At 38.4% G+C, this 71,911-nt stretch overlaps 5 protein-coding genes across 5 annotated transcripts; 3 read left to right on the top strand and 2 right to left on the bottom strand.

Annotated features, from left to right (window-relative positions):
* Positions 1-32,190: 32,190 nt before the first annotated feature.
* LOC124341972 lies at positions 32,191-33,122 on the top strand. Its single transcript, XM_046794928.1, has 2 exons — positions 32,191-32,466; positions 32,526-33,122. The coding sequence occupies exons 1-2, from the start codon at positions 32,245-32,247 to the stop codon at positions 32,628-32,630; spliced, it is 327 nt and encodes a 108-aa protein (XP_046650884.1). The 5' UTR covers positions 32,191-32,244; the 3' UTR covers positions 32,631-33,122.
* Positions 33,123-58,498: 25,376 nt separating this feature from the next.
* LOC124342173 (GTP-binding protein 1-like) lies at positions 58,499-59,037 on the bottom strand. Its single transcript, XM_046795139.1, has 3 exons — positions 58,952-59,037; positions 58,707-58,884; positions 58,499-58,637 (listed from the first exon to the last, which is right to left on the bottom strand). Exons 1-3 carry the CDS (start codon positions 59,019-59,021, stop codon positions 58,499-58,501), a joined length of 387 nt encoding a protein of 128 aa, XP_046651095.1. The 5' UTR covers positions 59,022-59,037.
* A 311-nt stretch (positions 59,038-59,348) lies between these two features.
* LOC124342172 lies at positions 59,349-60,070 on the top strand. The gene is made up of 3 exons (XM_046795138.1): positions 59,349-59,809; positions 59,869-59,931; positions 60,032-60,070. Exons 1-3 carry the CDS (start codon positions 59,360-59,362, stop codon positions 60,068-60,070), a joined length of 552 nt encoding a protein of 183 aa, XP_046651094.1. The 5' UTR covers positions 59,349-59,359.
* Positions 60,071-61,813: 1,743 nt separating this feature from the next.
* Positions 61,814-63,063, bottom strand: LOC124342171 (protocadherin alpha-11-like). Its single transcript, XM_046795137.1, has 5 exons — positions 62,934-63,063; positions 62,481-62,878; positions 62,250-62,418; positions 62,053-62,191; positions 61,814-62,020 (listed from the first exon to the last, which is right to left on the bottom strand). Exons 2-5 carry the CDS (start codon positions 62,686-62,688, stop codon positions 61,814-61,816), a joined length of 723 nt encoding a protein of 240 aa, XP_046651093.1. The 5' UTR covers positions 62,689-62,878; positions 62,934-63,063.
* A 1,790-nt stretch (positions 63,064-64,853) lies between these two features.
* Positions 64,854-65,597, top strand: LOC124342170 (formin-2-like). The gene has a single exon (XM_046795136.1). It carries the CDS (start codon positions 64,854-64,856, stop codon positions 65,595-65,597), a length of 744 nt encoding a protein of 247 aa, XP_046651092.1.
* Positions 65,598-71,911: the final 6,314 nt, after the last annotated feature.

Below are 71,911 nucleotides of genomic sequence, written 5' to 3'. Positions count from 1 at the left end.
ATAAAAAGGAATAATAGGGTCATTTAGCCACTGGCCATCTTCCCCCCCCCAGGCTATCTAGAATTTCTGTAGCGTATAAAAATGAATAACCGAATTGCAATATCTTTAGGCTCACTGTCAATTTGCCGACAAGTGACGAGAAAGCGAAAAGCTGTAAAAATTATGCATCATTAAGCGGGAAAAAATTCAATTCCCCAACTGAAAGATGCCAGATTGCGGGACTTATACTTGGGCACGGGGGTTGCAAAATTTAGTAACGCTGCCTTGCGTAAAAGTGTTGGAAAAATCTATCATGACGATAGACATCGTGTCATCTGCCCAACATGACTCGTTTTGTTGCGTTGTTTGGTGTGGTATTTCCCGCCCTATATAGTAAACAAGCAGACGACCAAGATAACTGTCTCCTCGCGTAGTACAAGAAACACTTTCCTTCCATGCGTGAATTAAACCAAACGTTTGCCTTTGCAAAAAGAAATTATCTTCTGCGTCAACGTAGGGAAATAACTTCACATCAGACATCACGCTTCTCTTCCGATCGAGATGATGAGCCAGCCTGACCACATTCGTCATTTCGATCACTCATCTGTTCTTCTTGGCGATGGTGGAGTTGTTCAGATAGACTAGAATATTGAGAATGAATAATATGTTAAGAAAAATAAAATATTTTGAATGATTATTTTCCAAGAAAATATTTAAAGTGAATAAAAAATATTTTACCGATTACGAAACCTCTGGCGAATTCGAATTCGACTTCGTCGAAGAACTAGGTACAAATCACGTTCCATTTCATGACCTTGTGCCTAATTAAAATCTGCAAAGTAAATTTGTGCCAAATGAAAGCTCATAGGTAAATGCAAACAGCCGGGAGAAGTTGAACAGTGAAAACATAATATTTGAAAATTTAAATACCTGTTAAAGCAGCCGCTAGTGAATATCCTGAACGCTCTATCAGATACATACACAACAAATAACCCGTCCTGTTTAACCCAAGTGTACAGTGGACCACCAAGACCTTACCTGCAAGATTTGGAAGCAGAAAATATTAATGACTGAACACATGCCCAACAATGTCATTTGAAAGGTTTCGTGCAAATCGTTTAAATAATTAAGGAGAAACACACCTTTTGAACTGACGTTTCAAAGAAAATTTCAGTTACTTCAAAGAATCTTCAAGATTAAGCCAGATAGCCAAAAACATAGGGTGAGAAACAAAATTGTAAAGGAATGTATTGTAAACACAGGGCTTCTTAGCTTCCCACTACGTTGCGATTCGGAATCTCGTCTTGCCCACTGCAAAAAATCTTGAAGTGTCGAATGCCTGTTGCGTCAAAAACCAAAAAAAAAAACAAACAAACAAACAAACAGCGAAAACTTAAACATTACTAAGAAGAATAAGGTAAACCAAGAAGCACAAACTCATACCCTCGGGTCATAGTTCCGGTTTGTGGCCGTTAATTCAATAACACAACCAACATTGGGTTCCATCTCAATCAGCTTAGCGGGGGGTAAACTTTGCAAACGGATATTATATAAGTATTGAGCATATTGTCATAAATTCGGTTTTGCTTAAGTTTTGCTTAGAACAAAAAATCTTTACCATTGCTCTTTATCAAGTTTGTTCTTTATCAAATACTACATACAAGAAAATTAAGATTTAAAATCAATAAGTTCATAAAAGTTTTAACTTGCACATGTATCAATAAACAAAAGTACCGCAACTTATGAATTCTTATTATCAAACAAACAAGAGTTAAGAGATCCTCGCATTCTCTTCGTTTCCTTGCCATTGCTGTTTTCTTGTGTAGTTCGATGTACAGGGGGCTATAGAGCCCTTTTATGAGAAATCTAGCGACTTTTCGTTCTCTTTCCTCTTTGTTAAGTACTTTCAAACTATCAATCACTGTCTGTTGGATAGAAAATGCACCCTGGATACGTTAAAACAGATATTTATAATTAATGTTATTCGTATGTATACAAAGTTTTCTAATTAAACCTCTAGTGCTCTTAATCGTTTTTTCCCCTTTCCAAACGTGCTAACTCAGTACGGTAAAACGTGGTGATGTCCTGCCATCATCACGTGCACGGAGCGCATCCATTTAACTTCATCCTGTTGTAATTTAAGTTAACATTAATAATCGAGGATAAAGACGTTAAAGATTTTTTATAAGCAAATAAGGACGAGTTTACTTCCTATGTTGAGACACCAAATGGAGTACCCAATACATGGTCAAAGCTGAAATACTGTTTATCTGAAATTTTGTTGATTATTATCTTGTTTATGATAGGTTTGGTGCAAACTTCAAAATAAAGTCTCAATGTGATGTTGTCTCGAAAATTTCACAAAGGAAGTGGTTTCGTTGGTCACCCAATATTCGCCAATCCGTATCGATGTAAACAAAAAGGGGCTGAGCAGTGCAACATTTGAATATTTTTTAAGGTTTTCAGCTCCAAAGGCAAAAAAATTAAGTCTTTTGTTTGTTCAAATTAGCACCCAAGAAAAGCCCCCCCCCCTGTACTGCCCAAGTGCCCAATCCTTTGGTAAACAAAATCTGCCCGTCTGCATGAGGCGCCCGTGAATTTTCTTCAATTGAATTCAGGGCGTCTCTCAAGATCAATCGTTAAATGTCTAATGAAATGGTAATATTTCTTTGGTTGAGGAGCATTTGCGTTTTGTTGAACATAGAAATGAAAAGTTGACGAGGATTTCACATAACTGTATTTGATTCACGTGTGGGAACCAGCAATTTTAATTACAAATTTGTTTAGCAAATGGTTTTAATAAAAGCTGGTCAGAAATTACTGGGTACTTAACGTCCATTTAAAATCACTAGACGGAAGGAATTAAGGACTCTAACCCTTTTAGAAGTTTGGTCATTCGCATGTCTTGACCATTTTTCCTAGAATTTCTCACTTTAATTAGGATAAAATAACCGGACTTGAAAAAATTAAACAAATCAACGCAACAAGGACAAAAAACTAGCATAAAACTATCCATGTGTTGCGATCCACTCTGAGCTTTAACATCATCTGCAAGCAATTTTCTTTTTTTGCGACCAACGAAAACCGTGCATTTGTCTATAACCTCGCCAATAATGGTGAAGCAGGAGCGCATTCGCCGATGATTTGATTAGCCGGTTGCATCGCTTCGGAATCCCAACACTATCTACCCATGTCACTCCACTACTGCTACTGGACGCCAAAGTGGAAAAAGGACTTTAGCCCATCAACTTTTAATTTATCGTTGATATTTTGCGTGCGACAGCCGGGATTGAACCGACAGTTAAAGATAACTCCATTTTGATTATTTATAATTTATATGAAATCCAAGTTGTCCTGTGCTTCTAAAAATATAAGGAAAATCAGATCGGACGATCCATTAAGAGCATGAAGTACAGATATATTACGCGGGATTCAATTGTTGTTCAATTGTCTGGTTTTGCAACATTCTGCGTAATACTGATAGTAGCATAGCTTCCAATTCTGTTGAATATTGAAGCATTCCCATTGGTTCAAAATTTTAAAGGGGAGCAACCAACCAATGGGAACTAGTTGTTTTTCAAAGTGACCACAATTTAAAAAAAAAACGAATATCCGCTCAGGGGGTTGATGCGATGTTTACATCTTAGCTTAATTAGATACTTGTTATATTAAAGCTAAAAAAAACGCAGTATGCCATTAGTTCCAGTTTCAAAAATCCTACAAATTTTTTTTACTTGTACTATGAGGGACTCGCTGGAGCAGAGTCGAGGCTCTTTTGGTATAACGCGGAGAACCACCACTATCATACTTGTGGTAATGGGTAGCTTAGAGGTACATGGCTATTATCTCGGTTGATCATCGCCCCGTGCTGGAGAAAGAACTAAAGGGGGTAGCTAAGGAACGTTTCGTCGATATTAGATCGGTCTAATATTCCTTAGCGCAAAAGGCGAATGAAATGTGAAATAATGTGAGACTGGTGCTGTTTTTTCTGGCAGAGCAAAGTCCCCTTATTTGCGCACTCATTCATTGGGTTGCCTTGTTCCGTCGTGTTTAAGGCTGGCAACGGAGCACTTTTTCACTAATCCGTCTCCACCCCGCCAAAAATCCGATGTTTTTTTATCGGCGAAAAAACCGCGCCGTTTTTTATGCGGTGCGAGTCAAACCTGTCCAATAGAAAACAATCCTATGTCCAGCCCGGAGCGTTCAGAGCTTATTTTATTTTTATCTCTTAGTTAGGGAAGCAAAGAAAATTATATTCAGAGCTGAAATGGAGAAATGCCCATCATCATATCATAAAATTACTTTTAGATCAAATCACTATGAGTTATTCCTTTTTCTTGTGGTTTTTTGTTAACTTTATTCGAGTATTTCAACATGTACGAAAATTTTTCAGGTTTTTTCCTAATTTGCATGTAGTAGGCTTAAAATTTGCGTACTTCAGGCAAAGTAACGAAAAAATTTTGAAAGACATATTCTTTGATATAAATTCTGATACGAAATAAGATTAGTTGGCTCAGTGGTAAAAGATGCGACGTACGATCCGGCTGGAAGTCGTTCGATTCCATGTTGAGTCATGTTATAATAGACGCGCTAATAGAGAAATTTTTTAAATGTAATTTCTCAGGTCGAGGAACTAAAAGAAAAGATAGAGAAAATAAAATAAAATCTTCAACGCCAAATGTGCATATGTTCGTTTCAGTGAAGTAGAAATTCAATGGCCGGATTTCGAAATAGTGGGAGCAGAAAAGGCAGTTTTTTTGGGTCAACTCTATACAAGCGGTGCCGAGAACGCTAGTATATGGCATATATAATAATACGTATATAGCACAGCCGGAAAAAAAAACTAAATAAAAGAACCAACAGCACAAATTGTTGTGATTTCACATGCAACCATGCAACCCTAGACGGCAGCACCCTAGATGGCAGCACGCGCGAAGCGGGAGATACCTCGGCCTTCTCTTTCCTACTGTATGAGCCAACAGACTTCATACGTTAACTTGTCTGCTGGCACCACGCTTACTAACAGCTCTCTCATGTAGAGCGTTCTGAAACTTTTTATCAATGTCAGCTCCGGCAGCTGACGAGATTGATATGTAGGTTGCTTCACAGCAGCCATTTCTGTATCGTATATCATTCTCACTGTGTCCTGAACTTCGTGTTCCAATTATATGAGATTTCTGTTTACGTCATCCAAACACAAGTATCTCTATGGTATAATTATCAATAAAATATTATTATCAATCTCCAACACAAATATGGATGTGCTGCGCGTTTTCCTTGTTTACTCACGTCGTTGCACTAAAAAGCGAATGCCCCCTCACAGTGGCGAGTCGTAGGTTGCTGCATAACTGCCGCAATCGCCAACCTTCACCACTCCCAACGCAGAATATGGCGCCCCTAAGTACTGTGATTGAGCGTCTCAGTTGCCGTAATGTTGTTCGAGCCTAAATTTGAATCAAGTTTTTACAAAAGGAAACGAATAAATCAGAAGACGTATAAGTGTTACCTAATTGCTCTTTGTTCCTCCCTTTGAGTGGTCTCCACTGCTTGTATGCTGCACGGCAAGGGTTCATCCTAACCGTCTGCTTTTCTCTGGTTACAACTGCGGCCTGAATTTTGACGTCGACATTCCCCCGCACCATCGTTTCCACCTGCGCGTAAGGGTGGACCAGCCACGGCCCAGTCGATCGGGTTTGCGGAAGACAAAAAAGGAAACAAAACTACAGGACACGGCAGACGAACGAAAAAGGGATGAGGTTATCTCCTGAGGCGATAACCTTGGACACGAGAAAATAAGTGAAGAGAACTGAATAAAGCAAAGAACGGAAAATAAAACTGAAAATCGCAAAGGAAGAGACGTCGAGACAAACTAAAAGTGGAAAAAGGCGGATTTCCTAGCAAGAGACAACTAGCGGCAGTCGTTTCCCATAGCCGAAAGAAAAAGCAGAACACGTAATGAAAAGTTGAAAAGCTTACGCCGAATTGGTGGTCCGAAAAAGATTCCACCGTTTTGGTGGAAAATAAAAGGAACGTATTACTAAAATATGTAAAATATTTCAGTAAATGTACTCTAAAAAATGGGTTTATGCACTGGCGCCTCCTTTGAATTTATTCGATGTTGTTTGTGATTCTTTTTGATGCATCATAAAAGGATACTAAAATCACCAACCAAAAGGAAATGAAGTGAAAAATGTTAGTGATAGTAAATATGATAACATTAATACGATGTAATGAATAACTACCTTTCGAATCGGCCAATTGTTCCCTACGCGTAACTTACCAAATGGTTACGTCCAGCAGGAAATATCACGTGTTCTTAATTAATTAATAAATCTAATTTATGTATGAAACATTTACTGTAATATATAAGCTTTTGTTGATCGTAGTAGTCCGAATATTTATAAAACATGATGCAGAAAGCCAGTTGTCCGTCACAACCAGCTATTCCGCATTCTTGATAATAAGTCTCTATCGACTTTGGCATGGATAGATGAAAAACAAACCGAACATCTAAAAGAAATAAATTATTATGCTGAAGCAAATAATAATTTTAAAATGAATATACCAGGCTTATTGATGCCCATACCAAATGCTATTGTAGCACACATAATTTCAAAATATAATTACAATTAACATTTTCAGATCATTAACAAAAAACCATTTTAAACTTAAACATTAACCACAATAATTTATAATTTCAATAAATTAGAGATAAATTAAAAGTATCGTGTTTAATTACTGTAATTAAAAATTTTTTAAACCTGCAATTCCCCAGTCATCCATTTCTCTTGAGTGTCTTTACGACAATCTTCGTCTAAGCCACTATGATAGCATGAAGCCGAAAGACCAAAAGAAAACAAAAAATTAGCAAAGGTTTCGCAATTGTCTTTCGTGATGATACACAATACCTGACTGGTTTGGAAAATCCTTTGAAATCACATCTTTCATAAAAGTGTCATACAATTCTCATTTGATTTTTTACTTATTAAAGACCATTTAAGATAGGCACGAACACATGGAAATCTAGAACAAAGCAAGAAACGGAAAATCTTTATATAATATTACTAATGAAGATTCAAGTAATATATTTACAGAAATAGTTCTCTTAAATGAAGTTTGAAATAATGTCGCATTGCATTTAAAATGTGGCTGTTCCAGTTAATTCAGTAATTGGCACATCAGGGTAAGTAGTGCGCAATGAAGAAAGTTTTCCATAATCCTTTCTATTATAAAATTTAATTAAAATGAAAATTAATTTGAATTGTTAATAAATTGCCTAAAGTCTAAACCCCAGGTTACAACGCAGTGAGCTTCGTCGATGACAAATCGAAGCAGTAAGCCATTTCGGTGGAGATTTAGCAAATTTTTTAGCTTATTACTAGTGCCACTTAGGTGGTGACGATTGTATTCTTGTTCTGCTAACTCAAGACAAACACAGGAAAACATTTCAAACGATTGCGCAACGGGCTGTATTTGCCCTCTTGTTGTTGACTCAACAACACGAGGGCAACGACAGCCCGTTGCGCAATCATTTGAGATGTAACTGTGTTGTGTCCCGTTCTGAAATACAGATTTGTTAGCACATTTTTCTTGTAAAAAGTCTTTCATATCATGTTTAAATTTCACATCGGTCGACCAGGGCCGTGGCTGGCCTCTCCCCTTAAGCCACGTTAAACGTTTTCTTCGCCACTGTAACGGCCGTGGAATCCGTTCCCACAGTTGTCTCCGAATTCAAATTCAAAAATGTATCAGCCGGAGAGTTCTTATCCGAAGCAGTTGCCAAGTCCTGAGCCACAGCGGTTTCTGTTCTGGTGCCCGGTAGGTACCAGCTTTCAAGTCAACATCCAGGGTTGATGCAGTCCGCGTACTGGGTGGTTTTGGTAGAAGAGTCCGCCATGTTGTTGGTTTGAGTCTTCGAAATCGCATCCCAGTTGGTACCAGTCTGCAAGACCTGAGCCATCGCTGGCTCAGACTCCTCTCGATAATCTGTTTCGGGCAGAATCTCTGCTTCCGAATCCATGTCAGGCTCCACCTCACAGTTCCATGCAACCACTTTTTGGGTTGTCAACCCCACTGTCTCATGTAGAGTTACCTCCCAATCACAGCTACGTTCTCGTTCATGTAGACATTTCATCATGGACGTCTTCGACATTCCTAAACAGCGTTCTTTTTCAATAACTAAACAAACGAAGAAGACGAAAAAAAAGGTATTTTACTATCTCGTAGCCTTACTGTCTCATTCAACAAGTCCCTCATCGTAGGGCCATTGTCGAAATGAGTTAATGTTTCCTTTGCTAGTATCCCAATGGCTCCGGGTAGTCCACACTAAAGAATGCGTTTTAATAAGCGAAACACGAAACACGGAATACGAAATATTATTATTAAGGCGACAAGATTATAACGAACGCAATGCCTGAACTAATTAAATCTCACCATAAGAATTTTGAATGCGTAGTAGATGACGAACGCACCGCAATCTAGAGTTCCTGGTCTTTGCCTTGGCACATTCGCAACGGTGGCCCCAACGTTTCCGTCATGGTATTGGCCTCCTGCGGCATTAGCTTTGCGAATCGCTTGCTTTACGTAGTCCTTCACAGTAGTAAAAACATGTCTGCGTTCCTCCATTACCAATGTAGCAGAGTAAAAAACAACGAGTGACAATTTACTGAAAAATAGCAGAGTTACAAAACAAGAAAAAACCGAAGACCGAATCACCATACACATAAACGAAAGTTATACATTATGAGCTGACAAGCAATCAAATATCTTAGCCAACTTACCGGTTAACGCCAGCTATGTAAATGACAACAAGAACCCAATGGTCACAATAACAGACTGGTATCAAAACGTTAGTGAACTACAACAGGCCCGGCCCCGGGACCATGCCGTCGGTCATGTCGAGGTTGGGTATCACGACCCCGAAGTTACCAGTAGACAGCAATCTGGCAAAATGACAGAAGAATATGAATGTAATGCGATACGAGTCAGAGTAGCAGTGCTCCAATCAGATGATACCCTTTTAGTTTTTTTAAGAAAAACGACGAACAAACGAACGGTTGTCCATAGTCCGCATTGCAGTAGTAGAGGAATGCAAAAACCAAGAAGTAATCGACGAGACTTTCACAGCCAAAGCAATTACAATAAGTACAAAACAAAGTTAATGTTGAATACGTGCTGAAACCGTGTAGCGTCTAACAAGACACGCACCTGTCGTCCACCCCCGAGCAAGCGGACATCAGTCTCAAACAGAGCTGGAAGACGCATCAGTCTCTTCGCCGGAAGAACAGGAATGTGAGATTGGGTAACTTCTCCAACTGCGGGCTCGTCCAACTTGATGACCGCCGGGACGAATATTTCGCTACTAGCAGCATCCGCGACCCTAATTGTGGTGTGGGTGTCACCAGGTCAAAAATGGACAATTCGCGTGGGAACACTGATGCCGGCGAAAGCAGCAATACATTCTGCAACAACCATAGGGTCAACGACCAATGTGAGCTATACCAAATTGAAAAAAAAATTTACCAATCACCTGCATTAGTTTTAACATTGCCGGCAGTCTCTCCGTCATCAAACTTTTTTTTTGGGGGGGGGGGGAGACAGCACAATGCCACGCAGACAAATTCGAAAATGAATTTTCCGTTAAATTCCGTTAAATTGTGTAAAGCACGAAGCGTAGTGAGCCTGATGTTGCAGCTGCATTACGCCATACTTGCGCAACGTAACCGAAGGTCATCGTTGCTTATATCCTCCATTCCGAAATTTATCTCCTCTGAATTCAGACTTGTCATCGGAACTTAAGCACATCTCTTGCCAGAACAAACGGCTGTCGCAATCTCGATAATGATGACCCAGCTCGAAACAATGACGGCAAGGCAAGGACTTGATGTTGGGACACTCTTTACGCCAATGTCCAAATTCACCCCATGTGTGGCATGGTTCGTTTCCTGGGTGTTTGGTGGTGTCGTCCCTTTGGGTGTTTTTTCCTAAAAATTTAACTACACCTAACTAGACATCTATATATATGTATATATATGTACTTAACTTAACTACACCAACCTTTACTATCGTTTCAACACAGAATAGAGAATACAATAGACATAAGCAGTGAATACTGATTAAAATTTATAGGCCTAGTTACCCAGATTTTTAGCCATTTCTCTCTTTCAACGACTCTGGAATGGAAGTAGAGAGGGAGTATTGACACGTTGCCTGTTCTCCCTAGTCGAGAACCTGGAAATGAATGAATGGAGCAGCTGTTGTAAGCAGATGTCAGTAACGGGCTGTAAATTCAGCAATGGACTTGTGTAGTGCTCGTTGTATTTTCAGGTTCCTGATGAGATAATAGTTGGCATACTGAAAGGGAATAAAGTCATGATGCGTAATACCTTTGAACTTTGCAGGACACTCGTGCACAACTGATGGAGAGAGTGATAATGGTGCTACACGTCGATTGGTGTAGATGGTGGCACTGAAAGGAGTGCTATGTCTGTCTGTTGTTGCATCTCTGATAATTTTGGAAGAATAGAAAAATGATAAAGCGTTTTTCCAATCCTCTCGCCCATCATATGACAACTGCTTTGTTCTTCTTAAAGGTTACTTTGGTCTCAATGAAATGTACAGACAGGCCAACAGCGGTAACAGCAGCAATCGAAATTAAATTGGTGCCAAGATTGGGTACATAAAGGACATTTTCAATAGTGACTATTCGCTTGATGGTACCTACTGAGACAAGGAATTCAATACCGTATCCACGCACGAATAGACGAGTAGACCCGATTCCACTAACAGTCCAAGAATCAGGAAGAACTGGTTTGAAGGTTCAGAAAAAGGAACGTTGGTCACTCATGTGCTGTGTGGCACCTGAGTCTGTGAACCAATCTGAATTGCTTCGTCCAATGAAACATGAAGATGAAAAATAAGCGTCGTCATTGAGATGTTGTTCAGGGTTATCAGCATCTTCTTTTTCTTGAGTTGATGCAGCTTTGGCAGCACTTGCGTTGTTCTTTTCTTTCCTTGCATCTTCTTCATCTCGAATTCTTTTTCGACAATCTTCTATGGTGTGGCCAGCAATGTCGCAGCGTCGATATTTGCAAAATCTATACGGTTGTTGTCTGTAGTTAGAACGGCCACCACGTCTGGAACGATCACGACCACGTGAGTTGACGTTGAAAGTTTGTGGATAAGACGGGTTTTGGTGGGCGAAGAAAGCTGCATCCTGAGCATCCGGTTTTCCAGTGTTCCATCTTTTCGCCATCTCTTCCTCTTTTAGTAGACGGGATGTTAATAATGCCATGGTCCTATCTGCAAATGTGACACTATCCCACGCTGTGACAAAACTTCGATAGCTGGGTGGCAAGGTACATATGATCTTCGTCATGATAGAAATGGCGTCGATTTCTGCTCCAATATCAGTAAGTTGTGTGGTCATGGTTTCTATCTCAGTTATATGCGCCTTGATGTCCTTGTCTGGCTTGAAACGATACTCAAAGAATCTGTTTTGAAGTACATACCGATTCTCGACAGCATTTCTAAGGTATTGTGCCGATAGTCGTACCCAAATCTCGTGAGCTGTGTTGCAGTTGATTAGAGATCTTTGTTGTTGAATTTTAATAGTTGAGATGAGATAACCACGGGCAAGTGTGTCTTTGGTATGCCATGCCTACTTGCTATAGCAGCAGCATTAGTGACTACACTACACCTAATGGCTAATACTACACCGAATGGCCGGACTTGCAAAATCTTGACAAAATCTTGGATCTGGATAAAAATAACCAACACATTAAATATTCGAAACTACTTCTTCGAACAAATTTTTTATTCGACATCTTGTTTAACATAATTTTGACAATTTGACAAATCACTCCCATGACAATTTGACAAATCACTCCCATTACAATTTGACAAATAACTCACATGACAAATTGACAAATCACTCACATGACAATTTTAAAAATTGCTCAAATGACAATTTCTACAGTTAACTTTCCTTGACAAAATTGACACTTTACTTGACAACTTCTACAATTTTTTTTTACTTTTTCTGAGTTGCACATGACAACGTTCGACAAACATTTGTTGAGATGGGCTCACCGCGTTGTAAAAATAAGAACACATCGACACAAATAAAAAAAAACTTTCTACGTGCAGGGACTACTTCCTCATGGCTCGTTTCCCCGCAACACCACTCCTCTCCAGATCGTCACTCCTCCATTTTATTTTGACCTCATCACCAAACAAAACATTTATTTTATTTCTAAAAAAAATTCACAACGCCTGGCTTGTCACTGGTTCCCCCTATCTGAAACCAATTTCTTTATCTCTGCCTACATCACATTTTTTATTCTGAAAAAAAAATTTAATTTTTTTAAAATGAAAAACACACCTCAGCAGTTTGAGATGTAAACAAATAAAATGAATTAGCGTACAAATAAATGAAAATTTGACGCCAAATCAAGCTCTTGATGTCGAAGATATTGCAAATGGTTTGACAAAGCCAGGAGTAAGTAAAACAGGGCAGCAATTTAACTTTTTATGAATCAAATAAAAATCAATTATATGGAGATTGGTTCCAGACTAATTGATCTCCCACCTTTCGGAATAAGGTAACTTCCCCTAAACGTACGTAAGTTAGACTCTGATTTAGACATGCAATTGTTTGTCTCACAAAGTTTCACTTAGACACCCCCCCCCCTTGCAGTAATACAACAAAAAAATGCACGGAACTACCAAATAATGGTTTTTGGACCGGAACTCGCCATAGTAATACCCACAAGGAACCTCACGGAAGACAAGAACGAATCAAATTTGTATATTCCGAACGTAACATTTTACCGCTAAACATTGAAGTAAGAAATCCTTCCACTTTGTGCTGCAACAAAAAGGGGTTTTTATGAGTTTCTTCAATTGCATGAACAAATTTTTCCCCCGGAAAGAATGTGTTGCATGGAACGGTTGCAAATCCTTTGTTTGTCATTTGCACTTCCAATCCATAGCAGAAAAAGATAAGACAGCTGGGAGGAACCTCAAATTTTGGCATAAAGTACAAACTCTGCCTGCAATTTCTTTAACTAAGAAGTTATTGGATTTAAATAAAATCAATTACATACTAGGAAATGGAATCGGCTGAGAGTAAAGTTAGCCAGATAAAACAGAAGAATTTTAATCCTTGTTCCGGGGGGTTATTTTGCCAGAATGCAATCCAACAGGTAAAATATTGGAAGATTATGGGATTTGCAACGGCAGCGTATCATTCCACAAATGGAGCATCTTTCATCGGCAATAGCGTCAAAATGTGGAATAAACTTCTGTCGTAAACTATTTTTTTTTTTGTTTCTTCCTTTTTTCTTACCCCAATAATTAAAGCACCATTCTGCTCTCAAATTACTTTATAAACTAATTTTTTATTGACAACATTACACGCGCTTAGACTTAATTAAGCTATAGCGATTATTCTAGCTTCAAGCTGCTTAATATCCAAATTATTCAAGTGAGATAAAAATTAAACATTTAAAAAAAGAAAACTTTCAATTTGTAGTACATTCGGCTTGGAAACGGTGGGCCGTGTCAGTTCCTTTTTTTACCCCCACTATGTCTTCCAACAACGAGGAGATAATCGTATTGAATTAGGCTGATATGGTCCGTTTTGAAGTTTGGATTTTCAAATGTTATATCCTTGGATGGCACAAAAAAATATTTTTAGTTTTTATTCTACACATACACAATTTTTTTTCCAAAAGGTAAGTTTGGACTCAACAGTTACTCCATAACTGTAACTGCCACGTCATCAGGCTGGATCTTGTTTGGCCTCCCAGCCAGAAGGAGATGGCGCAGATGGGCAGCCCAGCCAAATTGAGAGAAATTTTTCAACCGTCCTCTCAGCACAGAATGTGGAGGTTATTTATTAAAAATATGGTCGCATTTTTTTCGGTTCAATAACCTTTGTATTTCTTTTTCTAGATTTCCAGCAACAGATTGCTGACTGAAACTCTCCAGGCTGTCAGAATTGTTGAACCCATAATCGAAGAACCTTCTTCAATCGTCCCTTCATCACAGCAATCATTAGTCTCAGTGGTATAAAATCAGAACTGATCCTTTTCATGAACTGTTAAATTATCTATTATTTCAACAGGAATAAATCTATGTAATTCGATCTTTTGGATCTCTGCAGTCCGACCAACATGCTGAAGATGACGGGCAGGTCCGACATGAAAATGCAATTGATCAAGACTTTGGTTCTGCTCCAGAAGATTTCTTAATGAAGTGGTCTGGCTATGCAGGAACCAAAATGAATATTGCCCTTCGTAAATTTCAAGTGCAAACATTGACGGCACACTACATTTCAGTAGAGACATCATCATTGTTGAAGTGACGGGTAGCGGAAATTCAACCGGTTTCCAGCTGCCAGCGCTAATGCTGAAAGATGAAGAGTTTTGCCTCGTGTGACCTACTGTTGCATTAGGATGGTATTATTTGAAAGCTTATGAAGATCTTGGACTGAGTGCTACTTATTTAGGCGACGTGTCTACCAAAGAACAATTTGAAGATTTCTTAAGCGAGTCGCTGCCGTTGAAAAATATAAATATTTGGCAATCGGATTCAAAACGCACTCAGCCGTCTTTCCAGTCAACTTAAGTTCATCACGATTGACAAAGTTCACTCGATGTTCGAGTGGAACCACACAAGAAATTATTTCAATTATATTAAGCGATTAAAGTCTATGTTCGAGTGCCCAATTTTGACATTGTCAGCCACTTTGAAGCCGAAAGACCTAGCTCGCTAGCTTAAAATGTGACATTCTCCGTAACCCAGTGCTTCATAAAGGATCTGTGAACCGACCCAACGTTGCGCTTCACATCGTTCCATACAATGTTAGCATATCACAGGACGTAGACAAGAAGTGGTTCAATGTTAGCAAACAAATTCACCAAATGATTGATGGGGAAAATACGATTGTCTGTTGTGATTATGCAGCAGATTACGAACCTATTTCTATTGTCTTGTCTTACTTTGGATTGAAGTGTTCTTCTTTAACCGGAAAGAAAAACACCAACAATGAAAAATCAAATTTACTCAAATATGAAGAACGGAAGCATCGACGTCCTCGTCGCCACAAAAGCGTTTGGAGTTGGAGTCAAAATCCCCGCCATCCGGCATGTTATACACATGAGGATTCCCCAAAACTTATCGTGCTTGGTTCAGGAATCAGGTCGCGCTGGACGAGATGGCCATCAGGCGCACAGCTATGTCATGCTATGCGAATATCAAAATATGAAAAAATTCCAGTTCTGGACAACATCTGGTTCGCAACAGAAAATCGAAACCCTTCATGAAGATTACGTAATGATATGGGGATACCTTAGCGCGGCATTTACTGGATCGTGTCTCCGCCACTTTATTTTGGATTAATTTAATGACTACACTCAACAGAAGATGGACAACCCCCAACTTTGCTGCACGGGTTGTGTAATCAATGCCACCGTTCCAAAACAAAAATGTGAATTACAAGAGTTGCAAGTTTTGAAGTGCATTTCAACGTGGGAGTCGAAACTTCAGCCAAAGAAAGAATTCATCCATGAAAAGATAATCGTCGAATGGTTGGCCGGTAAAGACACCGAGAAGATTTGGAGATACTCAAATGATAACGAATTGGCTGAAGAGACATCGTTTGAATTTTTTGCTGCCCACACCTTAACTCAAACTGAACTTATAGTGAAAGGTCTTTTGAGGCAATGTCTTTCATTGAACTGTGTACAGTTTCTTTTAAAGTTCTCCCCAGCACACCCATTCTTGCTAAAAACTGGATTCTAAGCGAACTGGGTCGTAAAATTCTCATAAAAGAATTGGAGCTGCCTTATGAACTTCCCGATCCGATGGAAGTTGCTTCTAAATTACTGAGGTAAGATGTTTTTCAATTCGCGAGAATCACTGAGATTAATATCAAACTTTGTATAAACAGGTGGGAAAAATCCTCTTTATCGAAGAAAAAATCTCAATCAAGTCCCAAAAATGGCAACGATCTAGTGAGCCAGGTGATTAGCTTATTGGAAGACGACTCGATGTGGATATTAGTCGAAGAACGAAGGCAGTATGAGATGCTGGGCTTTTTTCATGACCCATCGAAGCTCTTATTTGTCGAGGACTGTTCCAAATTGATTGCTTATCCACTACACGAGCTTCGTCCTGATTTCATGTTGGAATACATGAACCTGACCAAGTGTTCGAGCTTCCCAAAGAAGGATTTGAAAATCGGTAAAGAAGAATTGGTATTACACAGGGCGCATTGTGCAGGGGTCAAGGTAAAGAATTTTTTTTTGTTTTAACAAGTAAACTTAAATTTATTCTCAGTTTTTTGGTTAAGTATTGCGAAGGTACGAATGGTGCACCATGCCTTTTTGCCGTTTTCAACAGAAGACAGGAAAATCGTTGCATCAACCACAAAAACGCAAGACTCATTAAGCAAACCTGCGACTCTTTTTTCATCTACATCCACCCTAAAGATCGAACTGACAATCGGCGTTGGTTAGGATTACTCTCCACTTCAAACGGAAGAGCCGGTCATTGCCACAATTTACAAATTCCCTCAAAAGTTCCGATCAAATTAAAACAAGACATTTGCGAGGAATTGAGGAAAGACCCTACAAAAACTGCAAAGGAGCTGCAACAAGGAGATAGTATTGGATATTCACCTTGTCAATTCGCACCTGCTGCTGCCCACAATGGAACATGAATCAGTATCGTTGGGAAAGAATACAAGAAAACAGAAGCGAGAATGGGAGCTAGAAGTCTTATCAAGAATTTCCACGTCAAAATCAAGAGAAGCATAGATGAGAAAGACCGACAAATCGCTGATAAGGTTGATTTTTACTGCGAAGTTGTTGAATTGTCCTCACCGTATCGCAGGTATGCGTTTTAATTGCTCTGTATCGATTTTTGAATTCTAATTTTGTTTGTTCCCTTTTTCCTTAGGTTATTTAGCTTTGGCGATGAAATCGATATTGTGGTTCTTGCAACGCCGCAAATGTTGCAAGTCCTAGCTGACTCGATGTTTGTCCAAGTTGACGTGACATATCCTGGCTTGACCGCTTTGAAATATTTGATGAATTTTGTCGCATACAATGAGCTCACAATGAGTTTCCAAGTAGTTGGAAGAGTGTTGATGAACCGTGTAAATAAGTTGGCTTACAAAACAACTTACACTGAACTATTTAAAGTAGCGACTGAAACTTTTTCCGAATTTGAAAACGGGTTGTCAGTGAACTCGTGGGTTGTAGACTTTAGCCTAGCTCAGCGAAGGGAATTGTCTAGAATCCTTGGCGAGAAATCTGGGGAACATATAAGAAGGTTGCAGTTCCATTTCTAAAGAAATCTCCAAAACATAGCGGATAAGGTGTGCCCAGACGAAGCGTCGAAGTCTCTGTTTGTAAAAATTGGCCATTTTATTCCAAAGTTGGACAAGAAGCCGACTTGTCCTTGACCTTTCAGATCTTATGTGGTGAGAAATCCCTTCAGGATTGCATTTTTCTAAAACTTTCGGAAGATGAGTGGAAAGCTAATACTGCCAAGTGGTGCATGGCTACGAAATGAGCCAAATGGTGGAGCACTCCTCGGATTGCAAAAATGTTTACGACGAGCTGCAAAGAAATGACGGATGCGGACTGGGACATATGCCCGAATAATACGAACGCGGTTGAGTATCACAATAATTGTAGTCAGGCGCACTCTACGATGCTGTCTAACTACCTTAAGAAAATATACATTAAAGATAGAAATACGGTGGTGAAGTCATTGTGTGCCAAGTAGGGAATTAATGTTGGCGTAAGTGCTGAAAAAGAAAACGCATTAATGATCAAAGACGAATTCGGCGAAAACGGCACAAGTTGGTGTGTGATGAAGATGGAGGGAGCGATGATGAGTTAATGATGAGTGATGATGAAGCCACCAGGGGGCAGTTTGAAAGATTACCCGACAATCCCCTCTCCTCCTCCGGTCTTCCCAGCATCAAGCATGTTGCCTCCTCTCGTACTCCCAGCACCAAGCATGTTGCCTCCTCTCGTACTCCCGGCACCCAGCATGTTTCCTCTTCCCGTCCTTCAAGCACTAAGCAGGTTTCCTCCCCTCCTTCTTCCAGCACCAAGCATGCCAGCTCAGTGTCCAATAAAACGGTGGAACTTCCTGCTCCCTTAACTTCCTCTTTTTCCGCTTCAGCTAAAACTACTGATCCACACATTGGTGTCGCTTGCTGGGTGACCACAGTGGACGAAGATAACAAGAAGTACGGAAGTTGCTTTGCCTTAATCCGATTTAAGTATAAGTCCGGTGATTGCAAAGCCATTTATCCTCGGATATGGCGGGGAGTGCCATATGCCATATCCTAAGGCCATGCCGCGGGTAGGGAAAGGCCATGCGATAAATTTTTTGGGTGAACCAATATTTCAAAACGATGAATTTACCTATAGAACCCTAACACTTTTTGGAAATTAAAAATCATAAAGATGAAGACTACTTCTTTATCTTCTTTATCTCACCGGGGTGAACCAATACCTGGCGTGGGTACTTTAAGTGTGTACATACTGGGTTGATTCTGATCGCACATTTCAATTCAGCGTGAAAAATTGAGTCAAGAGTGTAATTTACATTTATTTTTGCGGCAGCCTAAGGGATTTAGTTTTTTGCGATCCAATTTTTTTCGGAAAAATTATACCCTGCTAAGGTATGCGAGTTACTGCGCTTTTTCCCTTTTTAAAAATTTGTCGTAAAATGAAATCTCCCGCAAGCTACCTTGTATCCGTATTTATTGCAAATTTTTGCGGAAGCCTGTGGGAGGGCAAAATGTGCTATTAACCCATGGAATCCGGGGAAAGGGGTGGTCCCACCTTCCACAGAACTACAGTATTTGGGCTGGAATAGGTGCCTTACTATCTTTAACGTTTATACGTGTTTTGGCAAGAGCTTGATTTCTACATGAGAACAACGTTTCCCCCTTTTACTCTTTCTCAGGAACTTAATATTAAAATATCATTTTAATTAGTTTATCTAGTTATAAGATTAAATTATATATTTAAAAAATTTATTAGATCTGTATTCTGTTGTTTCTCTGTCCTTCTTTTGTCGTGGACTTCTTTTGTAATTGCTGTTTGTCTGAACGATGTCCTTTTTAAGTAGGCTTTGGCAAAACAACTCTTGTCAATATCGCCATTCCTTCGTGCATCTTCAATCTAGAAAACTAATTAAAAATATCTATTCGTGATCGAGAGGTCATCACGAGCCAAATTGCTGCATTGAACAAACTCGGCCATTATGAACAGAATAGTAATAATTTTATTTAATGCTGCTCCACGAGGCAGTAAACAAGCCGAGCTACCAAGACGTACCCAATCATTATGAGGATTAACATATTTTGACAACATGTGAGCACAATTCGATTATAACGTTCTACCAACCCATTACACTGAAGTTGGTAGACCATAGATACCATTAAATAGTTATTCTGCAAACCTTTGAATAATTCTTCCGCAAAATTAGACACTAAACATTTTCCTCTATCACTAATAAGATTAAATTGTGCACTATATTGCAATTCAATACATTTAACAAAAACACTGTGTGCCCACTTTTGGTGATTTTTCACCATTTTTGGGATTTCGGGCTGTCTGATGGTGATCAAATGGTGATAGAAAATAATGGTGATTTTGGGGTGATTTTTGTATTTTTGGGGAATTTTTGCATTTTAAAAAAATTATTTAAGTTGCTCAAATTTAAGGTTGAGATTTTAATTTTTAAAATTTTAAGTGCTAGTCTATATAAGTATATATGATTCTTTAATGTTTACAACTAATTCAAAATGAGCTCTGAGTCCACTGACGAAGTCGAGGAAGTTTCGTCAAGCCAGGGCCAGGCTAAGCGAAAGAAAACTCAAGTATTGGAGAATATAGTTAGACTAATTAATTTGAATCGGTGTGTAATTGTTAAAACTTTGTAATTGGTTATGTTATATCTCTAGGACCTTAGCTAGAATCTCTAGGATCCTAAAAAAAACCAAGACAGTTTAATCCAGATTGGCTATATGAGAATAAGCATCCAAAATTTGCGAAGTGGCTAACGCTGAAACTCAATCCACAGACTGGAGAGAATCAAGCATTTTGTGGAGCTTGGTGCGTTGTTTTATAACAATCATAGGGAAGCTTTAGTAAAACATTTAGTAACACATTTAGTAAAACATGTTGACAGTACCCAACACAAACGGAACATGGAAAAGCTCCCAGAGTTGCTTTAGCAACAGGATCGTTTAGCCAATTTTGCATCTCCACTTAGAGATCGTATCACTAATCTTGAACTACGAATTTTGGCTCATATATGTGAAAATAGTCAATCAGTGTGTTCTGCTCAAGGAATGCTTGAAGTGATGCAGACAGAAGGAAATGATCCCATACTCAAGAAAGCCACATTAGGATATACAAAAGCAGGCAACTTGATAAGAGAAGGTTGGTAGAATACGTTATACGTAATTTGTATTACTATGAAAACTAATTGATAATTTCTTTCTATACTATTAAACTATTTAGGATTTGGAAAATTTTGTACACAACAGAAAGCAAGTAAACTGAAGAACAAATATTTTTCCATTATATTCGATGAAACCACGGACGTGTCAATCAAAACTAAAATGGTTATTGTAGTTTGCCACTGGTGCCTTGAAAAAGGAAAGCTTTAATTCGATGTTCTTGATCTAGTGGATGTTTCTGATGGGACTGTAGATGGATTGACTAACTGTATTCTTTCAGGGCTGGAAAAACACGGAATTCCTTACGCACGATTTGTTGGGTTTTCAGCTGATACATGCAATGTGAATTTTGGAAGAATCAAATCAGTCTCAACATTGCTGAGAGACCGTTTCCCCAAGCTAGCAACAGTCAAATGTACTTGTCATAACTTTCATTTATGTGCAAAGCACTCTATAAAGCCTTGCCTCCAGAACTTATTGAACTTCTCCATGCTATTCCTGCCCACTTCAGCAATAGTCGTGACAGGCGAGATAAATTAAAGGAGTGTCTTAGATTTCTCAAACTTGATGAGTTGGAAATTCTCAAGCCCGGAGAAACGCGTTGGTTCACTTTTAAAAACTGCGCTGTCCGCATTCTCTAACAATATGACGCTTTAATTTTACATTTCATTTCTGAGGTTGCTGAACCCCATAGTCGCTACCAATAGAAATTTTGTTTCTTTTGCAAGATCCTTTTACTAAAATTCTTCTTGAGTTTTTCATACAAGGAAAAACAAAAACAAATTTCCTCAGTTATTTGAACATTACTAATCAGCATATTTAATTCTTTTTTCAAATCGGCAGGACTTTCTCTTTTTACTGAACTGAATGAATTATTCCAGTCCAACAAGCCTCTCATTCATGTGATAAAACCTGCGATTGAGTCTCTACCTGTTTCATTGGCTAAGAGCTATATGAACACGGAATACGTTGAAGAACACATGTCTTGTCTGTCCAGTCTTGATCATTTAGACTGCCATGAGTATGTCCCTTTGGAACAAATCTACTAGGTTAGTAGAGTTGATTACGACAAAGCAGTGCCTTAAATTGTTTTGGTAATACTTGATCCTTTTAGTGTTTCCTAAAATCTTTTGATTTTTTTAGAGTTACAGGCTACTGAAACACTGTTTGAGTTGAAATCGAAGCCGAAATCAGCGTTTAAGAACACTGTTTATTTTTCCCAAGAAAGATAAGAAGCTGAAATTAAGGCACAAGAAGACGGCTTGAAATCTGCAGACAAGGCTTTTCCTAAAGAGTCACGAACTTCTGCTAACGAGGCAACGTACAAGCTAAATTATAAGATGACATGCAACGTTTCCTTTGAGCAGAATTTTCAGCCATTCAATCTACTTCTGAAATCATTCCGAAAGTTTTACCAAACTGGTTATTCAGAAGTCACTAAGCGTTTTGACCTGAAGGACGAAGTCTATGAATTTTCTAGTCTAGTACAACCAAAGAATGCCCGAAAGTTGAATCCTGCCTCACTTGCTGAAGATTTCAAACATTTCACACAATTGAAGGAATCTTGTGATCCTAATTTGGCTGACAGCGAATGGAGGAAACACGCAAGTCTGCCCTTATCTCACTTTGGCGTCACTGATCGCTATGCGTTGTATAATATGAAAGTTGACGATTATTGGAAAGCAGTTCTCTCTACTCTAAATCCTTGCGGTGAACCTGTTTTTCCTAATCTAACTGAGTGCATGTACCTCTTGTTATGTTTGCCATTTAGTAACGCATCAGCCGAGAGGGTATTTAGTCATTTGAAGGAAGTCAAGGACGATAATTGTAGCAACTTGAGGAGGAAGGTTCTAATGTTTGTATTTAGATAACTGCACTATAATTACACACACAATATGCACGTAGGATGAGGGAGCGCGAGAACAGAAAGAGAAAAAGGGGGAATAGAGAGGGAGGATGGAAAGGGAGAATAGCAAGGGAGAATGAGAGGAAGCAGCGAGGGAGAGCAGCGGGAAAGGACAGCGGCTACGGAGGAGACTGCTGTCCGGCGGCTGGCGACAGACTGACTGACTCCTACTGACTGGCCGCTAGGATGTCGTGGCTGCTGGGTTATATACCAGTAGCCGAGTAGCTTAGTCGGTGCAATTTGGAGATGCTTCCAAATTGCACGGTGATTGACGGGAAATTGGGTGAAGGGAAAAGGTACCCCGAAAGGTTTGACAGGAGGGTAATAGGAATATGTATGGGTAATAATGAGGTGAGCGATGGGGTCTGACTCGGCAGAGTCAAAGATATTAATTATAAATTGGTGGGAAGCTGAGGTTGCGGAAAAGGGGAAAGCGATGTGGGAGGAGAAGATCAATAGTTCAAATACGTCACAATAAGCAAAATCGGCAGAGAACTTCTTCTACTGATGCAATTCTCAAAGCAAAATTTTGGATGTTGAATGAAGAAAAGTCAGCTTCTAAAATCCAATTTCCAAAAGAACTTGTCATTTTAGCCAAAAATGTTAAATCGAACGCACCAATTATCCATGAATAGTGCGCCGTTTTCCCTCATTCGTTAACACAGAATACCAAATTTAGAAATTGTTTTTAACACTTACAAGCAATGTTTAACCTGTACCTTTAATTTGAGTGTGTTTTAATTGATACATAAACAAGAATTAACGCTTTTCAACCTTTTAAAACGTTTTTTGTATTAAAAACTAAAAAACATTTGGTGGTGTTTTTTTGGTGATTTTGCCTTTGGCGAATGGTGATTTTCCGAAAATCTGGCAACTGTTTGGGAATTTCGACTACCAAGCAAGTGGGCACACTGCAAAAACAACTTTTGCTCCAATTGCCCCCCCCCAAACTGTGGCCCCCCTCCCCCAAAAAAACAAATACGATTGTTGCCCCCGTAACTAAAGCCCCCATTTAATAATAAAAACTACCTCCTTTTCTGTTCAAATAAAGTAATTTAAAGAACTGCGTAGCAATATCTTACTCGTGACATTGTCGCAAATCGCTATTGTCTTTGTTATATCAATATTTGACAATAACGCATTCATTTAAATTAGGGGGACGGTAAAACAAAGGCTTTTGAGGTATTTTCATATTCAATTTGCGCTAAATGAGAAAAACAACATTGATAGGTGTGGTATAAATCTAACGCACCAAAAATCTAAAGCCAATAAATTTAATCTCCAACAAGTTTTATTTGACGAAAGTTGTGTCTGTTGTGGTTCGCCATTTTTAGAAACAAAAAAATATTTGTTTTATATCGTTTTTGTTTTCCTCAAATTAAATTTGCTTGAATTTAAATTTAAATTTAAATTTACCCATTCAGCCATTCGTGATTTTATTTCGTTCCTGTTCAACATTAACAAAATGTCTTTTAAAGAAGATGAGCACCCAATGATTTAACCCGTAAAAGGAGTCAAGCATGGTGGTACCCGCTACAACTCAGAGAAAGGATTTATTTACTATTTACAGAATACAATGTAAGAAAAATGTTGAAGTTATACTTTCAGCTACTTTTGCTAAATTGTATATTTTTTTTAAGATCTCAACACAATATTTATTATTGCAAGTGTCATTAAAAAATTCACGGGGGCTGCAAGGCGAGGGTTATATTAAACGTGGACGATGCGATTTTTACCCGACAGGGTAACGCCCAGCCACAAAGGAAGAAATGAAGGAGAGACAACGCCATGTTAAAAAAAAAAACTCACAGTGTCACCTCCTTCTAAAAAGTTTCCAGATTAAGAGAATCGTACTCGATGACAAGGGGTGCTAGTTGGGAGAAAGAAAATAGTCGGGGGACTTCTGTTATCAGTCGGTTGTCATGACATTTTGTTTTGACAGTTGTCTGCTTGTTTCATTTCATCAATGGAGCGTGTCACATCACAAAGGAAGAGAAACTGTAATTCCGCAAAAATTAGGGATTGTACTGCCTCCAGGCAAGTTACTAGCTGCTATGCCAGTTGGTGCTATGCATGCAATATTGTACTGAAACAACAACGATTCCATAATTATAAGCATCACAATGCACCACCATCGGCAAATTGTAAAATTGTAATAATTTGTTTTTTTTTTTAAATAATTACAATTTTGTTTTCTTCTAAGAAGCAATACGGAATGTTAGGTTGTTGCTGATCATGTTTCCCGTTGCCCCATTATGGTGCTAACGGGAACCAGCACTCTCAACACGCAATCCAATATTTCCATGCTTCAGTTAAGGGAACCAACTATGTATTTCTTTGTTGTAGTCTAAATTATTATGTTCAATTTATATCAGTTATTATCTTTTATATTTACATCTGTGCGTCCCTGTGTCCGGGGTAATCTTAAACTTTCAGTGATTAAAAATACTTTAAATGAAAATGCACTCGAATCAATGAAAGTAATGATTTTAAATCATTTTAACGATGAGTGTGGCATTGTTTACTGCCTTTCAAGAAAGAATTGTGATGGTGCAGCCAAATTTGGTTGGTTTTTCTGCCATCTCTTACCATGCTGGTTTTGTTGACGATATCTTAAGTGCGATACCAAAAAAGGGGTTGTCTGGGGAAAATAAGATATTCATAGTTAAGTAATTCTAATTTGTTTAAAAAAAAATGTCTTTCCATTTATATAAATTTTTATAATTACTAATGTCTCACTAATAGTTATAAAAAAATGAAATAGTTGGAATGTTATGGTTATGTAATTTTTACAATGTGTCTCGATCTATTGTTATTTTTAAAATTACCAATGTTGTTTTTATTGTGGTTGTCTCTTAATTTAAATAAAATTCTATATTGCTTGTGCTTTATCGCTCTCGGTATGGAAATCAACAAACCCGTTTTTTATGATTTTGCTTTCATTTTCTTAATGATATGGTTGGTTTTGTAGTTTTTAGATTTATGTTTCACCACTCAATTCCGAAATCATTGGAATCGTATTACCAAGAATGTGGAAGAGTTGGGTGAGATGGTCAATTGGTATCTTGTGTTATCTACTACCAATACTCTGGCTATTATTTGCAACAAAGTCTCGTTGATTGCGGTAATTTTAATTTACTGCAATCAAACGTCATGAAATAATTACAATTATTTCTTTCTTCTTTCTAATTACAGATCGTTAAGGCTAGAAATCAAAAGAAGTACAGTTAGTTGTTGGAGTCCAAATGTATGAAACGAATATTTGTGAGAATTTGTATTTTCCGCATTTTCCTAATCGCAACATATTTTTGAGAAACAGCGTCTAAATGCGACATCGTTTCAGTTGTTCTTGTAATCTCTTTTTATGAATGCAACATTTTTTCGTCTTTTTTAGCTTGTTGCTTTTTTTAGTTTCCACGGCTCAACCCCATCTCTTGCAGTTCCTCTATTCCCCTATTGCTATTCCTAGCTGCTGTGACGTTTGCACCAAAAACGTAATTGTAATTGTTATTGGAAGAAATTGCAATCTAATTTTTCTATTTTAATCAAAGAAACGTTTGTGACCTTTGATGTCATGAAAGAAAGTGAATTTTCGTTTTATCTAAGTGCAATGGAGAAAATTCCGATTTGGCTGAGGGTTTAAGCGACGATGAAATGGACACAATTCTCAGCCAAATGGACCTCACCGTCCTCATTGCCCCTCCTAGCATGCTAAGCACCTCAAATTCCTTTTTTTACAAAATGACTGAAAATTTTTTAGATGTGATTATAGAAGAAGATTGTAAGCCTGGTTTGCAAACAAATAATTGAACTCAATGCATACATTTGTTGCTCAAGGATGTTTCAGGCTGCAGACAAAGAAGAATCAAATAATCGGGCCTACAATATTCAACCCTTTCACAGGACAAACCCTTGACAATCCTTTTCAACTCACATCTCCGTTTTATTTTGTTTACTTAAATAATAAAAATGAATCTCTTGAGAATGGAACTGCTGCTCTGTATGAAAAGAAAATTGGAATGGAAGAAAAATGACCATCAGAAATAAATATCTTGTCTTATTTGAAGATCCTCATTTATCTATAATCCGAACACATGATTTTTATGTATCCTGAATCAAGTAATTGGTTGGTCTGAAACAGATTCATGGTGCATCCTTCATGATAGAAATGGAAGATTCTATTCTACACAGTCTTGGAAGTTATAGACTTGAAGAACGCAAAACCAGCAGTGCGTTCAATGAAGAATGGTACTTTGAAGGTGGAAGGAAATACTCAAGAAACAGAGTCATTGAGGCTGTTATTTAGAGGAGAAACTAAGGCATCTTCTGACACTCTAGAAATAAGTTTACTAAAACAATCCTTGATAGAAGTTGAGAGTCGAGGAGTAATGCATGTGTGAATAGTCAAGAATCCATAGTTTGGGAAAAGACGTAGGAAGAAGTGACCTTTTTCCAAATGCTTGTTCAGTTGAGGCAACTCTTTATCGACATTTGTCTCTATCGCAACCCAACCAACGCTCTGCAACTCTTTTTTTTAGATGGCGTTACTGATCATTGCCTCGCTGCTCGTCCGGTCGGAGGTGCAAGTGGTCGTCATTAATTTGATTATTTTGACGTCTTGGAAGTCGGATCATTCAAAAGTCAGTCTTAATGTTATAATTCAGTGATTTTCTTTGAAGTTTTGTCAAGGAGGTAAAGATATGTTTTTGAAGTCTTGTAAGACTGTTAATGCAAAATTCAGTCATCGCCTTGGAAGTTTTGTCAAGGATGCCAAGTTATGTTTATGAAGTCTTCCGTCTTGGAAGTCTTGTTGTCTAGGAAGACTTTAAATGCAAAATTCATCATCGTCGTCTTGGAAATGTGTCAAGAATGTAAAGTTATGTTTGGAAGTCTTGTCGTCAGTCTCACAAGCATATGTCAAATTGGGAAAGCTCTACTTAATAATACCCTGATTGGTTCAACAGTTACTCCTTTTATTCACATTCTGATGGATGCAGTGAAGAAAGTTCCCGATCCAGGAAATGGGCTCTCTGATGGATTTTCAATTTTTTTATGATTTATGCGGATTAAAGTAAAATCTTTGGCAAGCTGTTAAAACTAATGCTCTAGTTCACACTTCTTTCATAGTAGAATAGTTCAACCCGGCAAATGAAAAGATGACCACATCTTCTGGTAAAATATCTGTTTCTGCTTTTAGATAAAGATCGTTAAATGGAAAATATCTTCCACGGTTTCTAACGTCACATCAGGGAATGTGGCCATCCCATTATGGGAAATTCATTGTGCATGAAGCTAATAATGCATGATCATTCATTCTTCCTAGGGAAGAGCCCAAATTTAAATTTTAGGACTGAACTTAAAATTTAAACGGGGGCACAGCTGGTGCAAGTGGCCGTCATTTTTTTTATTTTAAACTCACACATCTAATGTACATAATTTTGTTCTTCATGTGAACAGTTAGATTCCATTAAAAACCATTTCTTAAACCGTCTGCTAGTAATTAATGCTGCCAGCTTACACGTTTTGTTGGGAAAACAAAATGTGATGCTTTGAATTCTTTCAATTCCAGTCTGGTACAACTCTAAAGTGTTTTCGACAGACATCATACCAATCGGAAAGGAAGGAATTTCAGTCATTAAAACCTCCAATATAGCAAAATTGTTTGCTCTAATGTGGAAACAACACTTTGACAAGTTGCAAATGTCAAGTGGCAATGAAAGTGTGGCATTAAAATGTCATAATTTGTATTTTAAGCCAAACGAATGCAAAAATCTGAACGAAAGAAGGAGAGGAGAAACAACTCCTAAAAACACCTTTTGTTTGATGTAAAAGGGAAAAAGCACGATACGGTTCCCTGCAATGACATTTCGTCATCGTGAAAAATACAACAACACCTGTTTTTCTTGGATAGATTCTATGATAGAACTATATGTCGTCTAATTTCTTGGTATAAAATTCCTTACCAGTTAAGTTAATTCGTGTACCAAAGATCGCTGATCTAGTTTTCAGCTTTATGAAGGAAATATTATAGAAACTCTCAAAAACTGGACGCCTGTAAATAAAGGTACCAGACGAAAAGTTCAGTTTTTTTACAGTGACTTTCAACGAGAATACATCGTCTGTATCTAAAAAATTTTTTTCTTGAAATTAAGATTTCATGGTCAAAATTTCAAAGTTCTGTTCAAATAAGTTCAGTTCAAAGTTCCGTTCAGTCAAAAAGGTATAAATGTATGAGTTCAGTTTGAAGAATTTCAGGAAAAAGGAGGATAAAGAACCACGAACTGCGATTTTCAAACTTTGAAGGGTTTCGCTGCTCGACGATGTACGATTTTTATTTCAACGATATATTTTCTTGTAAGTAAATGACGGTTTGTCTATTCTAAAGTCAGTTATTGCAACAAACGAGTCTTTGAAAATGAAACTAGGCAAAGAGAAGTTTTATGCCTATATCCAGATTTACCAACCACCAACAAAAAAAAATGGGAGTCTACATGGTAGAACATAAAAGGAGAAAGCAACAAGCGAAAGAAAGGAGAAGGCGAGTACATGATGACTGTGACGACTGATGCGGGATTGAGAATGCAGAACATTGCAACTTACAAGGCATATACCGGACAGTTGGATTTCGGTGGCAATGATCCATTATGGTCGGCTGCTTTTCGCCTAGTGGAGAGGGCTCAGAAGTTGAGAGTAAGGTAGACTCAGCATAATTTCCGCAGTACGTCATCGATGTGGAATTTCCGCTGATTCAAAGGGACAGTCCAGAGAACTTGTTGTAAGAATTACTGATGTTTTATTTCCAAGAAAAATGTTGTAGTGAAGTTGAATGTGTGTGCATTTATGTGGACATTTACGGTATTTGCGGGAAACATTCGCACCATATCTTACAGAAGATGGTTCCATCAAAGAAATATCCGGTATTAAATTTGTATTGGAAACGTTTTCAAAGCATAACGTGTTTTCCAATTTTCTATTATTACAGTGTGTCTTAAACACATTCCGAGGAGTATGTACAAAATCTACAATCCGCCTAACAATTTTTCATTGGTTCATTTATTAAGCACAAATGATAGCTGTGCTACCCAAGTTGTTGCTCGCTCAGAAATCACCAATCTCATTCCACACCTTGAAAAAATTGGTGGGAGAGTACGTTATTACTCTTGAAACGCGCAAGTTATTTATATATTTCGCGGGAGCAATGTCGTACTCCCAAGAATTTAAACATTTCTCATCGATCGAAGACGACCTTCCTCAATTCTATCGGTTCCAAAGTCCAAACAAAAGAAAATAAGTTTTTTTTAAGAATATAGTTTTTTCTGCTATTTATACAGAAATATCTGATCTGAAACCAAAATTGCTCGAAAAGGCTGAACTTGGCCTCACCTATCGTTTATACTTAAACAAATTTTCAAAGGAGTGTGATTAGCTGGCAATAAAGGTAGTCTTAATTTTTTACTTTTTAAAAATGTAAGATTCTAAACTTATTAATTTTTAATACAGGAGCTATTTGCTATGTGGGGTGATCCTGGATTTTCAAATGGTGGTCAATCTTAACTTCCGTTCGTTCATCCTGATTTTCAATGAAAGGGATTCCGTCAACGATGCACAAAAAAGTTATTTAAGAATTTCTTCTTATTTCCACAGTTCTTGCTGTGAAGTAATACGTGTTTTTACCATGTATATCATCGCTGGTATAAATAACCAGTATAAATAATTAATGCCAGCGTTAGGGAGACTAACGTCAATAACTTCTCCAGCCTACTAACTGTAGCAACTCGAGGGAATCATGGACGACGCGGTCCAAGAGGGGCTGGACGTGGTACGTTGGCCGGCGGGGAGTCCAGAGGAGGCGCACCAACTCATCTATCTACCCCAAATTCCAAAGAATATCTTAGCTTGGAAGCCAGTAGTACTCCGTTATCAAGCAGTTGTAGACTATACGACGCAAAATGCCCCAAAATCTGGAGGCCAATATATTTTTCCTTAATGTTAAGTAATAACCCTTCCCCTCTTACCTTTTTTACAGGTCTTGGCAATCATGGAGGACACATTACTCGTGGACGTGGAGCCTGTGGACGTGTTATCTAGTCCCCTCACATCCCGCTTGTAAAATTTGGTTGGTCTTACTTTTTTCGAGTTTCCAAGTTTAAGCATGTCCCCCGCCCCCCAATTTTGAAGAAATTTTTTAAATTTTGTGTTTGGTTGCACCCTTTTTAGTTTGGTATTTGGTTGCACCCTTTTTAGTTTTGTGTTTGGTTGGTGTTTGGTTGGTGCTTGCTTTGTGTTTGCTTTGTCCCATAGGTTTTCCCCTTTATTGTATTCCGGCTACATTTTACTTGATATTCCTTGCTTTGTATAATTCTTTTTTTGCACACGCACTTAGTTTGTATAATTCATTCATACACACCCTTTGTTAGACCTTCCATGCATTCACGCAACCAGGATAACCCCTTTTTATGTAAATTGGGTAATGCAGTCGTTACCTGACTGAATGCTGTCTAGACGGAGCTGTTTGAACTCAGGAAAAAGTTACTCGAGAAGGCAGAGCGATGACCAGTTCACACTACCAATTCCGAAGAAGGATAAAGCAATCGAGGACAAAATGTGCTTTAATCCAATTTTTTGGTAAGTTAACCATTTATTTTTTTATGCTGTAACTAACAGTTTTTTACTTATAGGTACATGTGTGATGATTTCCAGAAGACCGGCTGCGAAAAACCCACATGTCGTGATAACATACTTGAACTTAACTCTAATGCCGTCAAGGGATGGAATTCATTATCCGTGAACATCAAGAAGAAATATGCCCATCGTGCCAAGGAAGAATTTTCATCATACACTGGTAAAATTTTCAATAACAATAACAAAAAAATTTCGAAACAGTAATGAAAAGATTTTAAAATTTTAGGATCCACGGTAGGCGACCACGTGTTGGAGGTGATCTTGACTAAAAGTATTCTCCGTGGAAATGTAGATTGGTGAAATTTATTAAGTTGGTGATCTGTAAGACAATATGTCGACTAAAGATCCTAGCGCTTTATTATTTAAATCAATTTTTCATTTCCTGTTCGACTTATGAATACAATTTGGAAGAACCAATTAAAATGTTTACAAATTTTTAAAACGTTAAAAGAGAAAGTATTAGATTTTACTAAGTTATTAAATACGAAGAAAAAAAGAAGCACGAAGGAATTGCGGTATGAAAAAATTTACAGTTCTTTACTTAACATTTTAGTTGGCGTAAAAAAAAGAAGTTCATGGCAGACATTATGTTTGACTCCTTCACAGAAATTTGTTGAGAAATCTTATATTTTTTATGTCTTTTTTGATTCTGTTACAACAGTGGCTGATTATTTATGCAGAAATGTAATCTTAACTTTAATGTTGCAAGAAATGTACTGTTTCATTGATAAACATTACTTTGTCTTAAATTACTTAGACACAGCGAACAAAAAAAGGAAAAGGAATAGCTAAATTGTTACTTTTTTCTATTGTCGGGTATTTCTATTGTAGGGTATTTTTAATAATAGTTAAAAACCTAACGTAAAAAAAAATTCTTTGTTTGCGACAGTAGAACTCCAAAAACATAAGCACCAGCCAGCAGACAAGTGAGAGAGAGAAACGGAAAGGCCTATACAGTAGATTAGAGAAGGCCGAGGTATCTCCCGCATCAAGAGTGCTGCCATCTAGGTTGCTACCATCTAGTGTTGCATGGTTGCATATCAAATCACAACAATATGCTCTTGCTCCCAAATTGTTTAAGGTGTTGACATTTTCGTACGCCCGATATAATGGCATTGTAATTCATCCCAACTGTCCGAAGAATAGTAGTGCTGGGGCCGATTGGTTTACAAATTTCATGAAAAGCCATCCTCGGTTAACACTTAGAAAGCCGGAAGGAACTAGCATAGCGAGAGCCGGAGCCCCAAACAATCCAGTAATGGAGAACTTTTACGACCAAGTTGAGGTCTTGAACAAGAAATACGATTTCACAGATGATGAAATTTTCAACATAAACGAAACGAACGATCCTACTGTTTTAGATTCCGAGAAAGTTATTGTTGAAACAGGAACACATATGGTAATTGATTTTGTTTATGTTTAATTATTTGTTATTTTACTTAGTATATTTATTTCTAGGTTTATTCCAGAAAAGGTTCAGAAAGAGGAATCAATGTTACAATGTTCCCAATGTTTAGTTCTTCTGGAAAATTTTATCCAGGTGTTTTAAATACCCAAGAATGAAAGTGTCTCAACAAATGAAGGACACAGTTCCGCACGGATGGCTTCCGTTGGCAAATAAATCCGGGTGGATGGATAAAGGTTGTTTTCTTCTTGTATTGAAGCACCTAAGGAGTCAGATTTTTGGTTCGCCTACAAAGCCAGTCTTGGTGTTTGTTGATGGTCACAGCTTTCATGTTAGATATTCTGTTGTGATGTGTTCCAAAGAACAAGGAATAAATAATACTTCAAACATTACCTCCCCACATATCTCATGGTTCTCAAACTTTCTATGGCCCGTTCAGAAGATATCTTAAGCAGGGCCATGATGAATTTATGCGAAGGAATCCAGGCAAGGCTATTACAATTTATGACGTCCCAATCATCTCAAAGTTAGTCATCGAGAAAGCTTTTCCCGAACACACCATCAAGAAATGATTTTCTTCTACTGGAATTTTCCCACTTAATCGTACAGCGATACCATACAAAATGTATTCATTATCAAAGACAAGTGATTTACCAGCTGAAACTATGAAGAAACTATTTTTTTTGTAGACTAAAATTATTTAATGTGTGATTTATAGTTAGTGAACCCACACATTCCCTTCTGTAGACTTCAAGTGATGTGAGGGATGATGTTGCAACATTACTGCTTGTGCTGTAACAAGCAGCAATGCAATATTCTTTAGCCGTTACGGTACATGGACGAATAGTGTTGACTCCAATAGCTCATAGTAGAATGGCTCAGCCGCTACGCCTTAACCAGCTATCACCGTCTTCTTCTTCGTCGTCAGTTCCTTCTACTCTTATTACTCCGTAAGCAGATTATGCCTTGCCGCATACTCGCTCCATTCTAGTTCAGTATTACCAGCACCAAGATAGAATGATCCTTTCTGCTGGATCGTGTACCCCCACACCTACCGTTCCTTTCCCACAAGAAAATGACGAGAGTGACGTTTGACAGTAGCTTCGTCCACTCCAGTCCAGCATTATGAACAGCAGGAACGTTCTGTTTCGTGTACTCCCTCGCCGACTATATCTGTTACAGAAGAAAACGTCGACAGTTCATCTTCAGTGGTTCGTCATTTCGCACCCTGCGACTTACTACCGATTCTTAAGGTGTCAAAAAGTGGGCCACGCTAGTGGTGGCAACCTAGTTATTACCTAGTTACCTAGTTTTGACAAATACAGATAGGAGTGGCTCTTTTCTATTAAAAAAACACCCCCTTTTACTCCTCTTTTGTTATGTTTGACCAAATTGAAGTATACTTTTAAAATAAAAGTACTTTTAAGGGGGAGGCTACTCAAAAGAAAAATGCCGCTGCTACCTTAATTTGTCGAAAACTAGGTAACTAGGTTGCCATCACTAGTTTCTTCTCGCGTCGCATGGAGAGAATCCTGCCCCGAGAGGAGAATATAAGAGAGAAAACTTCCGGACCCATTTGTTCTTCCCTATTCTCTTTCCTCCATTCTTCTCCCGGGCAAGGATTTCACCCCTGCACCATGAAAAAAAATCGTCCTTTTTTCTTTAAAAAATCGCAAAAAATCAGCGTTTCATTTATAAAATTTGAATGTTTGCCCAATTGTAGATGACTTTGTCATCTACTGTTGGTGCAAGGTTCAAGAAAAAATTAACAAATTTGAATTTTTGGCAATTTTTTATTGACACACCATTTCATTCGGAAACACTCGTCGTGTTTCCAATCTTAGGGTTCTGTAAATTTCCCACTTTTCCCTTCGATTTAAGTGTTGGAGGGAACGACATTGTTGTAAACCAAACATTGGGTGGCTATAAATGCGCCACTTATACTTAGCTATAGAGTATAGATACTCCAATTGAACGCATATTTACGTTCAGTATTATACGTTCGTTGATTTAACGATAAAAATAGATGATAATGAGAGAATGAAAATGATTATGATGAAATATGTTGTTTGGAGGCGGGATAAGTGGCGATCACCTGTTTCCAGAAATCGATATGGTGGTTGTCCATTTCTAGTTTTCATGGAATACCACATAGGGAAAACCACATCTATCCAATTCAACATATTTGTAATAGATAACGTTTTGAATTTTTTTAATATAATTTTTTTTCAATTCAGAACACGTTTTGACACTTTTTGGCTTCCTTTGCATGCATCCCGTCGACAATGAAGGAGAACAACAACCAACGTCAATGCGGTTGATTCATCTGTGTCTGCATTTTGCTGGGTGGCCAGATTCTTCTCTATTGTCAGTAAGGGAAAATCTCTAGCCCGTCGTCCAGCCATTTAAGACGGGAAAATTAATTTATAATAATCTTTCCCTTATTTTCTAATCCGGTAAGCTGGTAATTAAATTTAGCCGAAACGTAAGTTGGCGTCGGCCACCAGACTAGCATGTTTTACAACTCGAGCCATCAATCTCTGATTCATTTTCACGTATCGCATTAACACCATTCTTGGTGCGTTGTAAAATTTAAAATTGCATTTGTTTTATAAAAGCAGTGATTTGTGAGAAATTCAACGATTTGAAAAAAGCACTAAAAATGTGAAAAACAGCAGGAAATTAATAATTTTGAAACTCTTCTTTTTTCCTCGATGTAACACGCAGGGTTGTAATTATTACGCCAAGGTGTCAACTAAAAATGTCCACAACCACCCAAAAATGTTGAAGATATGTTAGCCAAATTATATATGTCACCAGCAGATAACAATAAAAATTGGTTTGAGGTTGCCATCTTGGATAAGGGAGTGTTCATAAATTACCTCATAATTTTTTTTTGGGGGGGTGGAGGAGGAAGTCCTGAGTTTTGTGACGCATTGTGAAGGAGGAAAGGGGGGGGGTACTAAATAGCGTGTGATGTCGCGCCGGACATGCAATATTACATTCGTTCAGTTGAAATCACAACTATCTGATATAAGATAAAAGTTCCATAAATCTTTTGCATTGCATTTGCAATTTTTATCCAATTCACAATTAATATGGCATGAATAAGCTTAAAAAAACTTTAATTTATAATACGAATTATAACGAATAAAAAAATGGGAGGGGTTGGAATATTTTTGAAATAATTTAAAAGGGAAGGTTGCACCTTTGTGACAGATTGTGACGGGGAGGGAGTCAAAAAAGCTTAAAAAGAGTTTGACGGCATTCATGAACGCTCCCTAAGCGGAATTTTTCATGATGAATAGTTCATTATGTTGCTAATGTTCTTTACAAGGATGGGAAATGACGCTGCTATGACGATACTAATACGCATCTTCCGCTCCATATCTTTTCCGTATAACATTTTTATTCGAATTATGAATATTTTTATTTCTTTGAAAGTGTAGTGTAGCTTTTCTTTGTGTCCCAACCATGCAAAATACAGTGTCTGCATTTACTTAACACAAATGTCTGTAACCCTAAATTTCTTATTATTTTAATTGTGCAAGAAATAAAATAATATGACTTTTGAACTGTTTAATTTGTATTTAAAAATAATTGGGAGATAATTGATATAAATTCGTGGTGGTAGTAACCTAAAATGAGTAAAATAGAGAAAGAGCTCTTCTGGACCAATGAAAAAGAATGATCATAAAAACATTACATCCTTTGGACGCCTAGCAGTGGTCTAATTCAAACGTCCTTACCTATTTGAATATCACAAACGTTAAGGGGTACAAAACGTAATGCACTTTATTTCGGAATAAAAAAGGAATGGAACTTACGGCTTAATGTAGGGCAGTTTTGGAATTTGCAATAGTGTACGGCAGACACATTTCATCCCTAATTGTTTCGATTTTACTGTTTGAATGACTGTAGGTGAGGGCGTCATCGTAATGTCGCTCCCATCTTTTTAACAGTGTAAATGTCTTTTTCACGATGGAGGAGCATTTCAGAACGTTTCTGTTGTTCCAACAGTACTTACAGAGTAAGTTTATTTAATTGTATTTGTGATTATGTGCATATTATTTCAGAGCCATGACAAAATTTCAGTAGGATGTGCCTGTTACGCACGTGTTGAACACGAGCGTCATACAGTTATCTATTTTTCTTTCATTCCCATTTGTTAACATCATGGTTTGTTAACATTCCAGGCCAAAATTCTGTTCCAGGCTTGCCCATGCCAAGTATATCTTCTGTCGCTCAACAAGGTGGCTCATCAGGTATAAACTATACTATTAGTATTTACCTGACAGAGTAATCCATCTATTGAATTAGTTTTTAATGCTGTCTTGTGGTATTTTTGACCAAAGGTTTCTTGCAATTAGACTTTTCCAACCAGTCCATAGCTTCTTTTCTAAAGAAAAATGGCGGAAGCTTCTCACTTGATCATTTCAAATATTTAAAAAGAAAAGGACTTGAAAAAAAAGGAATGGTAAATGCCATAATTGCGACTCAAAAAAACCCCATGTTAAAGATTGCCCGGAACGACCTAAGAAAAAGCAGAAAAAGAAGAATAAGTAGTTCTCGGGTTCGTCTTTGCAATCAGTTGGTTTCGAAAAAGAATATAAATGTTTGTCTGAATAAGCATTTATTTCATATTGAATATTTCATATAGGTTTATTATGCTTTTTATTACAATTTTTGTTGTTTTATTCCTAATAGATTTAGGATTATCCCTAGCAAAAATTTCTGAAATTACAAAAGTGGATGTACACAGATTAAAGTATCTGAAAAAGAAGGAAGGGTTAGGGAATTCAGTCACTGACACGCACAGCTGTGCCTAAATATTTTTCCAATCTTTTCTCACCATTCACTCTTTCTTTGACTTAATTGTAATTGCTGACAAGTAATTGTTTCAACTATCCAAATGTGAGTTTGTCATCTATTGTAACGGGATGCAATTAATGCAAGTTTTGTATTTTCTGTTTTTTTTTCATATGATTTCACACACCGGTTTCCGGAACTAAAACTGAAAACTGATACATTTCATTCTTTCTCTCATTCTCTAGTGGGACCCCCGGACTGTACCTGTAACAGCCAGGAGGAGCAGTGGGCAACAGCCATCGAGTTAATTCGTGATACCTCAAGGTGTTTTGTGGAGGCCCGGGACACCAAAGCGTGCTGGGACCTGTTGGCAAAGCTCTTTGAGCTCCCGTTTTTCGATCTGTTGAAGCTCACAGCCCCGTACACCCTTCAAGTGCGACAAGGCAGAGAAGCGTCAAACAAAAACAGGCTTACCCCGGACTTACCTGAGGAAGCCCAACAAGAATTGAGAAAGTGTGAGGAGACGCTTAAAGTGCACTCAGAACTAGTGGACTCTCATAAAGCGGCTGTAAAGCTCGCAGCAAAACGAAAGCTCTTGATCTACTCGGAGGCAGAGTTCGCGGAGAAAGAGGCGAAGCTTGAGCGGGAACGCAAAGCGCTTAACATCAAGCGCCGCAGGACCGAGGCCGAAGCTGTCCAACTCAACACCGCAACCGATCGGCATGAGATCCCACGAGCCCACGCAGGGGTAAGTGGTTTTACACGGCAGATCCCCGCCGATCCGTTGGTTACGGCCAGACGGGATTTGATCAACAGAGCATACGTCAAGGATTTACAACCTCCCAAAGTGAGGCAGGGCCTGGTGTCAGCAGGCACCAACCCTAGCAAAGGAAAGCAGCTCGCAGCCCCAGTGGGCATCAGCCTGCTTCTGAAACAAGTGTCGATAGAATTGTCGGCAATCACTGGCTTGGACGTGGAAGATGTGCCTGGAAGCCGTGCACCCCCCTTTAATCAAATGGAGAATTTCGAGACAGGAAATGAGATGGAAAATGTGCGCGACCAGCGCTATCACTCTCGCCGTAAAAGAAAGGAATTTGCCTCATTCATGCATGAAGTCGTCAGGAGATTTCCCTTATCCTCAACCGGAAGGAGCAACAGCGGTGCCAGAGACACAGAACGGGCAAAGATAAGGGTCTCCGGACCTACCATCGTCAAACTTAGAAGGTATTACGGAAGACCTTACCCAACCACTGATGGAGAAGGTCAGAGACAAAGTAAGGATGTGCAATCAAAGGATTACTGATCTAACAGAACACGTCAAAAACACTGACGGGCAAATAACGCAAGTAAACGCCATCCTAAGGGAACAATCCCAAACACTGATAACGTTGACGAATGCTATGCCGGCTATCCAAGAAGGCGTAACAACCCTGAGAACGACAATACAAAACGACGTCGCCTCAAAACTCAGAGATTCTGAAGAGGCTTCCAGGAGAACGTTGGCTGTGTTAAGGAGAGAATCCAACACAACCCTAGCCAACGAAGCAACACAATTAAGAGAGGCAAACAGGGCAATCTCTGCTGGACATTTTGATTCAAGGGTATCTGGATGAAGCAAAAAATACTCTGATTTTTCTGCAACAAGTGGCAGCTTGTCGTGAAATTTTGAACATAATCAGCAGGAGATTTCCAAGTTTCAAAAAAGGAATTTCAGAAACTTACAAGCTCTTATGCTGGATCTTGCATAATTCCCTACCGTTTAGAGGGGTAAGTTAGAAAATTTGAAGATTCACGTAAGCTCTTTTTTCAAAAAATGAAATATTATGCAGGAACTCCCTGTGCCCTTTGGGATGTGGGATTTTGCCCAAGCCCGCCTAATTCGCATCCAAAACTCAGTCAAGAGGCTAAAGTTCTCTAAAGTAGGAGTAAAAAAGGATCCAGAGCCGGAAAGAAACTGAAGAAGGCAAAAAAAAAAAACAGGCGAGGAAAAAAGAACAGAAAAAAAAAAGTTCTGACTTGGATTGGCTTTCTTTGATATTGCTATCTGTTGCATTGATTGCTAGAAGATGGAAAGAAAATGAATATTGATATTTATTGATATTAAAATTATATTGAAGACCAAGAGCTGGAAAAATGGATGAATATTACAATAAAAAAGTTTTTAAAATGCCGTTAATACTCTGCGTTTTCCCTTGTTTTTAAAGAGAAATTCCTATATAATTCCTTATTTTAATTCCCTAAAATCATTATTAATAAAACAATTAAAGGACTGACGAAAGATGACTGACTCACAGTCTTAGTAGTTTTGCCTTTGTTATACTAGACTGTACTGTTTCCTAACTGAAATTTAACGGTTGGAGCAAATTACCGGACTTATCCAACCAGTGCCAACATAAAAAATGAGAGAATCCGGTGTCGCATCATTCGGATCATTTTCTTCAACAGACAAGGCTAGTACTAGTACTGGAGGCTCTAATGGCCAAAATGACTGGTCTCGAGGCAATATGTACTAAGTAGTACATAATCACAGAAGTACTTTTTCCATCATTCTGATTTGCTCTCACCATACAGTGTTGCCAGATTGATGTAAATCAACGCGTGAAAAAATGCAATCTCACTTGACAACGTTGCCTATGCAGCGCGCGCTCCGCTCAAAAGCCAGCTTCCGCTACGCAGCCGCTTGAATCAGAAAAGTTAAATAAAAGGCTAATCGGATACGAGGTTCGAACCCTCAACCTTTTGGGAGATTGGGTGGCTCGCTAACCACTTCACCAATGGTACTTTACAGATCTATTTTTAGGTAGGGGTAGGTAGGGCTATGTTTAATTCCTCTGGCCGTTTGATGGCATAACAAGACCAGCCTGTATAAAAAAGTGCAGCCACGATTGTGGACTAAGTAGTACATATGGAGTGAGACCATGTTGTAAAATGAAAACCATGGAGGCCACTCTCAAAGCCAGATTGCTAAACCAAAGGTTCATTTCAGTTCTATCCAAGCGACAATCCAACTCGTTCACCTCTACGTTTTTATGCCTGTAACATGAAAGGGATTTTGCAATAAATTGTCCAAACGTTCCAACAGCTTATCAGTGTCCATTTTTGTCCTCGGGAAACGCGAGTGCCAGCCAATTTGGGAAAGGTCGGCCAAATTAAGTTCACATGAGATCCCATTCCATTTCTGTCCTCCAACCAGTCCTTAAAGAACAATAGGTCTTTATGCTCTTTATCGACGTGAGCCAATAAAAGTTTTTTACTTCTAGACGCCACGTAAACAAGGGTTTAGAGGGGATTCACTATAGGGCTTTGTCCGTACAAGAAATAGAAAGATCCAGAGGATCTCGCCACGGATGTCCCTACGGCCGAAAAAGGGTTAGAGGCGTCTTGTCGTAGGAACAAAGATAGATTACAACTTGGATGGAACAACAGCGGTGAGAATCAACGAGAATCTAGTGAAATCAGCAGAAAAAAACCAACACAGTTTTGCCGGTATTTTTTTGTTTCTCATAGTCGTTCTTGCTCTCGCTCAGCATCGCGTTCCCGTTCTCGTTTCCGCTCACGTCGTCACTCACGTTCTCGCTCCAGGTAAAAAAAAATTCTCGAAAGCTTTTAATTGGTTGGATTCATTAAATTATTATTTAGACACGGTTCTCGCCGTCGACCTCGCTCTCGATCATCATCGCGTTCCCGTTCTCGTTGCCACTCACGTCGTCAATCACGTTCTCGCTCCACGTTAAAAAAAAGTCTTTGGGTGGAGTCCCCGTGTACTAATTAAATTTAATGGTTATTCCAATAGGTCAAGAAGCAAGAGCCGTAGTCGTGCAAAGAGGTATGTATCATCATCTATTATTTATGGATTATATTTTAAAACCAGTCTAGTCATTTTATAAATTATTATGTCCATTAAAGGTCTGGAAGTAAAAGGCGCAGCCGCTCTCAATCTTGCGGGCATTCAAAGTCCAGGAGCAAGTCCCGCATAGGTGGATGTGATCGACGTGACTCGCGAAGAGAAGTCGCGTTACATGGACGTGAGGGAGCAAGTTCTTTGCCGTGCAACCGTGACGAAATGAAGAGTAGTGAACGCCATTTCATATCTAGAGATTGTCCCAAGCCTTCCAACAGGGATAAAGGAGGTGTAGAAGGAAGAAGTGGAGGTAGAAGTGGTAGAAGGATTGCTCCCTTTAAGGTTAATTTATTTTAATTTAATTAAGCTTTATTTCGTAATATCTTATATTTTACTTTTTATTTTAGTTTAATGACAACGGGCACAAGTCTAGAGATTCCCCAAATGGAGGCTTGAGTGACAGTCGCTCCCGATGCAATAGAGCGCCTGCCGATGATGATTTGAGAACATCTTCCGCCACCAGCAGCAAGAGTCCATTGGCTACGGTAGCTCCTGCACCTACTCGAGGAGATAGTAGAGCAACACCGAATACTGCAAAATCAAAACACGACGATTTGGGAGCTACTGCCAGCGATTTGACTTTGTCTACTGGAATGAGTGGTGGAAATCGCGTGTCACGATCTAGTAGAAGTGTCGCTCCTTTAGGGGATTCCTTGGACACTAACGCAAACTCCATTTGTTCTACTTCTAGAGGAGATGATGATTGTGGTTCGTCTACAACTGCACCGGGAACAACATCGCGATCTGGGTACAATGTTAATTCTTGATTTATTTAATTGAAAACGAGGTTTATGTAACTCTTTTTGTTTGATTTCTCAGTGATGGTCGAAGAAGCTCCCGCCCAGGTGGTCGCAGTCCACGTCAGATGGAAATGTGTGAATGTAATGGATGTTTCAGTGGTGAATCACCACTCTTAACTCCACTAAATCCCAAACGTTGAACATTTCTATGTTCCCTTAACTCATTTTTGGATTTCGTTCTTAATCATCTTCCCTACCTGGTTTTGTGTTAATCATCACTAGTACCTTACTTAGATCAGGAAAAATCCTTCTTTGCCAATTCTTATTTATTCCAGCGCCGATCAAGTATTCACACAAGTTAGTACCTTGTTGGTGAATCAATGATGACGCAACTACATGTAGAACTTAATCGACTTCCTTATTGTTTTTAAGTAACTTTTAATTTAATTTCTCCCACAAGTCTTGTCATTTTTAAATTATTAATTTTTTCACTCATACGAAAGAACTGCAAGGCCAATTGTGTTTTTTTTTTTAAATTTTTTTGTAATGGAATAAATTTGTTAAATTATTTTCATGCAATTTTTTTCTGTTTCATCTTCATGGGCCATGTCAACTCAGAAGTGTGGTAATGAACGCCACTTTGTGCCATGATGTTATAGAATCAAGCCAAGAGTAATAAATATGTTTTTTAAATCAACTAGATTTAAAACCGTTTGCGTGGTATATATATTTTTTATGGTATGTTTTTGTTATGAGCAATAAACCAATAACCTATAACAAAGGTTTTTGGTTGCCCGCACCCGCACACGAGTGGAATTTGAAAATTTGCGCGAAATTGAGAGACTCATAGAGGAACTACAAGAGAAAAAACAAAAATCGAAGAGAAAAAGGCTCTCAGAAAAGCTATTATTGTTATTATTACAATTATCATTTATATCATTTTTTTATATTATCGAAATAGTTTTTATTTTTACTTTGTTAAAGCTCATCATCTAATTTACACACGTTTGGTTCTTTTTTAATATGTTTTCCCACCATTCGCGCCCACACTTCTCGTCTTGTCAGTAAAACTTGCTTGAACACGTTGGATGCAAGTAGTCACCGTTACGTAGAAAAATGAATAGAAGATCTCCAAGAAATCTCCAAGCACAAACCACCGGCGCAATTCCGGTAATTTTTTTTTCTAATTTTTATGTGAAATTGTAAATTTATTTATTTTCCAATATAGTCCATCATTGGGAACGGCCTGCCAAAAAAACAGTAATTCTAAAAGTTTTGGTAGGCAACTAGAAAATGTTTTCGTTTCATTTGTAGAGTTTTTACATTTTCTTCTCTTACAATAGGATTACAAAGCTGTAAAGGGTGATAAACAAGATCGTTATCGACTTCTCATCTCTGATGGAAAGTATTCCTATGCATATGGAATAATGGCAACATATCTAAATCATCTTATCGTGGATGGTCAGCTTAAGAATTTCACCATCATCAAAGTCAAAAAGTTTTTCAACAAAGTTGCTACTAAAGTTGATGATGCAAAGGAAAAAATATCATTCTTTTCATCATTTGGATGTTTAGCCACTTGTGCCTGGTAGTGAAGTGTACGTTCACTTTTCTAAATTTCAAGATCGAAATCAAAACTTCATTTTTAAAAATGCTTGTTTTGGTTGAAGAAAAAATAGGAAATCCTCAGACGCTCAATGATGTTGGAGAGGTTACTGAAGAGGCAGCAGTAAAGCCTGCAAACAACAAGTACAGCAGTATGAGGAACGGTTATGAAATTACTTTCAATCAAAATACTGCAGTATGATTGCTTTTGAATCATTAATCGTAACAGGCTCAATTTCTTTTATCTTTTTTTCAGGTTATTCCTTGCCACAATGATACATGAGATATCCCACCAATCACCTTCATCAATTTTGTTCCCTTTGATCAGCTTCCTAACCTGGAAAATGACAGTATTGTTGGTAAGTGGTCTAGTTGCATTAACATTCTAATTTTTCGATTTGAATGGTAACTAAGATATGACCGATTGACCCTGTTTTCAGATGTAAATGGTTTGGTTTTGTATTCAAGTGAATTCGTTTTCATTGACAAGACAAATAAAGTATCGAGGTTTCTAGAAGCTAAGTTGATGGACAGTACCAACACAGAGGTAAGATTGCATTATTTGTTTAATTGTTGAGGCCCGTTAATTAATCATTCGCGTCTTCAAACGTTAGGTCACGTTGTCTTTATTGGGAATATTGGTCGATCAACGTATTGCAGCATTAAAAGGAGTGAAAATTTCGAACAATTTTGGAGGTTGTTATCTAGAAACACTCTCGTCTACCGTCGTGCAGGTAAAATTTAATTGTAAAACTTTCCATTTCTCTGATATACTACTACAGCGCATATTTTTAAAAGCTCAATCCTGCCATGAACGAAGCTCACCAACTAAGAGAGTGGTACAATAACGAGACGCAGAGAAAATTCGACGAAATACTCCAATAATCGCAGAATTTTCGAATGACGCCAATAATGTTTTTCTTTAGTTTGTTTGCAATGGCGGATATCGACAACCTAAGTATTTTCATGTATTTTTTTTCTGTTTCACCTTCATGGGCCATGTCAACGTAGAGGTTTGGTAAGGAACGCCCCTTTGTCATTCCATGATGTTATGTAATCAAGAAGGAAAGAGCAATAATAAATGTTTTAAATGAAGTAGATTTGTTCAAATGCCTTGGTGGTGTAGTACTTAAGAGCGTCGGTGTAGTAGCTTGGAGCAGCGTAGCACTGTAGGGTGCTTCGGTGTAGTTAGTTGGCTCATTAAGATAAAACATAGTAAGATGGGGAAGCAGCAGTGGGGTAGTAAGTCGGGGCAACGTAAGGAAATACGTTGTGAGAGCATAGTCCGACGAATAAATAATAAACAAATGGAAATCAGAGTCTTTGGCAGAAATATATTGTATTGTTCAATGAGAAACATTACACACATGTTATATCGACCAATAAAACACCATCGACCAACTTCAAGAACTTGACAGAAAAGCATTCCAAATCCACGACGATTTCTTCAAATAACTTCGAAGTTGATTCTGAAATTTTGAAGCAATCCTGGCAACATTTGAAAGCCTGGGCCGGTTGTTGCGCAAATTCTTCGGGTTATCCACGCAAATTAAAGGTCTTTACGGCGCAACCGTTGCCGTAGTCAACATTGCTGATTTTGACATAGTCTTCTTTATTGACGGCTTCGAATTTCGCGCGATATCATCGTTTATCGTTCTCGTAGATTGCCAAACATAGTTTGCCAACGGAGGGAATAAAGTTCTTTTGGTTGAGAAACTGAGGATCGAGAGCCAGTTTGTCTAAGCGTTCCACGAAATTTTTCACATAATTTGGAGCAAATTGAATCCAGAATTCGGCTGGTGATTTGAACCACGATAAGGTAGCAGTGGTATAAATAAATTACTGTGGAGCAAAATTCACATCTTGTGCAGCAAACTCCACATCTGCTTCCTTCGATACACGTCCGACGATATTTTTTTCGATCAAATACTAAGACGCATCGCCAATTTTTGGAACTGCCAAATCCACTTCAAAGACTCCATCGTTGTCACCTAAATTACAATAGTGTTTACTAGAGGTTATTTTATAATAAAATAATGAAACCAACCTGAACTTGTCTGATGAAACGAAGCAGAAAGCTCCTCATTGGTTGCAAAGCTTGCGTCGATGTGTTTCTGGAAATTTTGGCAGATTGCGCTCAAAACCTTTACCCCTTTAAGTGTACAGAGCCACGACTATGAAAAAATTTATACATTAGATACAATTACTTTAAATCACAAATGGAATTGAATTACCATTCGTGACAATTCCGTGAAGCATGGGGTTATTCGCTTTAAATCAGACAGACGAGTGTTCTGTTAATTTCCGTAATCAAAAAATAGGATGTCGGCTATTCCATCAACAATCCTGATGATTTGCGAACGGTAGTATCGACCGTGTTCAGTGAAGCGAGCCACGCAAGGTAATCCTAAACTGGGCTGATCCTCGTGTAAATCATTGGGGGAAAGCGATGAATAGAACTTATCAATTATATAAATACGTACATTATTTATCAAGTTGCTCCAATTGGTTCTAAGACGAGCAGAAACACACTAACACAACATAAATTTTACTTGTTACAGAACAGGTCTTTGTTTGCAATTTACATTTTCCTGAAACGCATCGTCAATAGGACTCAGATGGAATTGAAATGTGTCTGTTATCACACTAACGATGGGGAACCAACTAACGACGACACTGATTGGTTTATCAGGAACACTGCGACTTGTATACCTGGAACTGTGTGTTGGGATGTTGGTGAAATTTGGCGCTCCGAATTCCTCATTAATGGAAATGTTTGCTTCCTTTGTTTCTTCCACCAATCGCACTGGATATTTGCCTCGGGAATCTCGAATAGTGAAAGTCGCGGATAATAATTTTGCCATAGTACGTCCTTCAAACTTCTTCTTTTCTTCTTCTGTCCAATCGCGAGAAGCGTCTACTCCGTCCAGCGTGCACTGATACACAAGTGGAGGTTGCTTTCTGAAATTTTGTTCAATGCTTTTGATTTGTTTGACTGGGACAAGTTGCGTGTTTCCATAATGGACGAAAAGAACAGTGGCTCCCAGAGGATCACAGTATTTTAGAATTTGTCCGCGATACCAAACGTTATCTTCTTCGTATTGAACAACGCATGCCGAGCCGACCTGCGGATCTAAAATTGTAGGTCTGGACTCATCTGTTTTAATGAAAAGCACAAAATTATTTTTTGAATCAGAGAAAATAATATAATAATAACCATCTAGTAATGTGTAAAAGTTTACCTAAATAAACTGTGTTGTTATTGGTTCCTAGTTGTGCAAGGATGGTGCAAGATTCAAACAGCTGAAGGTAGAAACTCGACGGGTCGTTTACATGAACAACTTCAACTTGCTGATTTCTTGGAACGTCACTTTGTTCTGGATGACCCAACTGCTGTTGGTGAGTTGTTAACGGCCATGAGCGCCCTGGTGCATCGTAAACTTCCTGAAGTTCTTGATTTGCTGACTTGATTTGAAATAGACAACGGTAGCAGTGTTAGAAAACATTTTCTCTGGAGAAAAGGTCATATCCTGTGCAGTTGACTCTACATCTTTTTCCGGCGATGCTCTTTCGATTACATTCTTTCGATGACATTGGCCGTTGCTGGTACTCTTGATCTGACGACACCTGACCAAAGCTTGACGGAGGTGGAATTGAGCATCTGCTCCTAACAGGGAATTGGCCAGAAGCTGATTGTTTGAATCCAACAACCTTACACCATGATTTTTACCATACGGTTCAATCATGATAGCTTTCCAGATTTCATTTTCGACATTGACCTTTAGAAACATAAGTGCCGCAGCACTCCAAAGTCGAGAATGAGTAACAATGTCAAATGACAAATGATATCAGCAAGTATGAATTTGAAATGAAAAAAAAAGAATTGAAATTTTGTTTTCCAAAAATGTATCAGAGTAATTAAAGTAAGCTAGAATCGTCGAAACCGTTAGTGTGAGAATGCAAAATTTTCTAAGTCCAAACCCCTAGTGATTCATTTCTAGTCTGATACATTTGGAAAGATATAAGGAACAATACCTCAGTCAGTAACGTTCTGAGCTAGTAATTTATCAACATGTTGTCCTATGGTTCAAATCTGCCCGATGACTCTAGAAAAAAAGTTTAAATTTTGTTTCCTAATAAATAACTGTTGGGTGGTGATGGTTGATGGTGGGAGTGGGTGGTGGGCGAGTGGTGGGAATGAATATAAGCGAAGGGGAGGTGGGTGATGAGTTAGAAGGGAAAAGTTAACAAGCAAACAACTGCCCAGGACATAGGCTCAATCTAGCCAAGTCTGTACAGCATGTTTCGGCTATCCCCCGCCACGGTGCGCCCTAGTCGACTAGCCGCACGACTTTTGGCTATGGCGGGTACGAAGCAAGTCAAAAGTGGTCTATACGCGAGAAACTAGAGCAGACGATGCCTTCGAACTACTTTCGCTGCGATGCCAGACAGCGGAGGAACACCCTTCACCCTTGTTAGAAATATCCATTTCGCGCTCAATTTCTTCATATGTTGCAATGCTGTCCCCCCTCATTTTGCTACCCACTCTCACCCCCTTTTCTAAATTTCCCCTCTTTGTTCTAGAACTAGAACTGACCTTGGCTCCGCATAGGTAGGTCGCAGGTTCTCTCTTTCCACGCTTTGAAATTCACCATTGTTCCCCAGAGACAGTTTATCCATATCCGACTGGGGCAAGGGAGTTTTTGGAAACCAATAGGTGTTTCTCAATTTTACTGCTTCCTACCAGCATTTCCAGCCGTACTCTTGAATCATTTCATTACCGTGTAAAGCTCCACTTTACAAGGGAATAAAGATGAGGCAACTTGTGGACGTTGGGGTTACGAACTAGATGCATTGCTGGTCAAGTACGGGAGTACAAGAGAGTCAATGTCGAGAGGGAGAGCGGGTAGCAGAGAGCAAGACAGGGGGAAAAAGCGGCGGTTTATATCTGGCGGGATCGCCAGATCAGCAATTTGCACATTAAAAAATATTATTTCAACAACAAATGTAATTATTGAAAACAAATTACCGAGTCATGTATCCAGAATTTTTAAGATGAGCAATATATGAATCTATACAGTCAGCTTTTGCCAGTTCATATTCTTCACTTGTTGAATAAACAACATTTTTTTCATCTTCTAAAAGAATTTAAGTTATTGAAAAAAATGTTTGAACCATTTTTAATTGCATAATTACCATAAACATATAGATTTACGAAGAAATCACCATTTAGCTTAAAATTGTGTTCAACCTCATATGAAGTTCCAACTAGACTGGTCAAAAAAACAAATAGCCTATGACTATCTTGTGGTGGACCTCGTGGCACTGAGCTGGACGATCCACATCCATCTCATCCACATCCATTTGATCAACATCCATTTGATCCACATACTTATCTATCACATGATCATCCTCATGCTCAGATCTTAAATCTTCATTCATTGAAGTATTGGATTTTGATTGCTCTGTTTTGGATTTCTTGTCTGAGTTCAATGCAATACACCAGCAGGCGTTAATTATTTTGAACGCGGTGGCAACCAGCAGACACACATTTATGCCCAACCCCATGTTGGTCAGGGCAAAATTGAAAGCCAGTATGATGATGATGAGGGCAGAGAATCCATGGAGAAGGTCCTCTGAGGCCAGCTGGTTCACGTTAGTATTAACATTTCTACGGCGGCGGCGGCGGCGGGTGGGAGAAAATGGATTTTGGCCCTGTACTGGTGACTGCACCCCATGAGACAACACATTTTCAGGAGGAGGAGAAGATTCCATACGTGTTTGGCGATTTGCCAGACGATTTGCCGGACCACGCTGCGAAGTAGTAGCCTGACGACTTGCCGGAACACGTTGCGGAGTAGTGGCCTGATGACGTGCCGGTCGTGTCGGTCGAATAATAATTGGCGGATTGGCTGCTGCATGGCCCGCCAGCGTGAAGAAAGCGGTTTCCACAGCTCTTCGCTGGGCCTCTCTTTGCTGGGCCGGCGACTGAATCTGCGGCAGCCCGAGTAATTCGATTTCTCCTCCCATGGCGTTCATCATTGAGATCTCTCCGAAAGTATTGGATTTTTCGACACTCCGAAGATTGTACCATGTTTGCTTCGGTAGTGTCTGTGGAGTGTTGTTGTTGGTTTGAGAATCGTATGAGCCGCCGGCTCTGGTGGAGCGTCCCTCATGGTCATATTGGTGAGCAACCATTTCAGCTGTTACTTTCTTGTAGGATTTCCCACCATTCTCTAAGAATATGAAATCAAGGACATAAAAAAGTTAATTAATATAACAAGGAATAGTTATAAATACTTTAATTTACTGTTTTTTGAATTTTTCCGAAATTCCCTGTTGATTCTTAAAAAAAGACTCTGGCTCCCAAGAGTTGTAGCTGTCATCATAATTTTTCCATTTGATAAGGTAAACTGGTTGATTTCGATCAACTAACAGTAATCTAAAAAATATATAAACAGAATGATTAAATTAATTTTGCAAAGCAATTTAAAAATTTACCCTTGGTCCAATATGGATTCAAATTTGTAAGGCTTCGTGGTGGGATAATCCTCGGATATATTTTTCCGATTTTTCCTGATTTGATTATATCTATGCATTTTTCTAGAAAAGAAAAAAAACTTTTTCGATTAGTTAACTATTGAAACAATAAAAAATCGCCAACTTGTGCAAGCTTCCGCTAGATGAGCAACACGCAAATGCCAGCAAGCCAAAATTTGGCGACAGCATTTTTTATAAGACGTATAAAACTAGAGAGACGGCCTTTTCTTTTGCCTTTACGATCGTTTCTTAACGATCCTTGGCGACGATAAAAAAATCGGGAAGACATAATCGGATGATACATAAATTAATCGAATTTTTTTAAAGATTTGTTAAAAAGTTACAGAAAATGTTATGCCATCTAGCGTTAAAAATATCAAATTAGTTTGTTGTTTAATCAAAATTTTCACGTGTTCTAAATAAGCAATGGATATACGCCAAAAGTTTGTGGTTGAGAAAATTCTAAATATTGGGTAATTTTTTTTTAAGTTTGTTAATTGTTAAGATCATTTAATTCTTTCTTTTATGTTGTAGAAAATGTTCAAAGGGGAAAATTTGGTATTTGGTAAAATGGCAAGGATACTGTCCAAGATGCAACTGTACTAGTCGTCCAAGTTGAAACTCATCCAAGTTGTTCAAGAGGAAACGTTTCCAGACGTCCAAGAAGAAACTGTTCCCGTTTTCCAAGATGAAACTGTACAAGTCGTCGAAGATGAAGCTTTTCCAGTTGTTCAAGAAGCTGTAGAAGCTGTAGAAGGTGAAGCCCTCGAAGGATGAAACATCAGAAGACAAGACGGACAGAGGAGGCAAAAGGCAAAGAGACAGGTAACTGAGATTTTTTAGTGCATCTTTTAAATTCATGTTTTGCATAGTTGCATACTCATGTGTGTTGTTCTTATTTGTAGATCATCAAGTCCAGCCAATGTAAATAAAGTAGCAGAAGGTTCACCTCCTGAAGATGAGCCCGAGTATGATGGAAGTCTCTGGTCCTGCTTGATTGGTATAATTCATATCTCAACTTAACCATAAACAAAACTGATTTCGTTAGTGGCGCTCCGCTAACTGAAGCTGGATTTGCTTACATGTGGGCTGGTGCTCGCGCAACCTATGGCATTGTAAACGGAAAAGTTTTCTATGAAGTGAAGGTACAAATCAGGTTATTTTGAAAACTTTCGTTATCGATGTACGACTATTTATTTTCTTGTTGTCAGGTTACGGAAAATTTAGCAGTTTCTCATCTAGAAGAATCAGAGCCCAATCACCACGTTGTTCATGTTGGATGGTCGATCGACTCTACTACTTATCATTTGGGTAAAATCAAAATATATTGTTATTGCCATGTCACAGTCACTAAATATTTCTTGTATTAGGCGAAGATCCATTTTCTTACGGCTATGGAGGTACGGCAAAAATATTTCAGAACTGTGCATTCAAAGACTACGGGGTGCCTTTCCAATTGAACGACGTTGGTGTTATTTAATGGTAAGCAATCTCGTTTTCTCACGTTACGATGGATTAAATGTAATGTTTTGTTATTTCTAGGACGTTTCTGAAGAAAAAGAATCGGTCGAATTATCTTTTAGCGTCAACGGTGAGACCCAAGGCGTAGCATTCACTCTGCCCCGAGAGGAATTAAATGGCCGAGCACTGTTCCCCCATATCTTGACCAAAAATTGTCGATTTGAGGTTAATTTTGGCCAAAAAGAATAACCTTGGTTCCTACCAACGGAAGGCTACGAATGGGCTAGCAAAATTCAACAGAAAACAAATGAAACAGGAAAAGAGATGACAGTAATGGGGAACATTTGGAGTTCGCGTGCCGTCTGTATGAGGCATGGAAAATTCCCGATGTCAAGGGGGTCACTTTACAACGTCATCATGATAAACAGCAGGAACAAGAGTTGGAAGCCGTAATCGAAAACGTGAATTTGGAAGAAGGTGATGTCAACCGGGTCCCGTTTCATCCTCAGTATGATCTCTTACGACATCATGCTGAGTTGGAGGTTTTCATCGACAATGGGAATTTAGAAGGCGCAGTTGGTGGGGATTATGGTATTATGCATAAAAGGTATTTGGATTGGCTAAATTATAAAATCTTTGTTTCACTTGAAAAATTGTCTGCCACGGTCGGCATAAGTCTGGTGTAATATCGGCATCGGCCTAATGTGTGTAATACGTGTGTTGAATGTTATGTGGCGTCTATGAATTTTGAGAGCAGCACCGGTGAAATCTGCACTATGTTCTATCGTATATGGCGGGAATCCATCAAAATATGGCTTCGAATAATACAGGTAGCCGTATTGCTGAGCTCTAATTATAATTATCTAAAATCGCTTAACAATTTCTTTATATCACTCTATATTCATTGTAATCACAATCTCACGAGTATTAACCAATGTCTATTGAAATCGGTGAATACTCCTTGTCCATGTTATTTTTCTGGATTTCCTCTTCAGCCTGAAGAAAATAATTTATAGTATCGTTTTGGGAATATAATGAACAAGTTTCAAATAATTACTAATTTCACAGATGGCAGGATGATTGGTTTTCCATCGTCTTCACGGTAGGTTCCTATACCCAAGTTATTTTTCTTAAGGTTGGTGTAACGATTGAATACTTCAGTTACTCCCAAGATAGGGTCTGGAGGTCCCTTATTGACATGACTGCACCATGAGGAACTGTAGTTGCCAATATCATAATCAATCATTGCCATATACAAAGAAAATACAAAATTTTACAGTGAATAGGGTGATTTTAGCACTATTTACCATATTCATTACACAAGTTAGGGCATAAGACTTTTAATAGTTTTTTGGCCTACCGGCCGTGTAAATCAAGGACCACGTTTTGGTTTTCTGATCAAGTTTTTTGCTTTTTCTGTGAAAACTTAACAACATAAATTTTTGTTTTTCAGATTGATTTTACTAGTGTGTGCATGAAATCAACCATCTAATGTGAAATTACGGACGGCTGGTCCGACAATTTCTTAGAGAATACATTCAAGACGAAACGGAACCATTAAATTGAAATGGGAAAAGTGGCATAGTTTCCAGTGGAAAAGAAAGAATCCGAGCTTTTAACCTCATCCTAAAATTCAAGTTTGTAGTAGTTTGTAAGTACAAACAAAGAAAAATTTTGATTTCTAACTATTAAATATCCGTTTCAAAAGCCAAATTTTACTATTTTTGACTAAACAACCAGAGGTTGCCCAGCAAACTCTATGTGTAACTTGCAAATTCATTCTTATGCAGGAACAATTAGTCTATAAGTGACAATCAAACTGATTCATTGCAGCAATACGTGTGCAACTAATTAAATAAAAATTAATGCTCAAATATCATTTAAGAAGTTTTGGAATTAACTTATCGCCATGACTTGTCATTTTCTAAAGAAGAAGATGCTTACATTGGGTGTCCGGACGATTCGGCACTGACTTGTCAAAAAAAACATTCGGCACTATATTGTGACAATTCGGCACCGCTTCTTTACCGATTCGGCACCAATCCACCAGGTGTCAGTTTTGTGTATTTGTCTGAAATTCCAAACCTGTCAAGTGTAGTCTAGTGTGTGTTTGACGTTAAATTATTGCTCGTGAAAATGGATGTTCCCATGGATTTGTGTGTTGTATGTCTGTTGGAATTGGACAAATATAGTAAACGACCACAATTAATTCCTTGTTCTGGACGTCAGTGCAAAGTTAAAATCCACCGAGTATGTTTTTCAACTCCGATATCGGCTACCGACTACGTCCTCATGAAGAAACAAAACGAAGTGTTTGATTATTTTTGCCCAAAATGCTCGTCGCATCCTTCAACGTCTGGTTCGACTACAACTCGTCAAGTAGTTGCCGTTGAGAATTTAGCTTTACCAGTGGTATTAAATTTTTTTTTATTTCTTTTATGTAAAGGTTGCTTATTAATTCGTGAATTCATTCAGACTAGGAAGCGAGGTCGACCGCCTAAAACCCGTGAAGTAGTTGCCGTCGAGAATTCAGATGTACCAGTAGAGGTAATTTTTACTTTTCAAATAACATTTAATTTACGTTAAATTAATTGATGTAAACATTCAGGTTAGGAAGCGAGGTCGACCGAGAAAAAGACCGGCATTACCACCATCGCCGACCACTACACGTCACGTCAATGCACCAAAAAGACTTTGTCTGCGCCCCGTGCTGTCAATTTCTGGTGTTGGACTTGTTGATCAAGACGTAACATCGACGGTCACACCCATTGATGTACCTTTTGGTTCAACAATTCCCCAAGTTATTATTACACCAAACGAGGAGCCTCTATGTACTGTGCCGGAAAATTCGGATGGCAGCAGTCGACAAACACTTCCAGTAGAGATTGAAGAGTCTAGTATCCGACGGACTCAGTCTGGGATAACAGAAAGTGCAGCCAAGGTACATTTTCCGTGTTAAATTTTTTCATTTGTTTAATAATATTTTATATTTACAATTAAAGGATTCTGAAGGAGATCTGTCGTCACTACTTCCTCCTCCGACTTCTCCTTATCTATTAGCTGGAGATTTGGCCGAGCTGTCGTTGCCACTACCTCCTCCACCTTCTCCATTTCCATTTGACGGAGATTTGGCTGAGCTGTCGTTGCCACTACCTCCTCCGCCTTCTACTTTTCTATTGGACGGAAAATTCGGTCCTGCTGGATCGCCACCACCACCTACTACTCCAACAGACTACGCTGAATACGTTGAAGCTGTTGAAGATCCTGAATGTGCTGAATACGTAGAAGCTGATGAAGATGCTGAATGTGTTGAAGAAGATGAAGATACTAAAGAAGATGAAAATGATGAATTTGCTGAATAAGACGATGAGGATGAATTTGCTGACGACGCTGAAGACTCTGAACCAACCGCGGAAGATTGGGAGGCGTTCAGAGCTTTTAAGCGGCTTGAAAAACAAAAGAATTTGTCAACCTCTGGCCGTCGCCACTTATCTAGTCGCCATCGTCCTTCATCTAGTCGTTGTCGTCGCTCATCTGGTCGCCGCTTATCTAGTCGCCATCGTCGTTCATCTAGTCGCCATCGTCGTTCATCTAGTCGCCATCGTCGTACATCTAGTCGCCATCGTCGTTCATCTGGTCGTCGTCGACGCTCATCTGGTCGTCAGCAGCGTAATCCGTTTACCACAGCTTCGTTTAACCGATGGGAATTGCTCGATAATGTTGGTAAAAGGTATAGCACACATAAAAATTATTAAAAATACTGCCACTAACTATGTTTTAATCATGTTTCAGAAATACTACATTCTTGGTTGATACTGCTGATTACCGCAAGTTCGGCCGGTGGAAGGAAAATAAAAATTGTTCTGTCTTGTGGCGTTGCAACCATCGTCCACAAAAAAATCCATGTAAGTGCTACGTTAAACAGGAAGGGAACACCTTCGCCCTGATTGGGCAACATTCTGATTCATGTCACCCTATTCCTGGCCTTGATCTTCAACTAACTCTATTGCGCGATGCGAAACAGGCAGCACTGAATTCTAAAGAGCTACCAGCCAAAGCTATTGTGGAACCTCTTCTTTACAAACTTTTTAAATCCAACAAAAAATTTCTACTGCCTAAAATCGAAAATTGGTGTCGAGTAGTGAATAGATTCAGAGAAGATGAGAGACCACCAAATCCACCCAAAATAGATTTTGAGCTAGTCAAGAAAGTCCTGCCAAAAGAGTTCCAGGTGCACGAAATTAATTCTAAGAAACCTGGTCGCGCTTTAGTATTTTTCACTGAGCACCAAATGGAGCTTTTAAAAAGAGCTAAACGGTGGTTTCTTGACGACACTTTTCGTATCGTTAAATCCCCTTTCATGCAGCTTTGGTCTATACATGCCATGATTCGGGTAAAGAATGAAATGAAGCAAGTCCCTTTAGCATTTGTTTTAATTTCCCGAAGAACAAGACGGGATTATGATGGACTGGTCGTAACGATAGCGACAGCATAAATTTCAATTGTTCGCCTACATCCAGAGATAACGGATATTGGCTTCACCCCTCAGTAGCAGACAAATGATTTCGGATCTCGATGAGAGGGAAAAAACTGACTAAATCTACTCTGCGCCTACCTATGGGGTACTAGGGGTGTAGCCATTTTTGAAACCCAACATCTATTTATTTTTACCATTTCCCTAAATACTTGATAGACTTTTTGGTTTTTGTTTAGATAATGTCTTAGTTTATTATTTTATTAGTCGCAGAATGTAGAAATGGCAGAGAAAAATTCGGGACTCAAGGAGAAATATATAAGTAATCACCTGACTCACTAAAAATTCATCATTTTTGCAGTCCTAGCTTATTAGACACGCCCTAGAACTAAAAAAATGCGTCTGCTAGAGGCCCGTGGCATGTTCAAATTACGTTACCATTTTTACTGTTTTAAGCTTCTTCTAAGCCACAGCAGACAGCTTTTTTAAGGAAATATTTCAAAAATACCCCCCACCATTGAAAATGCCCAACTCTAAACCACTGTGTGACCAGTCAGAGTGGTAGATTCAGTGTTTCGTCCACCATCTCGTATGTGATTGGTTGACTTGTTGGTTCGCCCGAAGTAGTTGGCTTGAGCCTGAGCTTGATAGGAGATTGGCTCTATTTTCCTGCATTATTCTGGTCTTCAACTGTTTTGCAGTCTCGTCTACCGTCTACCAGGGATTGCTGTGTGCTTCATGGAGTAAAGCGCAAGCTTTGACCAACACTGACGTAAGCAGACCTGTCGAGTTGAACGCTCAGGGATAGAGGACCCTACTTACAGCAGAGGCAGCAATAAATCCGCTTTCTCCGTTGACTAAGCGGTTTATCTCAATTCAATTGTTCATCAAAACACCAGGTATTGCTGCTTCATGCAGTCAATGTGAGGTCCGATGATGGTGAAGTATTACTTCATTCTTCGTTTTCAGTAACACGTCTGAATATGATGAATTTTTTTTATTTAGGTTCCGGATGAAGATGATGTAAGAACGGAATATCTTGACTGTACCGTTAACCACATAATTCGCCGTCCGTCGGCCAATATATACCAAAATACCTCCATTAGAAACCTGTTAACCAGGAACTTTGTGAGAGTCGAAGATCGAACCCAGCACATTGTAAACTTCGTCAATCTGGAGGTTTGAATTTACCTTTAAAATTTGTTCAACGGGAACAGGAAATGATATCCAGAAGAGGCCTATCCTTATTGGAAAAACTCAAGTAAATTAATAGTAAAAGAAAGAAAAGTTCAGTTTTCAACTCATGGCTGAACGCTAAAGTATCCGAGTTCAATTATCATTCCAAGCAGCCATTAAAATAGAAAAGCAGGGATACCTTGATACACAAAATTTCTGGTCAAATGAAGCAGTCCAGCTACCTCATATCTAACAATATTACGTTATGAGCGTTTCTAACTATTACTAGGGCAATTAGGCTTGGGGAAGGAACACTATGGAACAATTAATAGCTAGTACCATTATAATAACGTTCATATTCGAGAGTGCGGAGTTTCCGCACACTATGGACTAAATTTAAAACTTGGAAAAGCCAACAAGGGGACCGAGTAATAATGGACCGAATAATAGTTCAAAGAAGATTGTGCAATAAAAGAAGTAACCATTTTTATCTTAAGATATAAGGGCCTGGCATAAAAATGCCAGGCATATAACCAACTATAATATGCCGAAGGGTACAAGATGATTTTCTTGGTTCAAGATTGAGGTGAAAGGGGTGCTTCTTAGTGAGCCACAAGCCGAAGTCCAAGCAAATAACTAAGGAAATTTTTTTTTACAGACAGTAAAAAGAATAAACATAAAGAAAAAACGTATTCAGTTTACATGGTGGATTGAGATCCAGTATTTCAGAGCGAGAGAGTAGTAGTTTTCCAACAAGAGACAGATCGATGATTATAAGCATTAATATAAGTCATATTATGGGTAGACGTCATTGCATGATTTTCGGATACAGGCTAGTGATGACATGTGGACACATACCCAAGAGTCCACAGAATGGGGATAGAGCACGGTCATGACGTGGATAAATATGGCGGGAGTGAATGGTCCGGCGTGGACCAAGTTCATTGCATGGAAGGCAAAATTTTTGTGAACACGGGGTGTGAACACTGAACTGACTCCAGTTCAGTGGGTAACTAGGTCATGACTTAAAGAGACAGGTCACGGTGTGGATCAGGGGGTGGGTACGTGTGATAAGACTGATGATGTGTGTGCCGATATGATGTAAGATTTAACAGGTTATTGTTTTCTTATTCGTTTACTTTTACTTTTTTACTTTTCATTTTCTTATTAGTCAGCAAAGAGGATATGAAAAAGGAAATTGCGATGCTGAAAGAAGAGCTGGAGAAGGTGAAGGCCAAAAAAGAGGAAATAGAGAAAGCTTTAAAGGTGGAAATTATAGGGGACTTAAACATGAAAAAGTTTAAATTGGTGCAGCATTATTTATAGGTAATTCGTTGTAAACACCCTTAACTGTTTACTACTCAAATGAACTTTAACTATGCCACTGTCCAAATCACCATGGGTCAAAACACCAAGTAAAGTCGACTTACCCGCGTCGACATTACCAATTACAGCGACTCTGTTTAAACGTTAATCAGAAAATATACATTCGAACCAATAGTAAGACACACATAAATTCCACCATTACCGAATTTCCACGAAATCTTCTTGATCTGCTCGATGGCGGATTAAATACTGACCAACAATTCCGCATTCGCAAGTTCTCTCACGAAGCACGACACAATCTGCTTCTAGTGTCGTCGCAATAGACTCGAGTGTTGCCACAGAAGCTCTGTAATCTTCTTCAATCAACTCACTTTCCTCGCCTGGTTTTAGATGTACATGAAGATTGGATCAGTATTTATGATTTCAATATAAAACAATATCAATTACCTTCACCAACTCCAACTTCAAGAATGATTTCACCATTACCCATCTCAATTAAATATTGCAGTTTTTGCATAGAATGTCAACCGCCTTTTTCAAAAATTGTACCTAGAACACAAGAGAAGAATGTCAGTTTGGTTTGTCGGTCTAAAATTTAACTGCATTATACCTGTTTTATGTCTGGATTACCGTTGGAATAAGCTGGAGATCGATGTCGAAGAAACCCACTGCAGTGATTTTTGGCAAAGAATTTTATATTTCCATCATAAGCACATTAATCTGACAAGAAAAGTAAATTTTAATAGGGTATATAGAAATAGCAATAATTTCTAATTAATTGAACTTAAATTTAATAGCATGAACATTGAAAAATTAAATTTATTTAATTAATTTCATTCGATTTCCGCCTTCTTTATGGCCGATGTTGATGTGTGGAAAATGGTGATTTACTCGTTTCAACGGGGTTTCATTATCGTTATTTTACTGGCTGGCGTGTTATTTTTCTGCTTCGGACGGACGGCCTCTACTATGCTTCAGATTCTTGGCCTAGAAATTACGAAATTCATTTCAAGTGATGATGACCAGCAATCTTTTGAAAACATCGATGCTGTCATAGCTAAATGGAATCGCCAATATTTCATGGCCATTGATTTTGTCCATCAGTTTAACCGCTGCTTTGGTTGTTTGTTACTCGTCCTGATTGCACCGATTTTCATTCGAGTAATCAGCACTTCATTCTTTCTGATGATTGAATTAAAAGACGGCCAGTGGACGGCGGCCGTTACTCTGAATTTGATTGTATTGCTCGTTCATTTTGTGGCTTTCATATTTGCTGCAAATATTCCACACAGAATTCGTCAAGAGGTACCACTCTAATTATTTTACTATTCAGTTATTTGCCTTAATTTAACTCTTGTGATTAGGCTATTGAATTAACCAAGAAGCTGCGCAGATTTCAACTTAAAGATTTTACCCATCAGAATCAGGTATTTTTTAATTATTTTTCAAAACTACTTGAAAGTTTGAAAACTGGTGGCGTGAAAAATGTTGTTCAAACGTTAATCGTGCTTCAATAACTTCAAATAGTGTTCGGTCAGAACTTTAAAATTTAAAACTAAACTATAAAACTCTACAATTTTTTTTACTGTTTCTGAGTTGCACATGACAACGTTCGACAAACATTTGTTGAGATGGGCTCACCGCGTTGGGAAAATAAGAACACATCGACACAAATAAAAAAAAACTTTCTACGTGCAGGGACTACTTCCTCATGGCCGGTTTCCCGGCAACACCACTCCTCTCCAGATCGTCACTCCTCCATTTTATTTTGACCTCATCACCAAACAAAACATTTATTTTATTTCTAAAAAAAAAATTCACAACGCCTGGCTTGTCACTGGTACCCCCTATCTGAAACCAAAAATCCAATTAAGAAAAATCAGAATAATATAATATAATATAATATAAATCTCCCCACTTTGTCCCATCATTTGATATTTGGATAAGTCGCACAATCCCTTATTGTGCTCTGGTAAAATAAGAGCAACAGAAACTCGCTTGGTAAATCGCTAGTTGTAGTATCCGTGTAGTTGTTTTTGCATTGCCGGATTGGCGTTTAAGTAGGTAATTCGTTATTCGAAAATATTCGTTTTTTTCGATTTCATTTAATACACCTGACAACAATTTGATTTATAAAATTTATAAAATGTAATGGAATTATTATAATATTATTCAAAATTCACCGTCCAGACCGACATGAAAGGCTATTTCACATTGAACGTTACCTGTGAAGACAAAGGTTCGTAATATCTTCTAAATCTTTACTACAATTTCAGTAAATATCACGTAAATCTTGTATGCAACACAGTGAAGCATTCGAGTCGTAAGGCTTAAACGTCGACTGGAGGGTCTCCTTGCTGCTAGCCAAAGGAAGGGCTCCTTTGACTCGCAACGATCTAGTGTGGACGATGCTGGAATTGTGCCTAATCAACATCCCGAAGGCTCGTGTAATCCAATGTTCATTCCGGGAATCTCGTTCAACTCGAATCACGACAGCAGCGTTGACAACATGAGGTACATTTAATTTTCTTACATAAATAATTAGACACTAAATTTGTTGGTATAGTCAGAGTAGTGGTGATTCAATCCTCATTGGAGTGGAAAACAACCCGGATTTCAACTTGGAAAAAAAGGGAGCCAACGGCAAAGTGAATAACGGATACGTTCAAGAGTCTTTCCCGTTCCAGAACGTTTCTCGCCGCAATCAACAGGTTAGTTGATTACTCAAAAGTTATTGAAAATTTTGTTGAGTGGAAAATGATCAAAAGCTATGCCGTCTAACGTCAAAAAAAGAAACTTCTAATAGTAACATGAAAACACAAAACAATGTCCGCTATAGCTCGTTGACACTCACTTGAAAGGAATTGAATTATATGAAAAACTCAAAAAATTCCACTCTTCTTTCTTTTCTTTTCTTTCTTTGACCGTATTTGTTTGTTTTCTCCCTCGCGGAGAGAAGCGGTCGCTGTTTGAATTTCTTATCATTCCCGAGCCATCAAACACACGTATCCCTCCTCCCTTCGGTGGAAGCAACAGTCCCTTGAAAAATAGAGAGAAACAGCCGCATCGAAAAGAAAGGAATTGACAAAAGATTATTATTTCCGGCGTAATAACGGTATCAAAAATTTTTTATTTCTGATTTCAATAATGACTAATATCTCACTCTGTTAATTTCTAGATAATTTTCAGCATTAAATGGTGAAGAGAAGCGGATCCCCGTATCCTTTATATGATGTTGGATTGTCATTATTAAAATTAATCCAGTTTAAATCGCTTAATGATTATGATAACTCAAAGATTTAGAAGATATTATGAACCTTTGTCTTCACAGGTAACGTTCAATGTGAAATAGCCTTTCATGTCGGTCTGGACGGTGAATAACAAGGTGATCCATTGATCTTGATCAATCTGGAATGGTGGTTTGTTCACGTCTGCTAGCCCCACTGACGACTGAATAACGGTAAACTCATCTTTAATCTTACAGGTGACGATATCGTTTTCATCTGGATCAGTTACCTTTGAGAAATCAAGTGTCAATTCCTCATTACATTTGTGTTGGACGACCGAATTGGCGTTCCACTGTCAGTTACCATAACCTGGCATAAAATCACGTCATTTGTTTCTCGGTCGATTAGCCCCGTCGTGGTCAACTGTCCGTTTTTATCGATGGACACGTCATCACACGAACTGCGTGAGAGAAATGTCAATATTTCATTTTAGCTGATAAGTTTAAATGATTAAATACCTGAGTGAATAAGTGATGGTATTTTTGACGTCAACGTCTGTGGCCCGGACAGATCCGAAAACTGTTCCAATGACCTTGGCGTTTCCTTCCACGATGGAAAAACCTTTGTCCAAAACATCAAAGACGGGATCGTTATCGTTAACGTCCTCAATATTCACGACGACATAAACTGTCAAAAGTATTCAATATGATTAAGTGAATTTCACAATGTAAGACTCGATTTACACTTACGTTCGTCTTTGTTGCGGTTGATGGCCGTTTTGCTGTCCGTAATCGTGAGGCAAAGATCTACAGAGTCGAATTTCTCACGGTCGAGTGGCGTATTCTTGCATTCGTTGCAGTTGCCCGGTGGCGGTGATGAATCGCCAACTCGAAGACTGGCCGTCACTGAAGTAACGATTCTCGAAAACTCTTTTGTCAAAGCTCGACTCTTCAACATCAACACAAACGATTTCTTCCATTCGGGATCGGTACTACTGATCAGTGCACGATTTTTGAAGAATTTCGAATTGTCCCAGTTGATGGAGAATATTAAATTAGGGTTGTCGTCCTTGTCAGAAGCCGTAACGGTAGTCAATTCATACGCATTGTTCGGCACTTTCTATCACGCTGAACGTGACCGTGCCAAGCTAAACAGAAAAAAGTGTCAATAAATCAGCAAATGAAATTGGGACCAAAACTAACCGGCGAGAAAGCGGGAGGATCATCGTTAAGATCTTGAATGTTGATTGTCAAATTAGCAATTGTCCTCCGTCCGTCGTAATTACCATCTAATGAAAGAGACAACCATATCGGAGAAGTTACCAAGATGAACTGAGAGAAGGAGGACCATCAGGGAGGAATTTATATACTTTCTCGGCAATGTGTTTCTGGATTGAACACTGTGCTGCTAGAGCCGGATTGACCAGATAAAGTGGAATAAGCGTTGATTCATATGAAGTTGATGGAAGTGGGGTTCGCCAATCAATGAATGGATCATATACAAAATGTTCTAGCAGAATCTTGAACAGCTCTCGAATTTTCCAGCATCATTTTCATTACATCAATGCACGATAAGCGAAATGTTCCTTCCAATCCTGCGATGATAACATAAAAATAAACATAAAAATAAACATAATTGTTGTTAACTTCTCATCACTCGCAAAAAATTTGTTTCAATTGGAAAATACCTTCATATCAGAAATTTCAAAATCCAATCTCATCATAATTTTGTCAATCCGACTCGAGTGGCCAACGAAATGCGGCCAACGAATGAATGAATAAATGATTATGAATATGATAACCTTTGATTTATTCAAAATGCTGTACCTTTCACTTCTTACGGATTTTCACTTTTCTCAACTTGTCACACTCGACATTGAATGTAGTCGCACGGATTCAAAACGAATACGGGCCCACAACAAAGACCTTTCTAACCCGGTTTTTTTATTTTTCAAAAAAAAGAATAAACAGATTTAAATCCCAATCTATTCCAAATTATTTGAGTAACGCAGATATAAGTAATAGTGATTTTTTTTTCTTTCTTTCTTTTTATTTATCGAATACATAAATTAAATTTTAAGAATTTGTGCATTGAATTCTTGAAATCTGGCACTCCAGCTTCTTTGTGATAAAAACTGCGTAGAGACTGGAGACGCCATTTCAGTTTTTTTTTCATTTTCGTATATACATCAAACCTTGTCTTCCTGAAACTTAACATTGTAAGTACTTTAATAATTTTAATTTATATAGAATAAGTTCGCCTCCATTTCCCCTTTTTTGTTCAACCGACATGTTGGAGTGAATCGACCTTATGTGGAAAATGAAACGTGAATAGACGGATAGCTAGTCACGCTATTTTCACACACACATATCCTACATTTCCGTGCTATTTAAGAGCTGTATATTACCTGATTATGTGAATTATGCAGCATGTGTTATAAGGAAAGAGGGTTTCTAGGCCATGGGCGTATTACAGAAATGCCTGAAGCTGCTGTATGAGGCCAAGCGAAAAGTAAAATGGCGATTTCTCAATAAAATGTGATATTCTTATTTCTCTTTATATTTGGATATTTTAGTATTCTTAAAGAGAGAATCGATTTTAGGAGCATTACCCATAGTCCAGCACAGTATATACTTTTGAATGAAATTTCATTTGGGTTTTATATTATTCCCGCTCAGTTGATTTTATCTTTCCCATTGATTGCGCGCCGTTGGTTTGAATCGAGAAATTCATCAACGAATTAAAAATCCTTGTTTTTTCTCTATCGCGGATGATTGATCTGTGCAATCGTTTATTTTCGATAGTCTCAAGTTTCCGTTTGACTGATTTTCTTACATAACTTCCTACAAGACAGCATTTGCATATAGTAGTTATAGATGGTAGATCGTGAATCCATCAGGCGTGTGTAGTAGATAACACAGATGTTCTCTGGCTGCTGTCACACTTTGAAAACGTGCCAGCCAGAGTTGGCTGAAATTACAATCAATATAGTAGACACGCCAGTTTCCAATCTCCACAGTTCAATACTTTGCGAATGAAATGGCCATAATAAAGGTACGTAAAATTTGAGACAATCAAAGATCCTTTAATGTTTTTTTTTTTATTTTAGTTTTTTCAAGAAAATGGATCGTAGCAGAAGACGAGACCGTTGCGAAAACGTTGCTGAAGCCATTGCACGGTCCGTTAGCAGAAAGCGATCACCAGCAGCTGCAGGCGCCATTCCGGCTGTAGGCCGTGGCCAGCAGAATCATCCACAAGCAGCTGTAGCAGCCCCTGCCATTCCTCCAGCTGGACGTGGCATCCCACTTCAAATACCTGCAGCAGCAGCCGCAATTCCTCCAGCTGGACGTGGCATCCTACTTCAACCACCTGTAGCAGCAGCCGCAATTCCTCCAGCTGGACGTGGCATCCTACTTCAACCACCTGCAGCAGCAGCCGCAATTCCTCCAGCTGGACGTGGCATCCCACTTCAACCACCTGCAGCAGCAGCCGCAATTCCTCCAGCTGGACGTGGCATCCTACTTCAACCACCTGCAGCAGCAGCCGCAATTCCTCCAGCTGGACGTGGCATCCCACTTCAACCACCTGCAGCAGCAGCCGCAATTCCTCCAGCTGGACGTGGCATCCTACTTCAACCACCTGTAGCAGCAGCCGCAATTCCTCCAGCTGGACGTGGCATCCAACTTCAACCACCTGCAGCAGCAGCCGCAATTCCTCCAGCTGGACGTGGCATCCCACTTCAACCACCTGCAGCAGCAGCCGCAATTCCTCCAGCTGGACGTGGCATCCTACTTCAACCACCTGTAGCAGCAGCCGCTCCTCTAGCCGGGCCGGTGCGCCATTCAATGATCAAAGGCGTGACATAAAATATATAGAAATTATTAGCTATTTAATTAAAAATTAAATTTAGTTATAAAACTATAAAATTTAAAACTATTCAAGTAGTTTTAATATATATTTACGCATTCTATTGCCTTCATTGCATGGAAGGCAAAATTTTTGTGAACACGGGGTGTGAACACTGAACTGACTCCAGTTCAGTGGGTAACTAGGTCATGACTTAAAGAGACAGGTCACGGTGTGGATCAGGGGGTCGGTACGTGTGATAAGACTGATGATGTGTGTGCCGATATGATGTAAGATTTAACAGGTTATTGTTTTCTTATTCGTTTACTTTTACTTTTTACTTTTCATTTTCTTATTAGTCAGCAAAGAGGATATGAAAAAGGAAATTGCGATGCTGAAAGAAGAGCTGGAGAAGGTGAAGGCCAAAAAAGAAGAAATAGAGAAAGCTTTAAAGGTGGAAATTATAGGGGACTTAAACATGAAAAAGATGTTCTCCGGCGTAATAACGGTATCAAAAAATTTTTATTTCTGATTTCAATAATGACTAATATCTCACTCTGTTAATTTCTAGATAATTTTCAGCATTAAATGGTGAAGAGAAGCGGATCCCCGTATCCTTTATATGATGTTCCAAATAGACGTCCTGGATTGGTCAAATATCACATGATGTTTAAAGTATACATTTCAACTATACAGATAAATTGAAATAATCAAATATATTCTTATTGCAGGACGAAAAAACAAGATGTTTATGAAAAGTTTGGTTCATTCTTCGAATGAATTGAATGGGTTTTTTCAAGGTTTTGGTTTTGGTTTTGAAGTTAAAGAAGTAGAATCAATGGAAGAGCTATCAAAAGAAGTGAATGATTTAGTAACATGTGATATATCTGAGTTCCAAAGAATCTTCGTCTTCGTTTTTTCTCATGGATGCTACGACAGAATTAGTGATAGGTAGAAGATTAGAAATCCAAAGCCTGAGTGATTGAAAAAGAGAAAAGTGATTGACAAATTTTAAAATTTCGAGCTATTATAATTATTATCATTTTTTAAATAATTTAATAGTGAGAATACAGAATCTAGCTGACATCATCTAGGTCTGTCAACCAATATTGTCCTTCATAACAGCTCTCTTGGCTAGGCATGAATGAAGAAAGTAGCAGCCAGCCCTACGTTGGAAAAGAATATAACAATATAAGACCAGCTTGCTAGATGTACTACCTAGACCATGGCCTACTAAATGGTTAAGGCCAGTAAATTTGTATGGTCCTCCATGAAGGGGAGAGGCGTGGCCAAATTTTCTTGCAAGATCCAATTAGAATCTTTTCTGATCACGTGCTGATCAGATCCAATCAGGATAGGGAGGATAATACGACGCCATCTAGCGCTTGATAATGCCACCCGATGAATAAAAATAAAAAAATTCAAAATAGGGGAAAAAGATATTAGTTCTAAAAACGCAAACAGTAAAATACAAATTTATTCGGTTGATATTTTAATTGTTTTAAAAGTTTTAAAGATGGCGAGGCTTAAAGATTAAAGAAGACTTTTGTCTAAAAACTGTGTTTGTTGTGCTCATTTTTCATTTCTCTGCATCCAAATGTCGAGAGTGTGGGCTATCTTCCTTGCGTTAAAAAAGTGATGCGGTACCAGTTGTATTTGTAGTAAAATCGAGTAAGTTTATTGTACGTAAAATATACATTTATTGAGATGACTATGAAAATAATGGAATTTAGAGACTTTTGTAGGAACGCCAATACTGTAGTTGTCATTAGTAGATTTTAGAAAGCCTTTTGCAGATCTCGGGGTCGAAGTTCATGCTCAACAGCCTAAGGCCGTTGTTGTTGTTGTTGGCCTTGTGGAATTCCTTGTTCCCCAGCTTGAAAATGCATCATTTTTTTGTGTGAAATCGCACGTCCTGGGGAAAATAACAAGGACTTAATTTGAGTTGTTTCAAAGAAATATCTAAAACAAATGTTGTCCAACAAGAGAAAATTGTATAAAATCCAGATCCTGTCACACCGCAAATGTCGGCCATTTTTGTTTGTTCTGTAAAATTCCGTTCTCTGTATTGCTATTATTGAAAGAGTCACAATATCGAGCGCTAGATGGCGTCGTCGTATCCCCCCTCTCCTGATTGAGCCTAATCAGCACGAGATCAGAAATGATTATGATTTGCTTTGTTAGCAAATCCTCTCGCCTTCAGTAGGGAAGATTGAAGTTTACTGGCCTTAACCATTTAGTAGGCCATGCCTAGACGTGCCTTCTTACCCAGCATAAGCCCTCTAGCGAACGAAGTACAAACTACAGGCATAAATTCTGCCCATGCCATCTATGAGTCAAGAAGGAATGTAATTTGGTAAATATAAAAATTACAGGAAACACAAGTTTTTAACAAGCGATCCACGATTCAAGTAGACCGAAATCCCGGAGCGGCTTTCCAGATCTAAATCCGGAAAAGGCCTTAAAAATATAAAAAAAATATAGGCATGTTTGTCTTTGCACGCCGGATTTACCTGCGTTTGCAGAATGACAAAATTCCTACCCGTTTAGGAGTTATTTAGCTCTAAAGTTTGGGTTTTTTGAATTTTGTCAGAAAGTGGGGGGGCTTTGACATCCATTTTCGGAAAAGCGGGGGAGCTAGGGAAAAAACTAATTTTTAAAAAGGTTTATCGCATACTCAACCATTGAAATCCAAAAGGAATTTTCTTTCCGGATTTTATTGGTTGAGATATGACTGATTTAGTGAAAGGATAATTTAGCTGGTTTCCCTCCCTGGCTTGCAGCCATTTTTTCGTACGGTCCGCTGCGCTCCTGGTGGAAGCCAGCAGAAGGTCTTATACATCGGCCAATAAGAAATCTGGGTTCACTATATATGAAGGCCTGTATAAATGCAATGGGTCTAATGTGAAGGCCGATATATAAGACCTTCTGCTGGCTTCCACCAGGACCGCAGCGGACCGTACGAAAAAATGGCTGCAAGCCAGGGAGGGAAACCAGCTAAATTATCCTTTCACTAAATCAGTCATATCTCAACCAATAAAATCCGGAAAGAAAATTCCTTTTGGATTTCAATGGTTGAGTATGCAATAAACCTTTTTAAAAAATTAGTTTTTTCCCTAGCTCCCCCGCTTTTCCGAAAATGGATGCCAAAGCCCCCCCACTTTCTGACAAAATTCAAAAAACCCAAACTTTAGAGCTAAATAATTCCTAAACGGGTAGGAATTTTGTCATTCTGCAAACGCAGGTAAATCCGGCGTGCGAAGACAAACATGCCTATATTTTTTTTATATTTTTAAGGCCTTTTCCGGATTTAGATCTGGAAAGCCGCTCCGGGATTTCGGTCTACTTGAATCGTGGATCGCTTGTTAAAATCCGTGATTTATATCTAATTGTCAAAGAATTTTATTGTAATAACTGCTATCACAATCACAGCGTTTTCTTAATATTTTATGTTCAAATGTTAAATTAGAGATATTATAAGTAAAAAAGGTATATTCATCTAGACTAAAACTACCTTTTAGTCAACGTGAGTGCGCTACTCACTACACTCTAAACTGATGTAATTGCTTGCATACTTCTGTGTTATATAATTGTTCCTAATGTTGGACACTTTTTTGGCTGTTGCCATTTCCTATGCTGTTAAAGGACCATGAAACAAAACAACAATTTTGAACAAAAACATTCACAACAAACTTAGTCTAATGGATAGCATGGGAAAATACAGAACTTATGGTTGTAAAATTTCGTCATTCCAGTCCAATGACATAACTTAGAGACAGCAAATCGTCAAGATAACCAACAAAGGTAACACATTTTCAACTCATTTAGCATCACTCTTCAATCAATTCTATGGCTGTTGTAATAAACTATATTACATTTACCAGTTAATCTTAAATTAATTATTACACTTTGATGACACGCTGGGTTCGATCTGTGATTAAGGTTTTCTCTAATAGTTAATGGTTCTAATCCCATGAAGAACATTTTCAAAATCATTTTGAAAACGAATCATGACTGTCCCAAATTCACAACACAGTCAGCATACCCTTGAAAATTACTTTTACGGCCACTTCTCGCAGGTATCAATCATACATTTGGAATTGATCAATATAACTAACGCAGGTTCAGATGGCAGAGTGGATTTAATGATTTAAAAAAATGTGAATATCTTTATATTTACATTGTTTTAATATCAGGACTGGTGTTTTGAACATTATTTCGTGAAACGCCATGATAAGTTGTTCCAAATTTATAACATAGCCGTAAGAATTAATTCTACTGTCAATTCTCAATTGAATAGACAGGTTTAAGAATTCGCACATTTTGAGTTTGGGCGGAACAGTAGGTTAAGTGGTAGCTTGAGAATAAAATCACCATTATTGGTCATTTGTTCGAATCTCAAGGCTGTCATTATGTCAAAAATAATATTTACTGTTTTTCGTCCTATTTTTATTTTAACAAGCGATCTCCCACTCAACCGGACCGAAATGGTGGGGGTACTTTTCGGATCGTAATCCGGAAAAGGACTTTAAAAATCCGGACTAGGTCTATTCTGTTCAGAATCGCAAGGCGATTCCAACGGAATTAAGTCCGGATTTTTATCTTTTCCCGTTCACGAGATAATCACGGTTGAAAATCGTGAAATATCACGAAAACCCAAAGTCTCCCCGTTCGACTACATCGCTTTTAGCCGTATATTCGGCTTGTAAAAAAAAACTAATTGATACAAAATGTAGCCCTTTCATCCCTCTTTCAGAATCCAAAAGGATTTTTTATAATTCTTTGAGATGTTTGAGATATCACGATTTTCGTGATACCCCCATTTCGACACATTTTTCAGGCATTTCATTCGGCGTTGCCGATTGCCGTATATGTGACTTCGCCCCCACTCCTTCGCTTTTTCCATTGTTTCCTATGTATCAAGTCCCATCTGTATCGATATACAAGGCCTTGATACATAGGAAACAGGGAAAAAGCGAAGGAGTGGACAGGAAAGGGGGCGAAAAGCACATATACGGCAATCGGCAACGCCGAATGAAATGCCTGAAAAATTTGTCGAAATGGGGGTATCACGAAAATCGTGATATCTCAAACATCTCAAAGAATTATAAAAAATCCTTTTGGATTCTGAAAGAGGGATGAAAGGGCTACATTTTGTATCAATTAGTTTTTTTTTACAAGCCGAATATACGGCTAAAAGCGATGTAGTCGAACGGGGAGACTTTGGGTTTTCGTGATATTTCACGATTTTCAACCGTGATTATCTCGTGAACGGGAAAAGATAAAAATCCGGACTTAATTCCGTTGGAATCGCCTTGCGATTCTGAACAGATTAGACCTAGTCCGGATTTGTAAAGTTCTTTTCCGGATTACGATCCGAAAAGTACCCCCACCATTTCGGTCCGGTTGAGTGGGAGATCGCTTGTTAAATTAAGATTTATGAGATAAATGAAAAACGATAAGACTCGAATATCATTTCCGATAAAAACAATTGTGGGCTAGTTTTGGACATTAGGTACGGCGAGGAAAAGAGGCCATTATCTAATTAAAATGTTGACATGAAATTCAAATGTTTTTGCAAAAATGACTGAAGCCCTATTCGCTTTAAAAATATCATTTTGCGAAAAGAATAAAACAAAAAAAAAACGAATAGAAGAACACATTTTCTTGGCCATATCTCGTACCAAAGTCCCTGAAAAATTTTTTGGTTAATAATGCTTTAACTAAGCAATAAAACTCATAAATGTTACACATCAATCAATTTGCCTTGAAAATCTGCGTAGATTGTTATAGAGACATTGCGAAATAACGAAATTTTTTTCGAAAATTTTTGTCCATATACGCGTCTGCTGTTCCAAAATTAACAGTTTTCTTCCATTTCCTGGTAACGAAATATTTCGAAAAATATTAAAAATATTGAGAAAACCTTTTTTACTATTGTAAAACTTTGTATTCCTAATCTTTTGGTATAATTATTTAAACATTAGTCCAATTTTACTCTAGATATTCCTTACAGCGTGATTTGTTCTTACAGCCAGCACAGGGCCTGAATTTCCTGTCCACTAGTGAAATTTTGAGATTTCAATTAAAAATTTCTCGTTTAATCCTAGGTATAACAATATGCCCTGTTGCTCAATTATTTAAAAAAAAATAATAAAAAAAAATTGAAATAGCAATTTTCTTAGACCTTGCCATACTCTATCCAACGTCCCTGAAATAATTTTTTGTAAATTATGATTAAACTACGCAATAAAACCCATTAATATTCCACGTGTATCGAAAAGCTTCCAAAATTGATTTAGTAGAAGTTGGAGGCCCAAAAGAACCCGAGATT

The sequence above is a fragment of the Daphnia pulicaria genome, chromosome 6 (assembly GCF_021234035.1).
Source record: "Daphnia pulicaria isolate SC F1-1A chromosome 6, SC_F0-13Bv2, whole genome shotgun sequence".
NCBI lineage: Eukaryota > Metazoa > Arthropoda > Branchiopoda > Diplostraca > Daphniidae > Daphnia > Daphnia pulicaria.
Note: the sequence above shows the minus strand (reverse complement) of the source record. Positions and strands in the feature narration are given on the sequence as shown.

Bases quoted from the DNA above. Each gene is read 5' to 3' on its own strand.
- LOC124342172 (XM_046795138.1), top strand. From the start codon at position 59,360: ATGGCCGATGTTGATGTGTGGAAAATGGTGATTTACTCGTTTCAACGG. The intron at 59,810-59,868 runs GTACCACTCTAA...TCTTGTGATTAG, and splicing joins CACACAGAATTCGTCAAGAG to GCTATTGAATTAACCAAGAA. The intron at 59,932-60,031 runs GTATTTTTTAAT...AACTTCAAATAG, and splicing joins ATTTTACCCATCAGAATCAG to TGTTCGGTCAGAACTTTAAA.
- LOC124342171 (XM_046795137.1), bottom strand. From the start codon at position 62,688: ATGTTGAAGAGTCGAGCTTTGACAAAAGAGTTTTCGAGAATCGTTACT. The intron at 62,419-62,480 runs GTAAGTGTAAAT...TACTTTTGACAG, and splicing joins CAACCGCAACAAAGACGAAC to TTTATGTCGTCGTGAATATT. The intron at 62,192-62,249 runs GTATTTAATCAT...TCTCTCACGCAG, and splicing joins ACCATCACTTATTCACTCAG to TTCGTGTGATGACGTGTCCA.
- LOC124342170 (XM_046795136.1), top strand. From the start codon at position 64,854: ATGGATCGTAGCAGAAGACGAGACCGTTGCGAAAACGTTGCTGAAGCC.
- LOC124341972 (XM_046794928.1), top strand. From the start codon at position 32,245: ATGAAAAGCCATCCTCGGTTAACACTTAGAAAGCCGGAAGGAACTAGC. The intron at 32,467-32,525 runs GTAATTGATTTT...ATTTATTTCTAG, and splicing joins TTGAAACAGGAACACATATG to GTTTATTCCAGAAAAGGTTC.
- LOC124342173 (XM_046795139.1), bottom strand. From the start codon at position 59,021: ATGCAAAAACTGCAATATTTAATTGAGATGGGTAATGGTGAAATCATT. The intron at 58,885-58,951 runs GTAATTGATATT...ATCTAAAACCAG, and splicing joins TGAAGTTGGAGTTGGTGAAG to GCGAGGAAAGTGAGTTGATT. The intron at 58,638-58,706 runs GTAATGGTGGAA...ACGTTTAAACAG, and splicing joins GAAGATTTCGTGGAAATTCG to AGTCGCTGTAATTGGTAATG.